This window comes from Nelumbo lutea, chromosome 1, assembly GCF_056320005.1.
Source record: "Nelumbo lutea isolate HS-2025 chromosome 1, American lotus-T2T, whole genome shotgun sequence".
NCBI lineage: Eukaryota > Viridiplantae > Streptophyta > Magnoliopsida > Proteales > Nelumbonaceae > Nelumbo > Nelumbo lutea.
Window position 1 is genome coordinate 26,875,880 of NC_142684.1, and position 72,089 is coordinate 26,947,968.

At 36.8% G+C, this 72,089-nt stretch overlaps 1 protein-coding gene and 1 long non-coding RNA gene across 2 annotated transcripts; both read right to left on the reverse strand.

The window, feature by feature from the left end:
* Nucleotides 1-16,184: 16,184 nt before the first annotated feature.
* LOC148874050 (uncharacterized) lies at nucleotides 16,185-17,723 on the reverse strand. The gene is made up of 3 exons (XR_016105550.1): nucleotides 17,004-17,723; nucleotides 16,769-16,830; nucleotides 16,185-16,514 (listed from the first exon to the last, which is right to left on the reverse strand). It is a non-coding gene; the product is annotated as an uncharacterized LOC148874050 (long non-coding RNA).
* An 8,997-nt stretch (nucleotides 17,724-26,720) lies between these two features.
* On the reverse strand, nucleotides 26,721-31,070 carry SIAR1 (nodulin MtN21 /EamA-like transporter family protein). Its single transcript, XM_088952653.1, has 6 exons — nucleotides 30,543-31,070; nucleotides 30,397-30,459; nucleotides 29,674-29,790; nucleotides 27,818-28,055; nucleotides 27,569-27,727; nucleotides 26,721-26,924 (listed from the first exon to the last, which is right to left on the reverse strand). The coding sequence occupies exons 1-6, from the start codon at nucleotides 30,752-30,754 to the stop codon at nucleotides 26,721-26,723; spliced, it is 993 nt and encodes a 330-aa protein (XP_088808779.1). The 5' UTR covers nucleotides 30,755-31,070.
* Between the last annotated feature and the right edge of the window lie 41,019 nt (nucleotides 31,071-72,089).

Here is a 72,089-nt window from a genome sequence, read left to right on the forward strand (position 1 = left end):
GGTCCATTGGTTCACCCTAGATGTCATTCCGTCTTCCGAGGGCGCGCGCTTGGGGATACGACACAGTTAAGATGTCGATGCGGAGGTCGTCGCGGCCATTGGGTCTGTCATGATCTAAGCCATTGCTTGGGTGTCATTTCGTCTTCCGAGGTTGGGCGCCGAGTGGCATGTCGCGGTTAGGTTATGGAAGTGGAGGTTTCTTGGCCATTGGATTCGGCGAGATTTGAGCTATTCATTCTTCTTTAAATAGGGGCCTTAGTGCTGATTTTTCTTTGTCATTTGTCTCTAGGCAACCTCGCATTCGAGTGAACCACTACTCCTAGACCTTTGATTTTCCAACACACCTCGTCTTCCTCCTTCCCTTCATCTTTAGGTAATTCTTTTCACCATGTCTCATTTTGATTTTGGCTCGGAGTGCTGTGAGCTTCCGATTGGCTTGTAAGGGAGTTCTCCTTCGACTTCATCCCCTTCTTCCCCAGGTTTCCCAGTAGCCGTCCCTCTTCAGCGAGAGGTGATGGTGCTAAAGGAGAGGATAGCCTCTGGGGGTATTGAGGGCAGCCACCGAGGCAGTGACCCTCCCTGTGAGAGCACCTCATCAGTGATGCCGAGGGAGCCAAAGGGGTCCCCCAAGCCGAGGAGAAGGAGACCCCAGATCTCGCCCCAGGGATGGTGGCCAAAAGTGTTGCCCAAGGGGTGGCAAGGGCTGGTCTTCCGTGTTTGGAGTTCGACAGTTCTTTGGACATGAAACAGATCAAGTCCCTGGATAGGCAGTACTTCATACCTTGGACATACACCATTGGGGTGCCTGATGTAGGTGACCAGTCGTGGATTCTCGAGGAGGGGGAGATATGCGTCTACCAACATTTCCTCCAGTTCGGCCTTAGATTCCCCTTTCACCCTCTGATCTCTGAGTTGTTGAGGTGGTATGGGATCACCCTCAGCCAATTAGTATGCAACGCTCTTAGGACCATGGTCACCAAGCTGGTGGTGGCTTGGCTTCAGGGGGTGGAGCTGATGCTGAAGCTTTTCCGAGCTATGTTTGTGCCGAGAAAGCATACTTCTGAGGCTGAAATGTACTATTTCTAGTCCTGTAGGACTAAGCCTATAAACAACTCTTTGTTCGTTCACAATTGGAAGAGTAAGTTCTTCCTACCTTGCCCCGAGGGTTGGTCTTTCAAGTCGGGATGGGGAGAGGCTTGTTTGACGGTGGAGAATAGTGCCCCCCTGCTTCGAGATGAGGAGGATGTTGATCTAGCTCACCTACTTGTGCTGGGGAGAGTTCGATCCTAGCCCTTGGTATAGGAGGAGCTCCCATTGGTGTTCATAGGGCTCAGCCCTGCTCCCCTCGGTAGGAGAGGTGTTGCTCTCAGGCTCAAAAGAAGGTCGGAGAGCAAACTCTGAAAGGCCTGGCCGAGGGGAAGCCTGTAAGGAACGACTGGGTTTCTACCCCTCCACCGAGGGGAAACGCACAACAAGCCCCTATCAACCAAGGGGACAAAGGCAAGAGGCCAGTGGCCGAAGACGACAGGAAGCCAGCAGCTGAGGGCGACAAGAGGTCGACAGATCAGGTGAAGGGGTCAAAGCTGGTTAGACGAGGCCGGTTGAGGTTGGGAAGAAGAGGCCAACCGAGGGGACACCAAAGGGGCAGCCGCCAATGAAGGTGACTCATCAAGAGCGCCCTGCTGGGGGTGCTACGCTAAAAAAGCCCCCTACAAAGGAGCACCCCGGGGGGACCACATTTGCCCCCATTTCCTTGCAAGGGGCTACCAAAGAGGCCGAGCAGCCCACAAAAGTTTTTTGCCTCCAGTGGCCGATCCATGAGGGTGATTCTATTACAAAGAAGGGGGTTGGTAAGGCCAAGTGGGGAGATTCTGTCAAGGGATCGCTTTGAGATGATGCAAAGCACCCCCTAATCCGTTTACAACGAGGGGCTTTACCACGTGGCCGAGGTACATTCCTTACCCTTTACTCTTCATGATCCCCCTCTTTTTTTTTTGTTGTGGCATTACTGATGGCACTTGATGCAGGTTTGGCACCACTTCGTCAGCCTAGGTGATAGAATGGGCCTCACCTTGGAGCGCTTGAAGAAGATTAATAAGAAGCTCCAGGTGAAAGTTGCCATCACCAAGAGTAGCTAGGACAAGTTCAAGGCTGCCCACAAGGACGAGCAGTAATTCTTGGTGACCCCGAAGGATGACCTGAAGGCTGTGAAGGCTCGCCTCGACAAGCTGCAGGAGGTGCTGAAGACATCCGAGGAGAGGGCTCGTCTCAATAGCCTCTCTATAGAGTCCAGCTGGAGGGTGAGGCAGGCCGAGGAATGAGCAGTCAAGGCGAACAAGTGGGCGGATGAGGTTGAGAGGCATGCGTCTGAGACCGAGAGGCGGGTGGTTAAAGTGGAGGCTTTCAAGAAGTTTGCCAAGTACCTGCATGCCCTCACCGAGTATGCTTCTACAAGCTACCTGGACGGGATCGAGGACACTAAGAGGGCCGTCCAGCAAGTGATGCCCGAGTTCGATGTTGACGAGCTAAAGGTGATCCCCGACTCTCCTTCGGCTTCGGTTGTGATTATTGATGAAACTGCCCAAAGGCATTGAGGTCTCTGCTCCCCCTCCTCTAGCCGGTGACGGCATTTAGTGGGGCTCTTATGGCCTTCTTTGCTTCTTTTCTCTCTTTTCTTTTTTGTGATTGTAAATGTGTTCAGCCTAAAAGGCTGTAAAACTTTTTTGTAAAGATCAATACTCAAAGTTAATGAAAAAATCATGCATGCTTTCTTTTTGAGCATTATACTCCTTCTATTCTGTGCATTGTGTTCTCCCTTTCTTCTTTTTTCTTTTTCTTTTACCGAGGGCTCGCAGCCCCTTCCAACGACGAGACCATAGTGCACACATGAAAAGTAGCTCGTATTAGCTCATTACACACATGCCTTAGGTTGGTAGGAAGGGGAGCCTGAGGTAGAGCTGCGTGACCAAAGTGCGGCTTACCTGGCCTAGTTCCATCTAAGTGTCCACTTAGGCAAGGTCGAGGTGGCTTATTAAAACATGGGGAAGAGACCAAGGCAGACCTGAGGCTCGCCTCGCTCTCTCCTCTCCAAGTGGTTTCTTCGACGAGGTCGAGGTGACTCTCTGAATAGGTTTGGGTCTCGGGCCGAGGCAAACCACTGAGTTGGTCGGAGTTGTCATCTTTAGCTAATGGTGCTAAGTGTAGAAGACCAAGAGGCCAACTGCCACCGAGGCGGGTGGTGAGGCGTGCGAGGCCTTGGCCGTCTTGGTATAGTCTGGCGAGGCATTTAGTTAGGGTGTTAACTATTACCGGTATGCTCTGGTGACGGTTTGGCAAGAGGGCGCAACCCTCGGGAGAGGCCATGTGTCTAGGCCAGTAGCGAAGAGGAACTTTGCTTCATTCATTCATTATTTATTAAAAAATTACATTCATCTATTTGTGACCTTGGCTAGGTTGTTCATCTGAGGGTAGCCCATCGAAGTGTACTGCTATCTGATGCCGAGGGAGGCGCACCATTCTCGAAACTTAGCATCATCGAATTGCTTCCTGTTGTCGGTGACAAGCATGTGGGGAAGGTCAAAGCGACAAATGGTGTTTTTCCAAAAGAAGCTATGGATTGCTCGGGCTGTAATGGTGTCTAATGGTTCGGCCTCTACCCACTTGGTGAAGTAGCCCCAATGACGACGAGGTATTTCCTGCCTCCTATTGCTTGAGGGAAAGGGTTGAGGAGGTCCATTCCCAACTTGGCGAAGGGCCAGGGACTACTGAGAGCTGAGAGGGTTGTGCTTGGTTGATGGCAGAGGTTAGCATGTCTCTGACATTGATCGCACCTTCGTACCAGCTCAGCTTCATCCTTGTGAAGAAAAGTATCATTGCCTTAGTGTTTTTTGGGCTAGGGCTCAGCCACCGAGGTGGTTACTATAAATGCCTTCATGAATTTTTCGGAGCACGTATTCATCCTCCTCCTGACGGAGGCATCAGAGGTAGGACAAGGTGAAGGATCTCCTATACAATTTTCCCTCCAACAAAGTGCAATGTGCTGCCTAATGTTGGAGTCGTCTAGCTTCGGTCCTGTAATCAGGCAGTCAACCTGTCAGTAGGAAGTCAATGATGGGATCCATCCAAGACGGTTCAGCCTCTAGCGGGAGTACTTGGGCTTCTTTTATAGAGGACCAAGGTAGCTTCTCTACACAAACAGTGTGGCCGAGGGCTATGTCCGAGGTACTTGCCAACTTAGAGAGGGCATCGGCTCTTGCGTTCTCGGCTCATAGTACTTGTTGCAGGGAAAAGTGTTAGAAGTGGCGGGCTAGCTCTTGAACTTTGGCAAGGTATTTGGCCATGCTTTGTTCTCTAGCCTCGTACTCACGCCGAGGTCCTGGCGAGCTGTAACCCCGCGAGGAGGGCCTCATACTTGGCTTCATTGTTGGATGTTGGGAAGTTGAATCTCAGTGAGTATTCTATGACGGCGTCATCGGGGGTGAGGAGGATGAAGCCTGCTCCATTTCCTTTGGCTAGGAAGAGTCTCCATGTTGGATGGGCTTCCTCAACCGGGCCCGCCTCTTCTAGTTCATTTTTGAGGGGTTGGCTGAAGGGTCTATTGAAGGTGCACTCTGTTACAAAATCAGCTAAGGCTTGCACTTTAATTGTGGGCCTCGACTGGTACTGGATGTCAAACTCAGACAGTTCGACTGCCCACTTGAGTCGGCATCCCAAGGTCTCAGGCTTTGTGATGATGGCCTTAAGGAGCTGGTTTGTTAGAACCACAATGGTGTGAGCTTGAAAGTACGGCTTGAGCTTTCTGGCCGAGATAACGAGGGCAAAGGCTAAATTTTCCACCTTGGGATACCTGGTCTCGGTGTCGCAGAGGACCTTGCTAACATAGTATATAGGTCTCTAGACTCCCTCATCTTTTACCAAGTCCAAGCTAATGACCTCATCCCCCACTGATAAGTATAAGTACAAAGTTTCTCCTAATGCCGACCGGGTGAGGAGGGGGTGAGGCGAGGTATATCTTTAGCTCGTCGAAGGCACGCTGACATTCCTCTGTCCACTAGAAATCTTTCATCTTCTTGATGGCACGGAAGAAGGGAAGGCAGCGGTCGGCCGACTTCGACATGAAGCGATTGAGAGTAGCTATTCTACCGGTGAGCCTCTGAGTCTCCTTCACCAACCGAGGGGGTGCCATGTCTTGTATGGCCTGTATCTTGTTCGAGTTGGCTTCAATGCCTCTTTGGGTGACGACAAAGCCCAAGAATTTTCTTGAGGTGACGCTGAATGCACACTTGCTTGGGTTAAGCTTTATGTTGAACCTACGCAAAGTGTCAAAGGTTTCGGCTAGGTCTAAGGTGTTGCTTCGGTTTTTAGGCTCTTCACTACCATGTCATCTACATATGCTTTGATGTTCCTCCCCATCTGGTTCTTGTACACCTTGTTGATAAGATGTTGGTAGGTGGCCCCTACATTCTTAAGTACAAGCGACATCACTTTATAGCAATATGTGCCATGCTCAGTGATGAACGAGGTATTCTCCTCGTCCTTGGGGTGCCTCTTTATTTGGTTGTATCCAGAGAAGTTATCATGAAGCTGAGTAGCTCGTATCCTGCAATGGTGTCGACAAGGTGATCTATCTTTGGTAAAGGAAAACTATCCTTCGGGCAAGCTCGGTTAAGGTGTGTGAAGTCAATACAAATCCACCATTTCCTGTTAGCTTTCTTTACCAAAACCACATTTGACAACCAGTTAAGGTAGTGTACCTCTCGGATGAAATCAGCGTCGAGTAGCTTGTCAACTTCCTCTACTATAGCCTTCATCGCTCCGGTGCAAAGTTCCTCTTCTTTTTCCGAATTGGACTAGAACTTTGGTCCACACTCAGCCTGTGAATAATAACCGAGGGGTCAATTTTGGGCATATTAGTGGCGTACCAAGCAAATACGTTTACATTAGTTATAAGGAAACTTACCATTTTAGATAGGCGTTCGAGGGGAAGGTTGGACCTGACGCAGACTATTTTCTTAGGGTCTGCCTCGTCTAGGGGAACCAAGACGAGGTCCTCGGCCGGCTGGCCTTGGCCCGCTGGCTCCTCCCTGAGGTTGAGGCCCAACAGTGATAGGGCCTCCTTGTTCTTGTCCTTCAGCACTGCCACATAGCACAAGCGGGTGATCTGTTGGTTTCCACGAACAACTCCGACGCCGTGCTCGGTGGGGAATTTAAGGGCCAGGTAGTAGGAAGACATGGCTACCCTTAGCTTGTAATGGGTAGGCCTCCCCATTATTGCATTATAGGGGGAGCCAACCTTCACTACCAGGAACTCATGCATCCAACTCACTTGGTCCGGTTCGGTCCCAACCATGATGAGTAGGGTGATCTTTCCCTCCGGTCTGATGACACTACTGGAGAAGCCAATGAGGGGAAAATCAGTTGGCTAGAGCTTCTCGAGCATGAGCTTCATCCTTTCGAAGGTGTCGTAGAAGAGGATGTTGGCCGAGGAGCTTCTATCCACTAGGATCTTGTTCACCATGTAGTTGGCGATGATTGCTGTGACCATGAGGACGTCGTCGTGGGGGACTATGACCCCCTTCAGGTCCTTGTTCGTAAAGATGAGGGCCTTCGGACAACTGGGTTCTTTTGGAGCGTCCGGGTACTTCTGCATCTTCGGGGCTGGCCCCTAGATGTTCAACTATCTGACGTAGGCCTTGCGGGCCGAGGCTGAGGCCGAGGCCCCACCCAATGACGCTTTCCACTTGCTAGTGTTGCTGCTGCTGGGAGGACGAGGTGCCAGCCTCTCCTCCCATGAACTGCTTAAGGTGCCCGCGGCGGATGAGGGACTCTATGTCATTCTTGAGATCATAGCAGTCCTCCATATCATGCCCGGTGTCGTGGTGATACTTGTAGTACTTTGTGGGATTTTCCCTCTTGTGAATCCTTTTCAACTTCTTAGGCCACTTTATGTACTTCTCCTTCCCGGTTTGCATCAATATTTAGGCACAATTATAGTTAAGTGGCATGTACTCCTTGTACGCTAGGGCTGAAGCCAATGGCTTCTTGTTGTCCTTGCCGTTGTTGTTGTTGTGATGGGGGTTGTTTGCTGCTGATGAAGCGAGCAAGGAATAGATTGGAAAACTGCTCCCATGAGTTGATTGAACGAGGCAAAAGGCTGGAGAACCAATGGCGAGATACCCCCTGAAAGGTGGCCTGGAAGGTCCGGTACGTCAAGGCATCAAAATACCCATAAAGTATCATGAGCACTATGAAACCTTCCAGGTGGTCATCAGGGTCGGAGCTCCCATCATATGTCTCCAGTGTGGGAGCTTTGAAATGCTAGGGAAGAGGTTTTGAAATGATGTCTAGGGTGAAGGCATCCATCCTCCCCGTTTGATTGCTTTGGTTGGCCAAGGCATCAGCTCGCCTTTTGCGAACTTGTCAGAGCTCGTCCCTGACGGCCCCAAGCTTGGCTTACAACTCCGCAATACGAGGGCCGACGGAAGCCTGTGCCCCCTCTTTGTCTTCGTGAGCATGGTGGGGGTCGGCTTGAACTCCAAAGTGCTTCGAGGCGGGACCGCACGTTTCTTGTCTGGCGCGGCAATCGTTTCGGACGTTGCAGAGTTGAAAATTGGAAGGGGAGAGGTGTGGTGTCTAATGTTAGCGGAAAGCATGTCATTAACCACTTCAAAACACCAATTTAATATTTATATAATTTTTCCAAAACAGAGAAATGAATATGAATTATATCTAAAAGAGTGCTGAAATAAAAATAACAGAAAAGAAAATGTAGAAAAGGAAAAGATGGTTGATCAGATCCAGTGGCGGTAGTTGTAGATTGGTTGAACAGCTTGTAGGAACCCATCCTGAAAAAAACAGGGCGTCCCCCCCTTCTACAACCCATGAACTTCTTAAGAAACCTTAGCCTTTGTGAACTGGGTGAATTGACCAATCCCTTCTCCAGGGCTCTTGGAGTACTTTTTATAGAGAATGGTGGATATAACTGGAATTAGAGAGAAAGAGGGGGCAACAGTAGGGTTATTTTGCAGAAATATGGGCACCCTAGGGTTTAGAATGGAGGGTTAGGATTGTTCTAAGGTGATCCTAAGGCTGAGAAGAAAAGGAAAGGGTGGCCAATATTATGTAGGGCTAAGATTTAATGGTTAAAAGATGAATGGTGAATATTAGAATTTGGGTGGCTTCCTAGGGTTAGAATGCTAAAAAGAGAGTGCCCTAGAATGGATAGTGGAGATTATAAGGGATGGAAGATAAGGATTTAGTAGTTAGGAGCGGCTAGGGTTTGTTAAGGATGAAAAGAATGAGCGGAGAGGTGCCCTAGGTTTTTCTAAGGAGAGGGGAGTATGCTAATACAGTAGGAGGAGCGTCATTCTGGGTTTAGCAGATAGGAGCCACCTTCCTGTGCTCAGCTTTTCACAGAAATACCCCATCTCTCAGTTGAACTTCACACCAGTTTCCCAAAATTGCATTTAAGCCATGAAACCTCCCCAGTTTTTCACAAAATTTGTAGAGAGACCCTCAGAGGTCACAATATTGAATTTAATAGGAAAAATGGTACATTTTGACTATTCTAAGGCCTAACATACCCTTGAAATGATGCCCTTAAGGCATTAAAATACAGAGTTATACACCCCCCAACTTAACCATTGCTAGTCCCTTAGCAGTGCAGCCTCAAAATTACACTAAGTATATAGATCATTCCCTTGCAAGATCATCCTTAACAAAATTAGCCAAGTATTCTGATTCTAGAATTCTCAAACATTGTATAGATCGGTATTGGGCTTAAGGGGTAAAACTGTCTTGTTTTGAATATTACAAAAACTTGGCTTAAAAATCTTATATACCCTTCTATTTGTAAATTGTCTCAATAAACTGAGATTGATTTTGAAAATCAAAAGAGTATTCTTCCTATCATTTCTCACAATGGATTTTTACCCCTAAACTTGATATGCACACTTATTTTTATTGCTACCTTCCACTGTTTGACGCGAATCTCGACACTTGCCTTAGGTGAAGATACCCGGTTACTAAGTGTTAAGTGATTGTCTCTAGCATTCCCTTTCCCGTTTGATGTGAATCTCAACACTTAACTTAGGTGAAGAGACTCGATTACTAAGTCTAGGGTGTCCATTGACCTTTTATTCTTCGTTTATTTATTTTTTCTTTTTTTTTCGAAACATTGTTCAGGGTAGTCCATTGTCTCTAACAATTTAAAGAATTTTTGTCTAATTTCTCAATCTTCCTCTTCTTTCTTGGTAGGAGCAAACTTGGGAGTATTTTCAAATTTCTAAACGGTTTCAACAATATTCAAATAAGACCAATTTTTACTCCTATCACTTGCTACCAATTTCTACAAATTTTTAGTTCTGCATTTCTAAAGGCTTAACTTCATTTTTTTTTTCAATTTTTCTCTCTCTCTTTCCTCACCCCCCAAATTAAGTGCCATTGTCTCCAATGGCATGACTAGACTGATGGAAAGGGACTTGGGCCAAAGGGAACAATTAAGAGGGTTTTCCCAAGGGGTTCAAGGGCTGCCAACTAGTCTTGAATCAAGAAAAGAAAGAAAAAAAAACACAAATCCTAAAAGTAACTGAAAATTACGTTGGGTTGCCTCCTAACCAGCGTTAAGTTTAACGTCTTTAGTCGAACACATTCATGCGCTTTCTTCATCTAAACTCTCTGACTCACTTTCATCTTTTGACAAACAGGGTTCAGATTGGGCTAACCAAGGGGTAGGCAGGGCATCTAAAAGATTGCCCACTATATCCACTTTGCACTCATCTTCCCCTAGGTTTGGATACTTAGAGGCACTAAAAACATTTAGGAAAGTTGCATTAACATCTGCCGAGAGCATCATTTTTTGTGGTGTCGGTTGTGGCTCAATCATTTGAGTACACAGCTCTTTCAAGAACTTGGCATAGGTCGGGATATGTTGGATCGTGTCGAGAGGGAAGTTAATATGGACTTCCTTCTTCTCCTCATTGCGAGTCTCTTTCTTCTTTCGTAACGACCCTACTGTGAGTGCAGTTGAAAAGGGGACCATAGGTTGGTTCACTAAAGGCTTGTCTTCTAAAGTTTCCTTTCCTTCTTCTTCTCCCCTCAACTTAGAGTCTTCTTGCTCTTTTTCACTAACTCTCTTTTTTTCACACGGGTCCTCTAAAATCCTCCCACTCCTTAAGGTTGTAATAGCCTTGGTATTTTCAGGCTGAGGGTTCTTAGGAGGTGGTTGAATTTGTTGTGAAGGAAAATTCGGTGGCTGATTTCTATGATTTACAACTAGTTGACTTGGTAGTTGCCCTATTTCTCTCCTCTTCTTGGCTTCGACTAGCTGTCCTATTTGGCTCTCTAATCTATCGATGGACTACTGTTGATTTAGGATCAGCTGTTAAAGCTACATGAATTGGTCATCAACTGTATGGGCTTGAGGAGGTTGTGGCTAATCCTAATAAACTTGAGCCGGTTGGTTCCTAGAGTACATATGCTAGAATTGGTTCTGTACTTGTGGCCTTTGAAATTGCTGGGCCATGGAGTTAGATGGATGATGATATTGTTGGGACTATGTGTAGGTTTGATATGGTTGAGCCGGTTGAGTCCCAGGGTAATCATTGTACTCCTAGTGAGTCTGGGCTTCAGACCATTGGGAGTGCACATTTGGTAGGGGGTTTCTTGGACTTGGGCCCTGTAAGTGAAGTTGGGTTGATTTTCCCACCTAGGGTTATATGAGTGAAAGAATGGATTAGCATTGGGTTGGAAAAATCTATTGGTTGCATGTACTTGGTCTAGAATGACTGGTGGACATGGGCCCACCGCATAGCACTGGCTAACATGATGGCCGGGCTTGCACAGATGGAACATGATGGATAGGATGACAAGGTTGGGTATGGACCACTTTGTTGATGATATGCAAGGACTTGGTCAAGTATTTGTGCCATCCCATTAATCTTGTCCTGTTGTTGAGACACATGGTTCCAATCTATCTGTGGCTCAGGTTGGAAGTAGCTTCTCATTCCACAAACTCTGGCCATTGAATTCATTTTGTTTTAACCCCCCTTTTCTCCCTTTTTTTCTGAAATTTGAAATTCGAATTTTGAATTTTAATTTCAAATTTAGATTTTGAAATTTAAATTCTACAATTTAAACTCAAATTTGAATTTTTTATTTGAAATTTGAAATTTAAATTTTTGAAATGTAAATTCAATTTTGAATTTTTAAATCTTTTTAAAGTCTTATTTTTATTTTCTTAATTTGAAGTTTAAATTTTTGAAATTTAAATTTAAATTTAGATTTTGAAATTTAAATTCCTGAAATTTCAATTAAAATTTAAAATTTTTTAATTTAAAAAAATGCAAGCAATTCAAATGCACGACCTACGAGCTTACTAAGATTTTCTAAACTAGTGGTTCAACCAATGTGAATCCTCTGAAGTTCACTTGGAATTACATCACTTCCTTTGGTTAGCCAAGTAAGTGGTGGGGATGTGGAAGGCTCCCCTTGCTCTCGCAAGGACCTAATTAAGTAACCACAAAGCCCGGTTACGCGTAGCCGTTTAACCTTTTTCCTTAGACACCAACCGCTGGTTATGGAAAGTAATTACAAGCATCCCTAAAATTCAGCACACCTTTGAACCAAGTGTGAGGCTCCTTAAAGGATCTTGCTATCCAAATTTTAAATTAGGGTTAGGGTGAACTGCACATGAAGGGTGGTGATTTTTGGGCCAAGGAAGGGTGATGAAATCCCCACCTTATCTTATTTAAGTCGGATGCCCTTAAAATGGATTAACGGAAAGACAAAATAAACACAACAAATGCAACTAATTACATTGCATGAACAATTATTTCTAAAGTGCAATTCAACAATATAACAAAAAATAATAAAGCAAACTAATTAAGCAAAAGGAACAATTAAAATAATAAGAAAACCTAACACATTCATAACTAGCAATGATAATTTAGCAATTAAATAAACCTATATGATGCATGCTCTAGAATATGAAACCCTAATTGTTGGGATGCAAATGCAAAACTTTTACAATATTAATTAAAACTTTTTAATTTTATTTATTTTTTTTAATTCAAAATTTTAAATTTAAATTTAGAAATTTCAAATTCAGATTTGAATTAAAATTAAAATTTAAATTCAAATTCTAAATTTAAACTCAAATTAAAAAATTTAAACAATTTCCTATTTAACGATTAATTATTCAATTAAATAACTAAAAAAATAGAATTAAATAAGGTAACAAATAATTATAACAAACAGAAAATAAAAGAAATAATTGTAATAAAAAGATTAACAACTACCAAAATAAATTCTAAGAAATTTCCTATTCTAAAAATTAAACTGAAAATAAAGTAAATAAAATAAAATTATGCGGCAACAAATAAAATAAAATAAAATAAACAATTTTTTTTCTATTTTTTCATCTGAAATAAAAGAAAAACACACACCTAATAAGATAGAAATTCGAACAAGAAATTAAAATAAAGAAATAAAAATATATCTAGAAACAAAATGGAAGAAAAATAATACTAAAAAAATAAATCGGAACTAAAAAAAAATAATTAAAAATTCGAAAATCACTATTCTACCAAAAAAAAAAGAGTTCAAAAATAAAAACAAAAAATCAAAAATAAAATGGGATGACTACACCTGAAACGCAATCCAATTTCTCTTTCTTCTCTTCTCTCCTATAGTCCCGCAATGCTCTGGTACCCCACCTTTCGCTATTACATCCTACAAAATCGAAGAGAAATAAGAATTAAAATGAGATAACGAATCAAGTAATAAAACGAAAATAAAAGAAATAATGAAACAGATCCGAACAAAGCAAATAAAATTTTTTCTTCGTGCTTCCCCAGCAACGGCGCCAAAAACTTGATGTTAGCGGAAAGCGTGTCGTTAACCACTTCGAAACACCAATTTAATATTTATAAAATTTTTCCGTTTCTCAAACAAATACAAATGCAATAAATGGGTGAGAACGGGTTGTATCCACAGAGAAGCAAGGGAAAAACTGTTACGTACTAAAATTAACAAGAGAAATAACTAAAAGTGATCCGAAATTCGGATCTAGTAGCAGTAGCTGCAAATTGGCCGGACAGCTTGCAGGAACCCCTCCTGACAAGAACTGGGTGTCCTTCCCCTCTTCATCCCTTGAACCCCTCGAGACACCTTAGCCTTGAACTAGATGAATATAGATCTGCAAAACAGAGAAACAAACAGGAATTAAATCTAAAAGAGTGCTGAAATAAAAATAACGGAAAAGAAAATGAAGAAAAGAAAAAGACAGTTGATCAGATCTAGTGGCAATAGTTGCAGATTGGTTGAACAGCTTGCAGGAACCCCTCCTGACAAGAACTGGGTGTTCCTCCCCTTCTACAACCCTTGAACTCCTCAAGAAACCTTAGCCTTGTGAGTTGGGTGAATTGACCAACCCCTTCTCTAGGGCCCTTGGGGTCATTTTTATAGAGAAGGGTGGGTATAACTAGAATTAGAGAGAAAGAGGGGGTGGCAGTAGTTTTTTTTTTGTAGAAATATGGGTGCCCTTGGGTTTAGAATGGAGGGTTAGGATTGTTCTAAGGTGATCCTAAGGCTGAGAAGAAAAGGAAAGGGTGGCCAATATTATGTAGGGCTGAGATTTAATGGCTAACAGTTGAATGATGAGGATTAGAAGTTAGGTGGCTCCCTAGGGTTAGAATGCTAAAAAGAGAGTGCCCTAGAATGAGTGGTAGAGATTAGAAGGGATGGAAGGTGAGGATTTAGCAGTTAGGGGCGACTAGGGTTTGTTAAAGATGAAAAGAATGAGTGGAGAGGTGCCCTAGGGTTTTCTAAGGAGAGGGGAGTATGCTAATATAGTAGGAGGGGCACCATTCTGGGTTTAGCAGATAGAAGGCACCCTTCTGTGCTCAATTTTTCACAAAAACACCCCGTCTCTCAGTTGGACTTCACACCAGTTTCCCAAAAATTGCATTTCAGCCATGAAGCCTCCACAGTTTTCCACAAGATTTGCATAGAGACCCTCAGAGGTCACAATATTGAATTTAACTAGGAAAATAGTACATTTTGACTATTCTAAGGCCTAAAATACCCCTGAAAATGCTGCCCTTAAGGCATCAAAATACAGAGTTATCAATGTCGGCCCTGGAATGGGCGTTGTAACGACCGAAGTGCCCGCCTTTGTCCCGGGTGTTGTCCCTTCTGCAATGGTGGTGCTGCTCGGAGGGCTGGCGACTATCTTCGGATGCCATTAGTTCTTCCTCCCCTTGGCTAGGAGGCCTTTCGTTCCTTGGAGGTGGGCTGAGGGGTCGGGTGTTGCCCAACTTAGAAGGCTCGTCCCACCAAGTATTGGCTCGGCCAAGGGCTGGTAGTTCGATTTGGTTATGCTGACCCTGGTGTTTAGACACCCCGACAAGGCAACCACCTTAGGAGGGACCTCCTGCCTAGGGGCATAGTTGCTCCACACGCTGTGCTAAGTATTCCAGACGCTCGAGGACCGCGTGGAACTGCTCATTTGTAACTAGGTTCTAAGTGTTCCTAGCTCTTTGTACCATGGTGCTTGAAGCTGGGGAGGTTTTTAGTTCTTAATGCGTTAGGGGATTGTCTTAGCAATGCTTCTCGTAGACGGCGCCAATTGTTGCTACCTAGATTGGCCAAGGGCAACAAGGTAAAAACACTCCCAAGCTCTGAAGGTTGGCCGAAGTCTTTGAGGGGTTCAGAGGAGGTGTGCCGAGGCCGAGAGCCGTAGGTCGATGCAGATCATCTTTGAATACTGTAGAAGCTGAGGGCTTATAGCCAAGGGCTGGTGGTTAAGTGGTGAAGTCCCTGGTAGTCTGAGGTCCTGCAAGATAGTTGATGTCAAAGGCCCAGGGTGCGAACCCGAGGCAAAGGCTCCTACGGTTTAGTACGGGGTTGAAGAAGAGAGGGATCTAGTTTAGACGAGGGCTCTGAAGAGGGTGCTCCTACGCACTAGACTCCCAGGAGGAAAGGTCCTTCACTTAAGCTTTCAGTTAGAGCTGGCGTTAGGGAATCCTCTACCTAGAGGGGGGTACCCCATATTTATACTTGAACTACCTAGAGGTTGGTGGAGATGGACACCCTTGATGAGCTCCATACGAGGGTGGTCAGTGGGAGAAGCAGGGACGCTAGGGTGTTCTGCTATTGGCTCCGTACGAGGGGAGTAGGATAGGCCCTGCCGTGCTTGACCAAGATCATAGCTAGCGTCCGTGGGCTGGGCCCTCTAGCCCGTAATGGGCTGGGCTAGGTTACCCTACATTAGTAGTTATATTTTTTTCTTCTTTCTCTCTTTCTTCGGAATTCTAATCTTTTTTATAAATAAATCAAGTTGATTTATTTTACTATTTTTTATTTTCTTTATCATTTTCATTTATAATATTTTGTATTTATTTTACAATGTTTAATTATTTTATTAAAATAGTTGTAATATTTAATCATCCTTAATAGTATATTTAATATTTTTATTTATTGGTTAAGAGTTGTTTTGGTATAAATTTTATTTTACATTCTATTTGATAATATTAATTTTTATTAGTATAATTATATTATTAATATTATTATATTTTGTACTTACTCTGATATTATTTTTGATAATACTGTATGATCTTTATTATTTTTTTAATTTTTTATTATTTTTATTGTTGGTCTTTTTATTATTTGTTTACTATTTTATTGTATTAGTCATTTTCATTTATTTTTGTTTAAAAGACAACTTGAGGGGTAAATCTGTAAAATACACCATTTTTAGATGTTACAACATTCAGATTTCTAAACAACTCCATTATATTCAGATGTCTGCAAAAGCAAAAAGACATTTTCCATTGAATGCCTTCAAAGCCTTTTTGGATGTTGTTTTGCTTTTCAAACTTGGATTTCAGACTTACCAAACGCCCCTTGAGTCAATGATTTTTTATAATATGTGGGTTAGAGATGAATTCTGATTTGCTCCTCCTAGAGCGTGACTCATATCAACCTCAGAACACATTGCAGCCATGCGTTGGGAACATTATCTCCCCATGAATGATAATTTACAAATAGGGAGAAGTTCTTTTTTTCAATGTACAGTTTGAAGTGATTGTAGGATTGATGTGAGGCATGCTCTATAAGGAGCAAATCCGAATTCGTCAGAGGTTGATTCAAAGAGAGATTGTGAAATGTCTGACTGGCCAAGTAAATGACAGGTTAAAAACATTGATCTTAACTTGAAACTAGAGTTTCTCAAGCTAGTAGGGGCCATTCAGGCCCCTTGTTCACTTTTACAAAGGGTAAATTGAAGATAAAAAATCACCTCGCTAGTCGGCAATTTAAGTTTATGTACTTATGTTTTCGATTACATCACCATGGCAAATTATCAGTATTGGTCTGGATTAGGATTGTTAGATGAATATGGAGATGAAGTCCCATCACATAATGCAGCTGATGAGGCACCACGTTGGAATGACATGATTGAAGGATGACCTTAAGCTGGAAATATCCATCCATCGAGTAGGAGAGCAGCACAGCGCCTGCGAATTGCAAACAAATAAAGAAGCTCGTAGAGGAATACTGGACAGCAATAAGCGCCATAGTGGTAAAGGGATTTGAATAAATGTCATGTACTGTAAGAACACCACCAGATACACCTGGAGAGCAATAGTGGAGAATGGAGATGGAACTGGGAAGTTCTCATTGGAGATGTAGGGAAAAGAAGATGACCCATTAAAGGGAAGATGCTAAAATGAAAGAGAGACTTTGTTAGTGAAGTGGTGAAGTCATTTACCTTATATTAACAAGGACACTGTCCTTTATGCACTCGGGTAGAATCATCCGGAGCACAAGCTCCTACATTCAGACAAATCATCAAACAGTAAGTGATCAGTCACTGTTTTAGGAGGAATGTGATGCACCATGCATGTATCATAGTGGAGTGTGACCCCCTTAAAAATTTCGTTAGATAATTGAAAATAGAAGCATACATGAACCACCTAGGAGGGGGAGATTAAGCGCATTCTCACCCTGCAACTGCAAGCTCTCATTAAGTCCCCCATCTACGTGTCATGCAACAAAGGGCTTGAGCCAGTGCTTAGATGCCTAGAATGAATAAAGCTGATGGGGCTAGGATGACCGTAACACTACTGGGCATTGTCAGCTCCATGGCCATAGGCTCCGTATGAGGCATTCCGCATTCATCCCATCAACCTTCGACTTTTGTCGAATGGTTTTGGTGCTAATAATGGTTGCTTGGTGGGTGCTTACGATGGAACCCTTTAATTTTCAACCTGGTTGCTTGTCAAACTAATATATCCAAACGCTGAACAATTGGTGACAAGAGAAAATGGTCCAAAAAGAGCTACAAGGGCCATCTTCATTCAGCTTTTTTATGAGATGTGTAGTCTAGTGGAGGCACAGGTTGCCGGCTGAGATGAGTCAAATGACCATAAAGATTTACTAAGGCACACGCCACTATATTACTGTAACTTATGTGATATACATGGACGAAATGACAAGCAAATCATTTGAAAATGAGGCTAAGCTTTGGCTGATGCCTCAATGGAGCCTAAACAAGCCTAATAGTGTGGGTGGATACTGTGCTCAAGCCAAACCAACAAAGACAGAATTAACAACTGATCGATCCATCCCAAGTTTGTGCTTCAATTGAGGAATTAGCTAGAGCACCGGATTTAGCTTAGGTCTGAAGGACCTTGGATTCACTCATACACTTTGCTTCTAAGCTTGCAATGATTCTAAGGCTCGGTTTGTATTTGTACCCTTCCCAAAATGAGTTAGGGTTTGTGTTGTTTGTACTTCATAGGGGTGGCAAATGGGTGGGCTGAGTTGGTTTGGGTAAGAGTTGAATACCAACCAACCCATATTGACCCACCAACCCACCATGACCCATCATCAGTTCTTATTAAAAGTGTCATAACCCATCCTAACCCTGAATCAACTTAATCCACCCATATTGACCCTTACCTACCTTCACTCATACTAACCCACCTATCCTCACCAATAAATACAAAAACGGGTTGAGTCAAACCATATACTCAAAAAATAACTTTTGAGAGAACAGACTCTCTCGAGTCTACCACATGCTATAAACGGGTCAGGTCAACCTATATACCCGAAAATAACATTTTTAAGAGAATCATCTCTCAAGGCTGCCACATGACAGAAACAAGTCAACCAACCCGTATACCCAAAAATAACATTTTTGAGAGAATAATCTCTACTAAGGCTACCACATGGAAAAAATAGGTCGAGTCGACCTGCATACTCGAAAATGCAAAAATTATGCAAAAAATACCAAAAAAAATTATAGAAAATGCAAAAACTTTGCAAAAAGTACTAGAAAATTGCAGAAAATGCAAAAAACGGCAGAAATATTGCAGAAAATTTAGACAAGAATATGGAAAATACCAGAAAATTTGCAAAAATTTAGAAAAACATACAAAAATTGCAAAAAAAAATGTATAAAAAATGCAGAAAATACCAAAAAATTACAGAAATGCATGAAAACACTAGAAAAATGCAAAAATTATGTAGAAAAGTTGCAGGAAATTCAAAAAATATAGAAAAATAATAGAAAATTGTAAAGGATGCAGAAAATACCAGAAATTGCAGAAAGTGCAAAAAATGCATAACTTTTGTAGAAATTTGCAAAAAATACCAGAAAATTACAAAAAATGCAGAAAAATACTAGAAAATTGTAGAAAATACAGAAACTTGCAGGAAATACGAAAAACACCATAAAATTGAAAAAATAATGCAGACAGTACCAGAAAATTACAAAGAACAATGCAGTAAATATAATAAAGTTTCAAAAAAAATACCAAAAAATGCAGAAAATAACATAAAATAGCAAAAAATTGCAAAATTATGCAGAAAAAAATCAAAAAATGCAGAAATGCAAAAAAAAACATCTTTTATAAAAAAAAATCAAAACAATGCAAAAAAAACCCAAATTTGTAGAAAATGTATGAAAACACAAAAAAAAATGAAAACCTACCATTAAAGCATGGCAAAAAATGGTAGGAGGAAGGCTCAACCTTTACTCAGAAACCTTCGACCTGAATAGAGACTTTCAGATTACTAAAGCTAAGGATTAAAGTATCAGTATCAAGTATCGGGTATTATATTGGATAATATGGATATGGATACACTTTGGAAATGCATGGATATGGATAAAAAATATGGAAATGTATGGATATGCTAGGGAAATACATACAAATTTTATAAATACATTAATAACACTAAATTTAAGATCAAAATAATCACAAAATAGTATATAAATACATGGAAAATGTAAAATGATATATAAGAAGAAATATATTACAATTAGTATATTGGGATGCGTAACTATCATATAATTTTATTTATAATGGATCAATCAAGAGTCCAACACACTACATATATGCACCTATTATATTTTAATTATTATATCAATTATTATGAATTAAAAATCAACTCAAATTAAAATATGAATTAAAAATTTATAAAAATATAATTTTAACTTTGAGTGTATCAATTTTGTTAAAATTTCTATGGCACATATCATATACAAATTCCTAGTTTTTAATTACTAAAATAATTACTCCATTATTAATATTTTTATTTCTATAACTTTTATGAAATAAAAATCATTTCTTGAAATAAATGTAGACTAGTGCATTTGATAGATTCAATTTAATATTATATTCTTCAATACTTTTGTTTATAATATTTTTATTTTTTGTAAATAATAAATATTTTGTTATTACTTATTAATGTAAATTAAAATATTAGTTTATATAAAAATTTTAAGATTTATATCATGTGTGAATCTATAAATTTTAAGTATTAAAATAATTATTTTATTATTAATATTCTATTTGTATAATTTTTTTTTATATTAAAAATCACCTTTTTATATAAATCTAGATTTGATAGAATATTTATTCTATTAGTTTCAGAAATAATATTTTTTAATTTTTAGTTATAGTTGTTACATATAAATATTTGTTTTTTTTGTTTAAATTGCATGTGAACACAAAAGCTAATAAAATCATTTGTATACTACTTTTAATCACAAAATTGCATTTGGCTTGGTGGCTTGAAATGGAAGGAGAATGTTAATGTGCTAGGTGGACTCGAGTTTGTGTCTCATCAAATGCATTTTTTATTTTGAGGCTTGGTGAAATTATCGATCCAACCTTTGACCCCCTCGACCCAACCCATCCTGACCCTAATGGGTAACTCGACCCAACCCACCCTAACCCTTTCTCACTGACCCTAATGAGTTGCTCGACCCATATTGACCCACCAATAGAATGGGTGAGTATGGGTGGGTTGGGTGGGCCAAATGAGTTGGGGTCAAGATTGCCAGCCCTAGTTTGTAGTGGAAAATTCTTATGCATTGATGTACATTCATGGGGTCAAAATTGTCATATTTACTTATAAGAAGTAAAATGATGTAGTCCCAACCTTATATGAAAGAGAATGGTGGTAAAGGGATGATTATTTGTAGAGTGAGGTATGAAGCAAGGTGATATATAGTCTCAAAAAATTGAGATAGGAGGAAACTGGTGCAAATTTTACAAACAATCTGGTCGAGGTTTTATATGCATATGTATCTTAAGTGGGTAGATTTGAGTTCACACCTCCACCCCACAATGTCCCACAACACATCCCCGTTGTGTATTGGGAACACCTCCCGATGATGACATCATTGATTCTGGTATATCATCGAGAGATGTTCCCAATACACGGTGGGGATGTGCTATGGGACGTTGTGGGGCGGAGATGTGAACTCGAAAGATTTGAGTTACATGCTTGCAAGTTGCACTTGCAAAACTAACAATTCTTTGCGGCTTAGACCCTTCTCAGTAGAGCATGAAGATAAAGGTTAGTTTGCCATGAAGAACCTGAAATCTGGTTAATTTAACAACCTACAGCACACCTCAAACAATGGGCAAGCTTGATATTTGATATGCATTTTTTTCTGTACAATGTGGGACTCAATCCCAACATAAATCATTTCTATGAAGCCAAGGCATGTGCTTAATTAGGAAAACCCACTAAAGAGGGTTATGTCTAGACTCTCTGAATTGCTTTCATATTTTAATTATGAGGTGGAGGAATGCCCTAGCTCCAGTGGGCTGGATTTGATGACCCATTAGCAACAAAGACCCACCTGTGCTTTCAGATTCCAGCACTTTTCCCCTCTTAGACAATAAGCTCGACAATAAAAGTAAAATTTCTGATGGACTGAGAGAAGAATTATAATGCATATAATCTTAGCATTTTTTTTTTGTATTTTCCACTTAGATAACAATCCTAGCATTTTTGTTGTATTTTCTCAATTTCCTTTCTACTTTTACTTTTTTTGGTTTTTGCAAATTTTAATCTTCTTCTATCTTTTTCTCTTTTTTTCTTGATTTTTGGTAATTTTCTACATTTCTTTTATTTTCTTTATTTTGATGTATTTTATTATAATTTTTTGTGATATGATCTCACCGAAGTTAACTGAAGGCTAATAGCGGGGGGAGGGGGGGGGGGGGCTTGCTGGTCTTTTGTCACAAATGTAAGTTCGAGTGGCCAAGTACAAGGATGCAGGCTCGGGTTGAGAATTTTTTAACATTTGAATGGGCCCGGCCTAAAAAGTAAGAAAAATATATTTAATTTCCATACCAATCTGCTAAACTGTCTAACACATTTGGCTTGCATCAGAAAGGTAAAAAATAATGGCCAGAACCAGTAAAGTAAGATAGGACTGAAAAGCAGAAAGAATGAGTTGATGAATATAGGGAATGAATTCCTACCAATATAGTTAAGATGTCACTAGCTGATGGATTGAAAAGATGACTCAAAAGCATGGTGGAACTAGAATCATTTGGAGAGCAATATTGAAAGGATGCAAGCAGGGACAGCAGTAAGCGCTGACATGGGCAAGCAGGAGAACCGAAAGGACATGGACGGAATGTACTGTAAAGACAATTGAAGACACTAGAGCAAAGAAGCAATAGAAACAGAACCTTTCTAGAAAAGGATAGAAGGCCCAATAAAGGAAGAATGGCAAGAGATAATGTCAACAAGTCATCTCTTTCTTTTATGATTCCAGGAAAATCTGGTAAAAAGGCAAAGGTGGCTTTGGCATTTATGCACCCAATAAGTAGAATTTTTTTAGGGCACGAGCTGGTGCATCCAGATCAATCAAGTACAATATATTATCTTTGAGCCACTAAACTAGGAGGAATGTAAGGAATCCCAGTACCGCAGTGTTCGAGTCCCATTAGCATAAAGGCTGCATCACGCGTCGACGAGTAGCCGAGTAGAAGTGTTTGGTCATGGCCACCTCGAAATTTCATCAAACAGTTGAAAGGTAAAAAATAAGGTTGGCAACTTTAGCCTGTCTGATCCTTGAATATAGACATGAAACAGAGCCACTCTCTGGTCATGCAAGAGTGGAGTGGACACAAACCTTTGTCTACCGGTACCCTATCAAAACCAACTCAACCCTTGGAAGTAAATTCAATTCAAGCTTCTGTCTCTTTGACTTTTTATAACATTAACGATAAGGTTTTGTAAATTAACAATTTCCATCACAATTTTAAAAGTAAAGGTGAAATTAGCGGGCTGGCAAAACCACGTTTTGTTGGACAAATCCTTCTTATATAAAACTTGAATAAATCTGATTTTCATCAAAATTAAAGAGAGTTGTGATTGGTCAAAGCTAAGTATCATTTATATCATAGATTTTCTTTTTTTTCTTTTTATTCATCTTTGATGAGTTGAAATATATTAAGGCTAAGTTTGGAAGGAATACAAATGCAAATACATATAAAATAATACAAAATACAAGGTTTTACACTCTATATGTTTGTATTTGTACTCCTTCCAAACTGAGCCTAAGTGGTGATTTGGGTCACAGAATATTTGATTTTTCAATAGGCTACACATAAAGGGTGGCCCATCCCCCGTATTATACTCGACCAGAAATATCTGCTACATATGCCGTTGGTGTGGCCATACTCATGTCTTGTTGTCTTCCACCTTGAATCATGGAGGCCAAGTTTGGGAGTACTTAAAAATTAGATATTTATTTTGTGCAGGCACCACACCAATAAAGCACTTATTTGCATTTGAGAAATAAGCTTGAATAAGTGCTTATTCTCAAGAAACTTAAATTTTGGGCTTATTTTTAAGTGATTATTTCTTTTCTAACTTCTTCTGGCCTATCACATCATTTTAAAAATACCTATACTACCCCTATTTGAAATAAGTACAAATAAATACATTGAAACCCATGATTTTCAGAGTTCTAGCCCAAGGCTATGCCATTGGGGTTAGGGGATTTCACCTCCAATACTCAGTACTCAATAATTAGGGGTGAGCATGGATTGGTTCAATTTGGTTCTAAGGCAAAACCCGGTAGGTTCCAAGTTTCTAGAACTAGAGCCAGACCTATCAAGACTAGTTCCAGGGTTGATTTTAACCTTGGTAATTCCAAGGTCTACCCATGTGAATCTGTTCTTTCTTTACCCCCATCTTAAATAAAATAAAATGAAACTTGTTCTTTATAAACTTGATTTTCAACAATAATAATAATAATAATAATAATAATATAGTTCAAAACTTATCATTATGTTTTGTAAATATTACCTTTTACATTACTTGTTATATACACATATTAAATACACATATTAAGTGGCTCAATGGTCAAGTGAGACCATGGCCTTTTTATTTGTTAAAATTTCCAAGGGTTGAATGCACCTTGCCCCTGCTAATTTTGCCAGAAAAGGGGGTTTTGGCCACAAATCCCAATTTTTAGCATTTTTATGAATAAAAAATTAAAAACAGAAATATAAATTAAACATAAAACCAAACTGATTAACCAACTGATTTGGTTTGACTTTGGTTTTACACTTTGCAAAAACTGAAGGTGCCAATTCAGTTTAAAAAAATGTGTCCAGCCAGAGTTTATTGTTAAAATTTTTAAAATTTATAAAATTTTGTGCAAGCTTTTATTTTGAAATTTAATTACCTACTATTAACCATTTAACCTACTTTATATTTTTTGTATTTAAAATATTCTGAAATTATTTTAGGCAAAACAAGTGGCTGAAATCAAGAAACCTCGTACATAACTCTCAAGTTTTCATTCAAATAAATAAACCAGATATATTTGTGGCTTTGTCCAAAACAATTTGGGGAAGTTTCACTAACATTAAAATTAAGGGTATGTTCTTTTGCTCTTAATACTTTTTATCTCTTATCTTTTAATTACTTTAAGAAGTATTAAGAGTATTCAGTTCTCATTTTGTTGTCAGACTTAATGTGTAGATCATGTATAGTAGCAATAATGCTCAATTTTGTTTTTCAAAAAACCCCCAAAAGGTTCCTCTTTTTATGCATGCTATGAATACATTATAGAATAATAATAATAATAATACACAAAATAATAAAATAAAAATAAAATATTGATAATGAAGTAGTTTTTAAAAATGATCATTTAAATATTTAATACTAATTACTTAATTATCTAATTATATAATTATTAATGAAATAATACTTAGAAATTATTATTATTATTATTATTATTTTATTCATTATCTATGTATTACTTAATTAACTATTTCATTATTTGATTTCTCTATTAATTAATTATTTTCATTATTTAATTATTTTATTAAATAGTAATTAATTACAAGGATAATTAATGAAAATTATAAATTATTAACTCCTAATTAATTATTTTAATTAATAATAATGTAACAATTTATTGCTTATTAATTAATTAATAAATAGTCAATTCTTTAAAGGTATTTAATAATTTATAATTTCCCTCGATTCCAATTTTACTAATTATTTTATATTCATTTAATTAATTGTTACTTAATTTGTTAAATAGTTAAGCAAACTTTTCATGTCCAAGGTTAAAATGATTATTTGTTATTTTTCAGAATTCAACATTCTGATTTAAGAACAACATTGTTTGCATTCAGACTTCAGAACCAAGAAAAATTCACCAACTCAAATATACCTCTTAAATTAATTATTACTGTTTCAGAAACATTCATACTTCAGAAATCAATGCAAACAAATAGACCCTAACTCAACAAAAGATTTTACAATCTTATATACAGTCTAACGGTCTTGAACCAATTTGGCAATCAATTAGACAACAGACATTTTAGCGTTGGATGAGGTGTATAAAAATGATTGTATACGTTAAAATTAAATTTGAATGCACCAATAAAGGGCCATTTCTGTCTGCAATTCATAATTTGCCACATCGCTTTGAAGTTTGAACTACATTTTGACTTTGGACATCAGGAAACATAAGTTTTCGTAAAAGCAAAATAAAAATTTTAGATATGAAGATCTTGAATATGGGACCTGCCTCCCACAATTGTTCGCACTCTCCCACGTTTCTCTCATGTCCCATCTTCATCACCTACATTTGACTTTTTTGTTTCAATTTAATCTCTCTCTCTGTATAGGGCAATCAACAAAATAAATTGGAGGGTGGGTTTATAAACAGATTTGTGAGCAGTAGATCCCAAGTCGAATTTCTTCCATATGGTGGATAACAAAATCACTGGACTCTTCTACAACTCATAAACAATTTCTTGCCTATTGATCTCAGCCAATCAGTGTCCACAAGAAGTAGCTGGCCGGCCAGGGTTTGTGAAGCAACGGCAAGAGAAGAACGAAGTGAAACCTTCTTTGTTGGATTGAGGGTTTGAATACCACCAGCCAAAATGAAAGATTGTAAATAATAGTGAGGGTTTCAAGAGAGAGAAAGAGGTCTCGAATAAGGCAAAAGAAGGATATTACAATTTAGTTTCTTTAATTTTTAATAAATTATATAAAAAAAAAAAAGAAAAAGACAAAAGCCAGGTAGAACCCGTAAACAAGTTTCATCCCATTTATCATTGTGACCACAGTCAAAATTTTCTCTTGTGACCCTTCAATAAGACTCATTGTTGTTGACATTTAATTTAAAAAACCACATCAATTGAATTTTTCCTTTTTTTTATTTAAAAAGCTGATGTGTTTGTATTTCATTGCGGTCTCTTGTGATCATGGTCATAGCACGGTGCTCTCGGCTGGGAATGGCAACCGAGCATTTGGGGCGGGGATCATATTCCCCTTCTCTGATCTCGATTCTGAAATTAATCCAATCCTCGTCCCTGATTTTCATTGGGGATAAAATTTGTCCTCCATTCATGATTTTCAACAGGGATGGGTTTTTCATGGGGACCTGAATTTTCAAAATATTTTTAAATAATAATATTTTTTTGAAAAATAAATAAAAATTTTAAATTATGAATAATGTTTTAAATATGCTTTGATATATATAATGTTTAATATAAATAACATTTAGTGTATATAAATATATAACCGGGGTCGGGGCGAGGAGGGGACCTCAATCTCCATCCCTGACCTCAACCCCAATCAGGAATTCCCATTAATCTCTATCCCTGTCTCCACCCTACCAAAACAATCCCCATCCCCAACCCCATTAGGTTGAGGAAGTTGGGTCCCCTTCTGGGATGGAAAAAATTATCATCCCTACTGTCAAGTGTCAGCTGAATGTGGGGTGCTATTATTGATTAATTAACGGCCATCAAGGAGCTCAGATATCTTACCCACACCAATCCACATGACACTAAAGCTGTACATTGGGAAGATCCTCCCGTTTACATGCTACCAATGTAGAGCTATAGTAATAGTGTCCTGTGGGTAGGAGACTATCCGCCCGTCTCCCTTTGATAAAGATTGAATGAATTACAGGTTGTATACCTTCCAAGGTGGAGCTGCTCGCCTAATATCAAGGACCCCAAAGCAGCAACTATGATCATGCATAGAGGGTTGAAGGCAGTCACAAAGACGGGACCTCGTTCCTTTATCACCACTCCTTGCACGTAGTATGCCACACCTGAGCATATGACTCCCTGCACCCAAATTTAAGAGCTAAGATGGAGAACTGAGAAAGAGAGAGAGGCCAACCACATACCCAACTTTTATGATTTCTATAAGAGAATTCAATTAAGAACAGAGATGTTCAAGAAGAGAAAATAATAATGAATGAGAATATCCCCTTTAAAGGTTGCAACCAAACACTCCATAAAAATTTTTCCATGCTAATTTTTTCAAGAAAGTTCTCTTTTATATATGTTTTTTGAAGTCTGGTTATTGTCAAGAAAAAGAAAACTCAACTTTGGTGATTTCCTCAACCACCACAACTTTTTTCATTTTCTCAATATGGATGGTTTCCTCTTTTAATATAAAAAGTATATGTCTGGTAACTATTTGAAGAATAATAATAAGAGTGGGAGGAAGTGGGAGCTACAGGTACGCACACAGCGGTCCGCCCTCATAAAAGAAGAAATTGTGTGAAAACTTTTCTTGGCAACCAAACAAATCTTGAGAGAAAAATGAAACAAAGTGCATCTCCTTCTTTTCCCTGTCGTTTCTTTCTTTATTTTTTGGGGTGGGATTTCCTTGGAAAGCAAAGGGACAAGGGAGCATATTTATCCACTTAATTAATGAATCTACTGTTCGGTCACTTTATAGGGATAATTGAAACTCCACTTACCGTATAGACAGCAGCAAGGAGCCTAGAGTCCCAACCCACAGCCCAAGCAGCAGGGTTACGTTCCATGACAAGTGCCACAGCTGCACCTTGCATCGTTCCCATGAAGCATATCAAAGAGGTGAGAGAGAGCTCTGCTGGGTATTGCTTTAGAGTGAACGACTGTTCCACCAGAACACAATGAAATCAGTTAGCTACGTACTCATATCTGAAAACATGATGATTAGCTCCATTGAGATGACCAGAACTCACTTGCAATATGAAGAAACTGGCCCAACCAGTGCAACTGCCCAAGAGCATCAATGTCCCAACGACCCAATGTTGGCCACTGGAGCTGCTGCTGTCTTCATGATGGCTTCCACCCCGTGACAGTCCCAGGTTTAGGATGGGGCCTTTGTACAACGTCATGGCCATGGCTCCCGCAAGGGTCACTACAGTTCCAATAATCTTAGCTTGACTGTGTAGGTTCTTTATCTTTACTTTCTCTAACCTGGTAGGCAACCATATTAGTCACTTAACAATTCTTACAAACCCTCAGAGTGGATTTTTTACAAACACGTGGAGGACAAACATGGTTTAATTCCCTATAGAACTAACCTACTTTATCAAGTGGCTAGTTAGTCATTCTTTTGAAGTAAATATTTGTGAAAAGACAGAGGAATGTGCTCCCCCCAAAAAATTAGGTTGAAAAGATGCTTTTGGTTTTGAGCATTGGGCTGTGAAAAAGCCTAAATTGGGCTAAATAGTATCTTGTGTGTTACTTAAGAATTGCTTTTGAAATCATTATTATCTGAACTCAGCATTTTTAAGTCCTAAAGCACAAACCACCCTCAAATTGGGGCTTTGTGCTTTTCGACTTGAAAAGCATAATTCTTGAAGCTTATCTAAATATAACCTAAATTATTCATCTAAGTGTCGTGTTTGAACTAGGGCTTTTAATAGTGGTTGACATATATGACAAAATAAGGTGGGATGTAGGTGTAATAGATTCCAATCTAAAGAATAGAAGTATTCGAATATGGGGCCCTTCAATACATCACCACCCTTCTTTTTACAACATGCTGCAATAGTAGTATCAAAGTACGGTAATACAGCTAAAAATCCTCTAAGGAAGAGAGGCGTATCAAAAACAAAGTTGTTTGATCAGAAAAAGTAAATTGATTATAAGAACATTCTCTACATTATCTTTATTGATAAATTATTTTTCAAGCCAATTAAAACCACTTTTAGATTTTAATATTATTTTCTTTTCAAAGCTGATCCTTCTGTTTTTCATATTTAGATTTCAATCTAGGTAGAGAGCGTTACCATTCCTCTGATCAGCACAACCAGCATTCACTAAATTAAAATAATCTTAACAATGGGCCCATGTGTTCACATTGTCCTTTATTCATGCGGAGAATTTTAGCCTTAGACCTCTGCCAAACACTTTTTTTAAGTCCTTTAGTAAGAGTCTTTTAAAAGAAATATATGTGGCTTGAAAATGGCTTGAATTTGATGTACTAAATACATCTTGGTCGAGGATCTGCTCTCCACATCTTCTTCCACGCAGCAGAAACAAATGGGGTCATCTAGAGAAGAAACCTGATGCTGTGTTTGTTTTGATAAAAAATTAAAAACAGAGAGTTGAGGAAAAGTTATTATGAAATTTTGTGAAATTACTTAAGAATTTTCTCTCAATTTTCTATTTCTTACTTATCATCCTTTATGTAGTAATATGTCGTCCATGGAGTGAAGACAAAATTAGCCTACAAGGATACAAGAATATACATGGGCCCAAACCCTTGTTTTTCTTTTAGCATACCACCCTATTATTAGGAGCACTATCTGAAAATTATTGGGAGGACACCCCAATCTTAGGAAATTTCATTTGTGCTTCATTCATGAGAAGCAATGCATATAATATAAGAATAGAAGTAGTTATATTCCATTAGAGACGTGTCAGGCAATAATGGGCCCTACCACCATCCATCTATATATATATCAAAAGAATACCTCTGATTCTTCTGGGGAGTCTGGTGGTGAGCTCTCATTAATAAATTTTACTTAGTTTTTAATTTCTAGTAGTAGTGCATAACCAAGATTATAATGGAGATGATCTGTCTTACCTAAAGATGATTGCCATTATAAAGGTAATGGCAGGGAGAACATTGAACATGGCGGATGAAAACGTTGCTGATGTATACCTCATCCCCACGTAGTACAGATTTTGATCAAGCACTGGCCTGGAGAAAAAGAATCAGAATTGTTAGACCTTCAGGAAGGTTTTACTTTATTATTATGCGTGATGGACCCAACGAATTTATACAGTGTTCTGTTAATCAATGGATCTTGTCCTTCTGATTCGGTGGTTATTATCCTGTTCGTGTATATTGGAATGAGATCATTCCAGGTTTTTATGAAACTGGACTCATCTGGGTTTTTCTTGGGGCTACCTGAAATGAGTTAATCCATTTCAGGTGATGAGTCTATGGATTCAAAAGCTAAATGAGGATGGAATTCCTTGTGTATGGTCTCGCCATCTAGGGTGAGTCTGGGTTCAGGTTAATATTACAAAAGAAAAGGCTGAAAATTCATTCTTGACATGGAAGAAGTGTTTCTAGCAGTGAAAGTGGGAGTGCAGTATGTTGGTCCAATGGCTAAGAATAACGCCAACTTTTGTATATATATCTCCAAATAGCTCTCACATGGAGCTCAGTTGTGGAGTTCTATGTTATGGGTTGAGACACATGCATGGTAAGTAACAGTAAGGAGGTCCATGATCTCAGGTCCAATAATAAACAATTGATTTCAGTTTATTTGTGTACAAGGATTAGAGATTCGAGCAATACTCGAGGAAGCCTAGCACCATTATCTTCAGGAAGACAGAGAGTGTCATCTTTGGTCTGATTTTCCTGGAAACACAGAAGCAAGTTATAGTTAATTAAAGAAAACAACAGAGAGAGAGAGAGAGAGAGAGAGAGAGAGAGAGAGAGACCTTTCAAAATACAAGGCAAAGGGAGCGATGGCAAGAGTAGCAGTTCCATTGCGGTAGACAACAAGTACGTAATGGTTCAAGCCACGCTTCAAGCAAAGCATGGTTATGATATACATCCCAGCAAAACCAAATTGCAGGGAGACCATAGCCACGAAAGGTTTCGCCTTATAGAAGATATTACACAACAACGCAATTGTACCTTGGCCTCCCATCTCTCTGTCTCTCTGATTACTAGCTCTCTCCCCACCTAGCTCTTGCTCTCACTTACACACAAATCTGCGCTCCTGAATGAGCAGATGTCCTTCTTATATATACAAGCAAAGAACACAGAGAGAACTATTTCGTCACAACACTTGTACAAATCCATGTCATCCACTCTCCTTAGATTCTCTTATCCAATAGCAAAAAAAACCCATTCCCCAAACAGTAAGCATCGTTGCTCTGGTGACAGGTTCGAAGAAGAAGAAAAGCTGAAGTGATTTTCTTAGAATAAAAATTCTGCATTTCTTTTTCTTTTCCTTGCTGAGTGGGAGATATTGGAAACTTGCCGCGATATATTGACCCCTAATGAGGTTAGGATTTAGTGCTGTCTGATGATGTATGCAGTATTTGTGGTGGTTTGTGAAGGTTGGTGGTTTGAGAGGGGGATGGGGACAAGGCTCAACCAAAGCAAGTGGGTGCGCTCATCTTTGGAATCCAACGCCGTTGCCTGGGTCTTGACTATCCAACCGTCACCAGAAGCTACACAATCACAAAAGGCAAAATGGGTGCGCTTGAACAAACCATTTTTTTATACCTGAGGGAAAGTTATTCAATTGTATATTCATGCATAGCTTGTGGCTGAGAACTAATTAATACAACGTGTACCTTCCATACCTTATGTGTATATTATCCCAAGTTATTTCTCCCTCTCAGAATGACTACCTAAGCTTCCATGGTATATAAATATATGTGTGAATGACAGAGAGAGAGTAATTGGTTATATTTTTCTATAAGCATCTCTTACATTCGCCATGCAGTCCAATAGAAAACAGAAAGAAAGGAAGAGACCCCAACAGATTTGCAGTGTTCAAATGATCTAATATATAAGAATTTGATTGATCAAAAGGGGGGTGGAAGAAAGGTCAATTTTGAAAATGCCCAATTATATAGTTAGAATGCTAAATTAAAGTTTAGGGGAAATGACCATAACAGAAGAAAAAGGGCACCGTTTGATGTCTTGGACTGGAAAAAAAGACGAGAGGAGTTTTGAAAAAGGAGAGTATGTTTACCAGACGACTCATTGAGGGAGCCCACATACTTAGATGGGCCTGGAATCTTACATGTGGCAACATGATTAGAGAGGCCCAAATGTATAGCATGTGATCGATCGGTGTTCCCCCTCCATGGCCTTAATTCGTAGGGCATGTTTCAGGAAGAAAGCCCACCAAGGTGATCCGTTTAATTTTAGTCTTCTTTGGAAACTCTCACATGGTTAACATCACTTGTGAAAAGATACAATGAATCGTTATGGCTGAGGGAAAAGAATCGATGGCCTATCTGGGGGACCCATCACCCATGGGTGATCCAAATTGGCTGTTTCACCTCTCCAGAGTCCAGAACAAAGTGTTGAAATTACTCAATTAGGCCTTGCTTGTGAAAAAAAGAAGCTTCGATGATGCTCAACTGATTTCCCAGAAACACCAAGAAAAAACTGAAATCTACCAAAGTATAAAAATGTGATATTTTCCTAACTCTGAGACCCAGTAAAACCAAAAATTCAATTAGTTAATTGTCCATTGAAGATGCATTAATTTTTTTTTTTTTTGTGCACAACTTTACGTTGAAAGAGATGGAAGCTTTACTTTGCATATATTAAAACTTAGAGTTCATAGATATTAAATTAAATATTAAGAGCAAGATTTATAGTATATGGATCAAACAAAGTTTACGGAGCAACATTGCTATTTTAAGCGGATTCCAAACCCATTGGCTCAAAGAAATTGGACAGAAAAATAGAAGAGAAACAGAAAGTTGAGTGGAAGTTCTTGAGAATTTTCCCAAAGTTGTGTTTTTCTAACAAACCAAACATTAATTAGCCTATGAGAAGGGGTGCTCCCAATTAATGGAACAGGGATTCGGATTAGGGGTGTAAACGAAGCGAATTCGAATTGAATCAGGCTTGATTCGAATTCGAAACCGGTTAAATATATGCATATTCGAATTCGATTCGATATCCAGTGGTTTCTTAAAGCAATACATTGAATTCAAATTCGTCTAAATAATTGAATATTCGAATTTGATTCGAACTCGAAATGCATTTTTAACACCAACCTCTTCACCAGGGGAAGAAGAAACCTGGTTTGACGCTTTTTCATTCCCTATCGATCTAATACTCAAGTTGCAATGGATCTAAAGAGAAGAAGCTGCGAAGAATAAATGTTGCAGAATAAGAACCGATGAGGTGAGGAAGAAGAAAGATGAATAGTAAATTGAAAGTGATTGAAATGAAAAGTACAGAATAATTAATGAGATGCAGGCATTTTGATAAAAAATACTAAAATATTACTTTGTGTATTCCAAAAATCATCATAACATCTGCACCGGTTCAATTGTTTTATTATTAAAATATAACAAGTATTAAAATATTATTTTATTTGACCGAAAATCATCATAGCGTTTTTGTCTTCATTCAATTCTTTATTATAAAAATAAGGGAAAAGTACGAGCAGACCCATTGCAGAAATCTAAACACCAGGCCAGCCCATATAGAATTTACAATGACTATTGAATTCAACTTTTGAAATTATAAGACCAATTCCTATGCTTTTCCTGTGAGTTGGCAATCCAAATCGGATTACATGTCACAATAACATTTATTTAAAATTTTATTTTGAAATTTATCCTTAAATTGCAAAGACTAAAATGACCCTGTTAGGGCCCACGGCCATTGCTCTCTCCCGCCCTCCCTATTTTCTCTTTCGTTCTCTCACACTCTCAACTCTCTTCTCTTCGACTGCAACTTTTCCCTCGACAACTGAACTTCAGCTGCTCTCCCTCCTCTCTCACTATCTTTCGTTGTTCTCACAGTCTCAACTCTCTTCTCTTCAGTTGCTTCCTTGCAATGGTAAGTTCTCCTCCCTAGTGGCGCCCTTCGTTCTCACTCTTATTTTCTCCTCCCTCACTCCCCCTGTCTCCAGTTCTCAGTCTCTCTTGCTCTCACTTTCTTCCATTCTCACTATCCCTTTTTCACATTCTCATTTTCTCCTCCCTCGCCCCCTTCAGTCTTGCTCTCCCTTTGTTGCACCCTCACCCTCTCCCTCTATCGGTCTCTCTCGCTCTTGCTTTCTACCGTTCTCTCTCTCCCTCTCTCCCGCTCTCCCTCCCTCTCGCTATCACTTTCTCCCGTTCTCCCTCCTTGCTCTCACTCTATAACTCTCCCCCATTTCCCTCTGTCTCGCCCCATTCTCTCTCTCTCCCGGTCCCCTTCCCCATTTATCGCTCTCCTGCTCTCCCTCTGTCTCATTGTCCCTCACCCTCTATCGCCCCCACTTTCTCTTGTTCTCACTATCCCTTTTTCACACTCTCATTTTCTCCTCCCTCGCCCCCCTTAGTCTTGCTCTCCCTTTGATGCGCCCTCACCCTCTCCCTCTATCAGTCTCTCTCGCTATCACTTTCTCCTGTTCTCCCTTTGTCTCACTCTCCCTCTCTCATGTTCTACCTCCTCGCTCTCACTCTATAACTCTCTCCCATTCTACCTCTATCTCGCCCCCATTCTCTCTCTCTCTCTCCTGGTCTCCCTCCCCATCTATCGCTCTCTTGCTCTCCCTTTGTCTCGTTGTCCCTCTACCTACAAATTTTCAGGTAGCATTGTTGCTTTTTTCACTTCTATTCCTGTCTCAATATATACCAAGCGAAGGCCCATCTTAACTGTTTTTGTTTCTTGGACAGCATTTGTCACTGCTCCATCATTTTGTTTGCCTTATCCATCAGACTAAAGTTTTGGCCAATACATTGAGGCCTTCCCTAACCGGAAGAAGTTATCATTTTGAACACTTGTGCCACTAACAGGTATTTGACAATTTCTTTGTATGATAGTATAATTTGTTGTAGTCAATCAAAAAGTCCTTTCAAATAAATTTGTTTTTTTGTTCTCTTTGCATTACTATCACAGTAAATAGGTTGTTGTTTTTATATAAAAGATTTTGTTAAGTTGTGTTTGATGCTGATTTATTCCTGTTGAATGTGAATAGGAGAATGAGTGTACATTAGTTTACACATGGAAAAGAAGATCAAGCAAGTGTGTGTTTGTAAAATTTCTTCTATGGAAGGTCAATTTACTTTAGTAATGAAAATGTCTCTCCAAAATTAAGATGATAGTTTAGTGATAATCACTCATAACAAACATTAATAATCACATATTGTTTTGTTATAGACTCTAGGAGGGTGTTTGCCTTCTCAGCATGCTATTCAAATTCCTCTTATAAAGGGCTAAATTGAGTTAATGAGAAACACTAATTTGTAATTTGAATGTCCTCAAATCAAAGAAACCTGAATTTTTTTATCTAAAGTGAGAATTCTGGCTAAAATTAAAATAGTAATTAAAAGTGATGTTGATAAAACTTAAGTGGGAATAAAAACCTTATAACCTTAGTATGGAAGGATGCTAAAGTAATTACAATGAAGGACAACAATAAGCATGGAATAAAGCAAACAAACATGTTTTGAATAGAGGAAAAGAAATTTATGTTAAAAATAAATTTATAACAAATAGGCAGTGGAACAAAGCAAATAAGTGGAAAAAAATTAAACAAACAAAAGTTCGAGAACAAAATATAAGTTAATTCCATCACACCATTCATAACCTATTGTCATTCCAAAACCACAATCAAAGAGTGTGAGGCAAAATGAAGATAAGTTATAGATTGAGATTGAAGACACATTAGCATGAAAATCCAGAAAATTGAGATATGTGACTGATGAAAAACCAAGGTTAAGAATCTCCTCAACCCAAACCTTACCATCCATCCCCATGGGATACAGAGAACTAAATAAGGGAGAGTACTGCAGTGTATATTACACTGAATTGAATTTTGGTTTTTGTATTCCAGACATAAGTTCATATCCAACCATCCAATAAAGGGACTTTACCTTACAATGATCCCAAGGATTGGCATTCCAGAATTAAGTCCTAATCTTTGGTAGTTTTGGACAAGACTGAAACCAGCATTCTCATGTTTGGCATTCCAGGACATTACCATTGCACCGCCAATGGCCCTCTCATACAAATATATTCAATGGCTTGGACTAAGCAACAACTCTTAAGTTCAATCATTTCTTGGAGCTAGATTTTCCACAAAGTAAATGAAATAATATCCTAGATGATGGTTATTGGGTTGGCACATTTGGCCAATATCTGCCAATGGGCCATTAAGATATTTTTTTTGAAAAATAAGATAAAATTCATTTGAAAAATGAATACATTAGGAAGGTGATAAAGAATCACCCAAAGTGAATAAACACAAGAGCCAAACTTTAATCTCATAGATCCCATACTAATACCAGTAGAACCGAATGACAAAATGTTATAACCTTTTCTCCAAATAACCTGTATCACAGTCTAATAAAACAAATTGAGATATTCCTTTATTGCCAACTGATATTGCTTGTTTGTAAGGGCTTTTTTAGCTCTTTATGTTAAAAATTGTCATTTTAATTACATCTTGGTAATTTTTTACCAAGTTAGTTGATACTTATCAAATTGACACATTTTGCCCTACATTTGCCCTACATTTGCCAAGAACCATTAAGATTTTCTTGAAGAATAAGATAAAATTCATTACGAAAAAGAACACATTAGCAAGGTGATAAGGCATCAACCAACTTTGATCTCATTGGTCCTATACTAATACCCTTAAACCGAATGACAAAATCTAATAATCTTTTCACCAAACAACCACTATCATAGTCCAATAATACAAACCAAGGTATTACTTTACTATCAAATGATATTGGTTATTTGCAATGACTTTCAGATATCTTTTATATTAAAAATTGCCATTTTAAATCCATCTTGGTAAATTTTTACCAAGTTAGTAGATGGTTAACAGGTTGGCACATTTGGCACCATATTTTCCAAGGGACCATTAAGATTTTTTTTGTTTTTTGTTGAAGAACAAGATAAAATTCATTAGGAAAAAAATAAATTATGACGGTGATAAGCCATCGCCCAAAGAGAAAATAATTCTAAAAGCCCAACTTTGATGTCACAGATCCCATACTAATACTCGTATAACTGAATGGCAAAATCTTATCATCTTTTCTCTAAGCAACCTCTATCATAGTCCAAAAAACAACCTTTATGGCTTTTTCATGCCTTCATATTTTAAATTGTCATTTTAATTCTATCTTGGTAATGTTTTACCAAGTTAGATATTGCTTACTAGGTTGGCACATTTGGCCCCGTCTCTGCCATTAGGCCATTAAGATATCATTTTTTTTAAAAAATAAGATAAAATTCATTTGAAAAAAAAAATACCTTAGGAAAGTGATAAAGCATCACCCAATGAGGAAATAAACCCAAGAGACTCCACAATCAGCCCACTGGTTCAATATTAATACTTCTAGGACTGAATGACAAAATCTGATAATCTTTTCTCCAAACAACCTCCATCACAGTCCGACAATACAAACCAATGTATTATTTTATTGTCAAAAGACATTGTTTGTTTCCAAAGGCTTCCAGATGTCTTTATATTAAAAATTATCATTTTAACTCCATCTTAGTAAACTTTTACCAAGTTAGGTGATGGTTACCAGGTTGGCACATTTGGCACCTTATTTACCAAGGGGCCATTAATATTTTTTTTTTTTGTTGAAGAATAAGATAAAATTCATTAGGAAAAAAATAAATTAGGACGGTGATAAGCCATCGCCCAAAGAGAAAATAATTCTAAAAGCCCAACTTTGATGTCACATATCCCATACTAATACCCGTATAACTGAATGACAAAATCTTATCATCTTTTCTCTAAGCAACCTCTATCATAGTCCAAAAAACAACCTCTATGGCTTTTGCATGCCTTTATATTTTATATTGTCATTTTAATTCTATCTTGGTAATGTTTTACCAAGTTAGATAATGCTTACTAGGTTGGCACATTTGGCCCCGTCTCTGCCAATGGGCCATTAAGATATCATTTTTTTGAAAAATAAGATAAAATTCATTTGAAAAAAGAAATACCTTAGGAAAGTGATAAAGCATCACCCAATGAGGAAATAAACCCAAGAGCCCCACAATCATCCCACTGGTCCCATACTAATACCCTTAGGACCGAATGGCAAAATCTATTAATCTTTTCTCCAAACAACCTCCATCACAGTTCGATAATACAAACCAAGGTATTATTTTATTGTCAAAAGACATTGTTTGTTTCCAAAGGCTTCCGAATGTCTTTATATTAAAAATTGTCATGTTAACTCCATCTTGGTAAACTTTTACCTAGGTGATGGTTACCAGGTTGGCACATTTGGCACCTTATTTACCAAGAGGCCATTAAGAATTTTTTTTTGTTGAAGAATAAAATAAAATTCATTAGGAAAAAAATAAATTAGGATGGTGATAATCCATAAAGAATTCCAAAAGCCCAACATTGATCTCACAGATCCAATACTAATACCCGTAGAACCGAAAGGCAGAATCTTATCATCTCTTCTCTAAATAACATCTACCACCGTCCAAAAAACAAACTAAAATATTCTTTTATTGTCACACGATATTGCTTCTTTTCTATGGCTTTTGCATGACTTTATATTTCAAATTATCATTTTAATTTTATCATGATAATGTTTTACCAAGTTAAATGATGCTTACCAGGTTGGCACATTTGGCTCCATCTCTGCCAATGGACCATTAAGATATCATTTTTTTGAAAAAGAATATAAAATTCATTAGGGAAAAGAATAAATTAGGATGGTGATAAAGCATCACCCAAGGAGGAAATAAACCCAAGAGCTCCACAATCATCCCACTGGTCCCATACTAATACCTTTAGGACCGAATGGCGAAATCTGATAATCTTTTCTCCAAACAACCTCCATCAAAGTCCAATAGTACAAACCAACATATTATTTCATTGTCAAAAGATATTGTTTGTTTCCAAAGGCTTTAGGATGTCTTTATATTAAAGATTGTCATTTTAACTCTATCTTGATAAACTTTTACCAAGTTAGGTGATGGTTACCAGGTTGGTACATTTGGCACCTTATTTGCCAAGGGGCCATTAAGATTTTTTTTTTTTTTTGTTGAAGAATAAGATAAAACTCATTAGGAAAAAGAATAAATTAGGATGGTGATAATCCATAAAGTATTCCAAAAGTCCAGCATTGATCTCACAGATCCAATCTAATACCCATAGAACCGAAAGGCAGAATCTTATAATCTCTTCTCTGAACAACCTCTATCACCGTCCAAAAAACAAACCAAAATATTCTTTTATTGTCACATGATATTGCTTTTTTTCTACGGCTTTTGCATGCCTTTATATTTCAAATTGTCTTTTTAATTCTATACTGTTAATGTTTTATCAAATTAAATGATGCTTACCAGGTTGGCACAATTGGCCTCGTCTCTACCAATGGGCCATTAAGATATAATTTTTTTTGAAAAATAAGATAAAATTCATTTGAAAAAAGAATACCTTAGGAAAATGATAAAGCATCACCCAAGGAGGAAATAAACCCAAGAGCCCCACAATCATCCCACTGGTCCCATAAAAAGATATTGTTTGTTTCCAAAGGCTTTCGGATGTCTTTATATTAAAAATTGTCATTTTAACTCCATTTTGGTAAACTTTTACCAAGTTAAGTGATGGTCACTAGGTTGGTACATTTGGCACCTTATTTGCCAAGGGGCCATTATGATTTTTTTTTTGTTGAAGAATAAGATAAAATTCATTAAGAAAAAAAATAAATTAGGATGGTGATAATCCATAAAGAATTCCAAAAGCCCAACATTGATCTCACAGATCCAATACTAATACTCGTAGAACCGAAAGGTAGAATCTTATCATCTCTTCTCTAAACAACCTCTATCACCGTCCAAAAAACAAACCAAAACATTATTTTATTGTCACGTGATATTGCTTCTTTTCTATGGCTTTTGCATGCTTTTATATTTTATATTGTCATTTTAATTCTATTCTAGTAATGTTTTACCAAGTTAATTGATGCTTATCAGGTTGGCACATTTGGCCCCGTCTCTGTCAATGGGCCATTAAGATATCATTTTTTTGAAAAATAAGATGAAAGTCATTTGAAAAACAAATACCTTAAGAAAGTGCTAAAGCATCACCCAAAGAAGAAATAAACCCAAGAGCCTCACAATCATCCCACTGGTCCCATACTAATACCTCTAGAATCGAATGGCAAAATCTGATAATATTTTCTCCAAACAACCTCTATCACAGTCTGATAATACAAACCAAAGTATTATTTTATTGTCAAAAGATATCGTTTGTTTCCAAAGGCTTTCGAATATCTTTGTATTAAAAATTGTCATTTTTAACTCCATTTTGGTAAACTTTTACCAAGTTAGGTGATGGTTACCAGGTTGGCACATTTGGCACCTTATTTGCCAATGGGCCATTAAGATTTGTTTTCTTTTTGTTGAAAATAAGATAAAATTCATTAGGAAAAAAATACATTAGGATGGTGATAATCCATAAAAAATTCCAAAAAGCCCAACATTGATCTCATAGATCCAATACTAATACCCATAGAACCAAAAGGCAAAATCTTATCATCTTTTCTCTAAACAACAAGCTCACCAGAGTTGATGGTCCCATCTTCTCCCCCCCCCCCCCTACCTTACCCTATCTGAGTTCAAAGTAATTTAATTCATTGAAATATTTTGATTCCTTTTGCAGTTTGATCTAATCTTTATATGGTTTTTCCTGTTGACAAATCATTTATTGAGATGTACATCTCCTCCCCCCTACCTTTTGTAGTTTGATTTAATATTGTTAGGTAATGAATTGAATGTGGTCTACTACACATATTAGTGTCAATTACACTTCCATCATGTTATCACAATTTCCTTAAATGCCAAACTGATAAACTTTTACAATTTCCTTAAGTTTATTGATGTGGATATGATCATCCGTAATTGGAATTAATGTCCTAGCATCAATATTTGAGTTATGTCACTTAATTCAATTCCTTCCTTTGGGCGACCAACATCTATTTTAATCCCTTCCTATTTCCTATCTTACCAATAATGTAATAGTGTTTTACTTATCATGTTTCATCATATCTAAGCATGCTTTTAATGAATTAAATTTATTTCCTCCATCACCGTTGTGCTTAAGAAGGTGTGTATCACCGAAATTGACATGAGGTTGTTTGGTTGCATAGTATTTGTTATTCATTTTTTCCTCTTATTGAATGGTGTGCCAATTTGTTTGAGTTTTAATCAGACAAAAGGGGAAACTTTATACAATTGATTTTATCTCAAGCTGATATACTTGGCACTATGAATTCTTTATTATTTCCTTATGTATATATACTTGTTCCAACTGAAATTGATTATTTTCTACAGATATTTACAACGCAAGATGCAAGTATATACTAGAATTAGTATCACCCATTTGTCATAGGACAAATACCATTTGCATATTTTCTTGACTTCTCAGATGTAATGTCTGAGAAGTCACTTCTATGTGCACTTGTGAATTGTTGGGACATGCAGTCAGCTTCGTTTAGGTTAGGGAGAAAGCTTGTCACATTCATAACATCTGATGTAGCTTTGATTTTGGGTTTGCCTACAAGAGAAAAATTTGTAGATTTGTACATGACCCCACATATATTACATCTACAAACAAAAATCTTCAGAAAAAATGTGATACAATGGGGTGATTTAGAAGAAAAAATTAGAAAGTTGTTAGGAAATAAAAAGGCAAAAAGGAAACACGTCCCAAAGTTGCTTATTGTCTATATATTGGGTCAATTCCTTTTTACAAAGACCTGCTATAACATTGACTATAAATGGTTTGAATACACTGATAAGCTTGAAGAATTAAGAGATTATGATTGGGTTATTGCTGTTCATAGGGAACTACTAAATAGTTTGAATGAACTCTCTATGTCAATGATGAAGGAGGCACCACACAAATCTGGGTGACTATGTGGTTATGCTACTATACTCATCATAAGTTTACATCTTGTATAAAAATTAATTCCATTTAATAAACTTTGTATGCTAACATTGAGTGAGTTTTTCTTATCTTGTCACCTGCAGATTTGGTTGTTTGAACATTCCACTATATGGATTCCTTCTATGAAAAATGCATTTCCAAGAATTGCAAAATGGTCTAGCACCACTTATCCTCGAAGGAGAACATATAGTGATGCTATGGTCTAGCACCACTTATCCTCGAAGGAGAACATATAGTGATGCTATTGCCATGCTTGCAGATGATGAGGTAATATAATGAGATTTTATCTATATTGTCAATCTTCTAACATAGATTATTGTTGTAAAACATTTTGTGCTTCATTTTTTTAAGGTTCTTCAAATTTTAGCTTTACTTTGACTTGGTGCACCATTTCTTGTTTTCCCTTTTAGCGAATTTCAAATTCATCACCCCCACATTGTGTGTACCTTAAATTTATGGACTCTGATATGTTAAACTTAAGAAAATCCTCTATATTAGGGCCCACTAGCTGTTTATATCCCTTAGCTTCACATTGCCTCCTAAATGTCAACTCTATCATTTTCAAGCGAATTATGTTGACGAATGACATGATAGGTTGTTCTCGTGCCTCTAGCACCCATGCATTAAATGACTCTGCAAGATTGGATGTAAACTTATCATACCTTCTACCCTTGAATAGAGAATTTTCCCAATGTAGCGGATCACTATCCATTATCCAACCATAGATATCCAAATTCTGATTATGTATTTTACTGAGATAGAGATCAAACTTCACAATATCCCTTGTATATTAATTGATTCACACAATCCTCGATTACCTCTTTTTCAGTCGTTAATAAGCATAGACGGCACACGCATCCCTTAAGGTTCTCTATCAAATGTCTTGAATAAAAAGCATGATATTCAGAGTCAAAATAGTTTCTACTATATGGCAAATGCTAGTATTACGGTCAGAAACAATTACTACCTTCCAACCATCATTCAATGCAATTTTCAAATTCTCTAAAAACCAAGTCCAATCTGAAATTGACTCAAATGAAACAACTGTAAACGTAACTAGAAACATTTGATTATTTGCATCATATGCATCGGTAGCTAATAATTGACCTTGATAGTTACCCTTTAAATGGGTCGCATCAATGAATAGCATTGGACGACAACCAACTCGAAAGCCATGTAAGGATGAGTGGAAAGCAATAAATAATTGATTAAACCTACCTAAATCATCAATGGTAAAAGTAGAAACTATTCCTGGATTAGTCTCAACCAACTTTTTGCACAACCAAAGAATAAGCTTATACGAATCATTTGCAGACCCATTAAGCAATTCTTTAGCTCTCTCTTTCCCCCGCCATGCTTATTTATAAGTTAGTGAAATTGCAGGATTACGACTAAAATCCTTTATTATATCTTATGGAAGATACTTAGGAGAATCATGAAGCTTTTCCAACAAAACAACACTTATGAATTTATTTGATATATGAAGCTGACAACTTGATTCATCACCAGTTGAATGTGTATGTACGGGACTATACTTATACACCATGTATGTTCGTCCGCCACTAACTGCACTTGCTCGAATTTCCCATCCACAAGTGTTGACAGCACATCTACATTGTATGTATTCTTTATCATTCTTTAGAAACTTATATACAAATCTTCTAGCAATGGAAAATTTATTTAATGCATTTCAAAAATCATCTCCACTATCAAATGTTTGTCCCACTCCAATTATATCATGCTCCCAAACTGCTAACAAATTGGCATGATTGCTGATATTAAGCTTAGTTGTTGATTGTCTAGAAGATGTTGCCAAATCAAATACAATATGTGCATGAGGACTTGACTGAATTTCAACATTAATTTGTTCTATGCCCTTCCAAAACACATGCACCTTTGCACTCTCATTATTAAATTTCAACAGATTTGAAAGCTCACATAGTCTATTTAGTGGCAAGAAGCATACTTTGTTGAAATGTATTGTATAATGTAAGCTCACGCTATTAGCATGAACTTTCAAACCACCACACACTTAATCAATAAATTCATTAAAATCTGTTTGGTTGTCAACCTGAACCCCAAATATAATATCCTCAAAAGTGCAATAATATAATAAGACCTTGCATGGAGTTGTTGCCATTTCTACACAATAAACAATATGAAACCCTTGTCATAAATCATAATAAAGACATGAACATATAAATTTAAATAAATAGGCTATGCGATCTTGTAAATATTACGAATCATGTATCTAATTTTATCACTATGAATTGTTCGACCCATATTAATCTTTTATCCCATCCTTTTCCTCTATACATTTTTCATAGTACACTATAAAATGTGTTAATTATGATGCTCAAACATTTATTGGACAACGTGATGATGGTTGTAGGGATGTGAATCATTAATCATCACAATATATATGCTTAAACTATAATTCAATAAAAATAATGTCACATACTCTACATTTCAACATTTGCATTCTCTTCAAATATGATTTCTAAGGTAGATAATTTATAAGTTGGAAAAGGAAAAGCATTATCATCCTTCCATTCATTTCTTTAATTTATAATTTATACATACTCTGTATTTCAGCATTTGCACTCTCTTTATTTGCTGCATTTTGCTGATTTAATGTGGGATTATTGGAATTTAAGCAAGTCTGAAACAGGAAAAAAATGTTGCAATCAAAATCAGTTTTGTCCAATCCAAAACTTAAGTGTTGAGTGTGAATTCCATATCTAGAACCTTGTATAAGAGTCTTGTACTTATATGGTTCAGAGTTCTTGAGAATGCCAACCTTGGAATCAACTCGAATATATTCCAGAAAGTTGCATTGTTATAAAAATATGTCCTTAGGTACATCATTATTTGTAAAATGACCATAATGAATTGTGTCCTTGTTAGTGCCAAATTTGATTCTGAATAGTGAGAATGATAACAAAATTTCTATGGTTACAAGATGTAAGTTTTAGTGAAATTTCATTTGCAAAGAGGCCCTTTATAGTTTCCTAAACTAGCTATTTCTTATTAACGAAGACAGAACTTAGCTTTGGTATTTACTGTCACCTTAATCTGAAATTTGATACAAATTATTTTTATTCTAAAGAATACTTCCATTAGAAAGTTTGGGTCTTCCAAGGACATTGTAGCTCTGTTCATGGAGATCCCATGTAAGTTTCATTTCAACCTTTTATTGGCATTTCAGAGAAATATCATCAGTGTTTTAATTGGGCAGTTAATAGAAATAGTTATTTTAGGAATTAACAAATCTTTCAGATTTAGGTTTATCATTGGATAGATTATGCTAGTATATATGAATGAATGGTACAAGTTTGATACAATTTACCAGCTCTTAAACTCTTTGAATTGATATATTGAATAGGTTTATCTAATGGTGGATATTATTAGCTCTTTAACTATTTGAATCAACGCATTAGATAGGTTATAGAAATCTGTTCAACTTTAACTTCACCCACTTCTAATGTAAAAATAGTTCAGAAAATGGTGTTTCCCTGACCACTTGAAAGGAGATTTTTCTTTTGTTTTCCGGCCTTTGAGTCAGCCTATTCAACTGAAGTGGCAAGGGTAATCTATCAAAAAAAGTAGTGGCACGTATTCTATCAAATAATCTAAAGAACTTCTATATAGCATCTAGCCTAGGTCCTCAGCCTAGGCCTTTGAGTAGAGCTTCCGGTTAGTCAAAGGGAATAGTCTCAAAAAGAGAAGTTTGCATATGTTTATATGATTAACCTTAAGACTTAATTTGAAGCATTTAACAATAAGAACTTTCCATTAAGGAGGTTAGTTAGATTTAGGTACTGAGAACAAATGACCATACAGTGAGGAAAAAAATAGCATTAGAATTAAATTATAATGCCCGGCTCCTAATTATATGCACAAGCTTAATAATATGCATAGTGTCAAATACTTCAAAATTATTTGGTTCTTTCCAAAAATAAGATCATCTTAATACTTGTGGAATTGAAGTTAGCCCTTTTCATTTACATACTAAACTCCATGGCTTATGCCATCAAGATCAGCCCTAACCAACCCACCATGCTTGAATTCTAAATCAGGCCTGAGAAGGTGGAGTCTTCTGGTCAACAGTACTAGACAAGATCCTAACAAAGTAGAATCTAGTCAAAAGAGGTCTGGTGGCAGATTTGGATTGCCTCTTATGCAATGGTAATGTGGAGTCTTCTGGTCACTTACTGATTCAATGAGAACTGAATTTACTTATTGGAACTAGTTAAGGATATTAGGTGTTTTTGATTCCAAATGGTGCTTCCTAGTTGCAGTGAAGGGTCTCATTGAGGCATGGCATCTAGAAGGTTTAAGTAGAGCTGGAAAGGTAGAATGGAGCATATTTCCTTCAGTAGTGTTATGGACTGTGTGCAACGAAAGAAATAGGAGATTGTTTGAAGGGATTCAGGCTTCAAAGGAAGAAATCCTATGTAAAATTCTGGGGATGGCTTATTCTTGGTTGGCAGTTCACCCTTTGTTTAGAAATGGACATCCTAGTTCTTTCTTTGATTCACCCTTTGTTTAGAAATATACATCCACATTGTAATGTATTATACAGAGTTTACTTATAAGTTTTTCAAAAACAAAATCAACCACGCTGTCAAACACCCCGTTGATTTATTAATGACTTTCTCGGAATGTGTCATGGTGACTTTTTATAACCTCAAGAACTAAATCATTGGTGGTCTAATTTTTTACACCACTTTTAGGATATGACCCATTAGCCAACAAATTGATGTGTCCATTGACTACTTTTTCTCCTATGATTTCAGATCTGGAGTTAAAGAAGTAATTTGTTCTACTTATTAGGAAGATGGTAGTTGTTGCCACACTTCATAATCCATTGTTGAGTATCAATCATGAAAACAATGGTTTTTTTTCACAAGTAAAAGAGCTCGGATAGTCATAAAGGACATGGGCAAAAGTAGTAAGAAATGATTTAAACACCAATAATTCAATAGTGAATATGGATTTAAATAGAACGGATTGACGAAATGGAATGCATATAGCCGGTCTCATATAGTTGGGATAAAGCATGGATGATCATGATGATGACATTGAAGTAGAGCTCCCTGCCATTGAAAATCTGAACTCGAAATAAAGATTGATTGTTTTGGTTTGAAAACAGTTAAACTTGTAATGCCCCTGAAGCTACCATACCTCCAAGGATAGGGGTTGATGGGTAGGCTGGCCCGAGGAGTAGTATTTTTCATTTTTGGCCCTTTTATTACCTCAGTACCTAATTCCATTCTCAATTTACAATTAAAAAGTATACTTTCTTGGTTGTTCTTGGGTGCATGCTCAACATTTTGTCCTTTTGTTTAATGTGATTTTTTCCTATTATTCTTTTCTTAGGTTAGGTTCCATAGACTTGGATCAATATTATAGGTTACCTATTCTTTTGCACTATATTTAAATTATCAATGCCTTTGACTTGAGATTTTATTCTTAATTTGTGGTGCCTTTTATTTGATTTTTGAAGCCTTGTGGTATTCCTGTAATCTTAAATCAATAAGATAGTTCAAGGGAATAAATCAGTTTTCAAATCAACTAAAAATGGTTCTATAGTCATATATCTACAATTTCCCTTCATCCATGTTTTTGCTTTCATGAGTCATGACCATTTTGATCAAATGAACCCAACCATTGAAGATTTCAGGTTGGGAATTTTGTCTGATGAAATCTAGAAGTATGAAATTGTGAAGTAAGAATCATCTTTATGCCATCTGTCACTTTTCTGGGAAAATGATGGTAAGGCGTTATTTAATTCTGGTTTGCAGTTTGCACCGCTTTAAATTCAGTTGATTTTTTTCTTTTCAGCATTCTGGTTCAAAAGATTCAGTACTGGATCACACCAAGAAATATTTAATGTTTAAGGGCATCAAAGGCTGGGATAGACCTGGTGGGTTCAGAATCAGAGTGCTATGTGCAAGGTTTCATAGTAAATCTTCAGAGTTCTTTTAACTTTTTCTTGTTGTGTGTTCATGTGCTTGTGGGACTTGGATCAAAGTTTAATGCTTTGTATTTGTACTACTTGAACACGAGACAGATAGTGTAGACTTGTAGACTGATACTTATGTCATCTAAATTGGACTGAAGACACCATGAATTAAGTTTTAGAGACAACCTAGTCCTCAATGTTCTACTAATAATAGTAAAACAAGTTAGTGTATTTGGCTTCACAATTAATAAATGAATAATGATTTGTCTAGTCTAGCCTGAGAAAGATTTGAGGTTTCACAACAATGAATGAATAATTTTTAAATTGAAGAAGGCAATATGTAATTGTTAAGTACATGGAATATTGTTTGCAATGTATGCTTCATGCAACACTCTAGTCATTAAAACCCATTTATTCATTGAGGTAGGGTATATTATAATTTTTACTTTAAAGACCAATGTTAGAAAATGAATTAGAAATAAGCAAATATCTTCTATTTCCCTAAACTGGTAAATGGGTACCAATATAGGTTAGCTCATGTCATTGTCATGCATCCTCACTCATACCTAACTTAACGAAACTGTTAGATTTGGGAATTTGGCCCATTTCAGATTTGGGAATTCCACGCCAACTAACCAATGTTAGAAAGTGAATTAGAAACAACTGTCCATTTAGTACAACAGGCATGTAGGGAGAATCAACAAACAAATGTAATGAATGGACTTCTTGATAAACTAAAACAAAATGAACTATGTACATAGAAATTATTAAATACCTGTTAGTATGCTTCTTCAGTAAGGATTGTCTTTAATGCATTGGGAAAAACCATTGAAGAAGAAGGAGAGCAGCCGAAGTTCAGTCAAGGGTCAGTCAAAGGCCAAGGGAAAAGTTACAGGGAAAAACAGTAAGAGAAGAAGAGCGCCGCTGGGGAGACTGAGGGGGAGCGAGGGAGGAGAAAATGAGGGTGAGAAAGAGGAGAACTTGCGGTTGCACTTGCAAAAGCAGTTGAAGAGAAGAGAGTTGAAAGTGTGAAAGAACGAAAGTTGCAATTGGAGTTGCAGTCAAAGAGAAGAGAGTTGAGAGTGTGAGAGAATGAAAGAGAGAATAGGGAGGGCGGTAGAGAACAATGGCCATGGGCCCTAACAGGGTCATTTCTTTGCAATTTAAGGGTAAATTTCAAAATAAAATGTTAAATAAATGTTATTGTGACATGTAATCCGAGTTGGATTTCCACCTCATAGGAAAACCATAGGTAGAAGTGTGACGCTTACATGGCATGGGAATCGGTCTTATAATTTCAAAAGTTGAATTCGAGAGTCATTGTAAATTCTGTATGGGTTGGCCTGGTGTTCAGATTTCTGCAATGGGCCTGCTCGTACTTTTCCCTAAAAATAATATTATAAAAGGAATTTTCCAAAAGCTATCATTCATTGTACGTACTTGGTACTCCAACAAAATAATATATTAATATATCTCGATATATATATATATATATGTATGTATAATGGATATTGTCAAATCGAATAATTATCAAATCGGATCGACTCCTATTCGAATTCGATCCGATTAATTAATTGGCGAAAATGCTTCATTCAAATTCGACCGCCAATGGTATTCGAATAATCCGAATTCGATTCGATTATGTCAAATCTCGAATTCGAACTCGAATTTTCAAATACCGTTTACACCCCTAATTCGGATCCAGTGCCTAGGGCTGTTAATGGGTCGGCCAGTCCAGCTCAGGATAGGCTCCTTCATGAACCGAAAAGAAATACTATCTAGCTCAGACACCTAGACTCTATGGGGTCTGTAAGTAAGACCAAGAACTGGCCCTACTATATATCAATGGGGTTGCTAGTTCTCAGACTTTCTTCTCAAAATATTATATTTCAGATATGAAATTATTGACATTGTTAAGCATCTTATGTGAGATCTTTAAACTAGAAGAAACATCTATATTACGCCTGGAAGTAGGGGTGTAAGCAAGCCAAGACCACCCCCAAGTCACTTGGGCTTGGTTCGCTAAATACTCGAATTCGGCTCGAGGATTATCGATTCAAACAGAGTAGCTAGTCAAGCCAAGTTCGAGCTTAGCTCATTTGTCTAATTGGGCTTTTAATAAAATAGATTATTTATATTTATAGTTGTTTCGTGCCATGTCAAGTTCAAGTAGATAGTGAGTATCGATTCAAATCAAGTTCGAGTATGAAACTCAAAAGTCAATCAAGCTCGAATTGAATTTCCAGCTCCGAGTTTTTAAGTTAAACTCAAGCTCAAGCCTCCTAAAACTCGACCCTGTTCAGTTCAATTACACCCTTACCCAAAAGCATATTAGATAGATGAGTGGTTTGGGTCTTTAGAGGTTAAGAGCAGCTGCATTTATTTGAACTTAATAGAGTAGATTTAGTTCATCGAATTAGAGATTGGAACCCTAGAGCCAGCGCCTCCAGATCCTCCTAGGGATCCCCAAAAACCTTTTTAATGAGGGTGTTTATAAGGAGACCCAAACAGATCAAACTGGCCCAACCCAATCCGATTTGGTTGGTTTTTCAAATGTTATGGTCAATTTTGGTTCTTGAACTAAAATAAACTGATAGGTCAGTTTGGTTGCGGTTTTTACACTTAAAAACCGAAACTGACCCAAACATGTACTTCTATAAGACTATACCTATAATATCTATTCTTTTATTAGTAATTATCTTTTTCTTTTCTTGGGGTTGGAAAATTTACACCAAAAAGGAAAGGTAATTCAAAATTTTTGATTTATTGCCCTTTTGGGATCAACAAGACACTTCAAAGGCAAGGACTGTCAACAAGTCACATAGCCTGTCAATACTCACAAGACACAACCTGTCCCCTAAGAGGCTAAGCCTAAAAACCACCTAAGAGAGTGCAAGAACTGTTAACAAGCCATAGCATGTCAACACTCACAATCAATAGTCATATTTGAAAAATTTTTAAGTTTAAATCTTTTATCTGACCAATCAAGCCCAAACTGATACAATCCAATCTGTTCAGTTTTTATTAAAGATTGGTTGGCTCCGAGTGATCAATTTCCTAATACAACCAAATTGGTTTGATTGGCCAAACAGACTATAACTGAACCGAACCGACCTGTAACCACCCCTACTTCTTAACATGGAACTTTTGAAGTTGTGCCATTCTATGAAACAAAAATTTCTCAGCATTGCATTGCATAGCTGTTAAAAGATTGATGTAAATACTCTCATTCATCAATTGGTGGTCTCATCTTTACATTGAGAGTATAATATAGATAGATAGATTGATTGGTGCTTGGTAGAGTAGATCTATTGATTAATTTGTATTAGCGGGGACCCGTTTGATGCACGGGATTTGTTAAGCGAAAGCTAAATAATAGAAATGGTCATTTACTAAAACACCACTTATTGTTTTATGGATTTACTAAAATTTACCCTATAGTTTGTATTCTACTAAAACACCACTTATAATTTCTTCCATTAGATGACAGTGGAAAATGACAATGGTGACCCTAATGTTCATTTAAATAAATTTTATCAAAAGAAAATAAGAATAAAAATATCATTTTTCCCCTAATAAGACATGGACAACCACTCTATTGGCTATATTTGTCTAATTTTATATTCTATCAAAAAAGTGATAAGGGTATTTTTAGAAAAAAAATCATGGCCCTAATGGCAAAACAAACACTCCTTAATGAAAGGTTGATTAAGTAAATAAATTGTAAAACATATGAGATATTTTATTCAAATGAAAACTCTAAGGTGTGTTCTACTAAATGACCCTAATAGAAACACATAAGAGTTATACAACTATTTTATATTTTCAAAATTTTAAATAATTAATAATTATTCATATTTTATATACTACTTTTAATAATTTTTTTATAATACAAAAATAATTAATTAATTTATTCATTAAATTGATGAAACTGACCAACCCAATCAACTTGACCTAACCATATTGGATCAGTTTCGCTTTGGTCATTTGTAAATCAACCAAAATCAAATGACTTACCATTGATATATATATATATATATATATATATATATATATATATATATATATATATATATATATATATATAATTTATATTTTAAATATAATTTTTAATATGGAAAGTGGGAAATTATCCATATTTCTTAGTCTAAAATGTTTTATATCATAAATTTCATTTTTAAAATTATTTTTTAACAATTGCATTGTAATTTTTAAAGTTTAAATTTAATTTTCAATTTTAAATCTTTTGAACCAACTAAACAAACCAAAAAATCGACCCAAACTTATACAACTTGAGTGGGTCGGTTTTCACAAATGGTCAGTTGCTTTCAACTGACCACGTCAATTTGGTTGGCAAAACAACCTACAACCGAATAATAGTATAATCTATAATAAATATTAATAAAAAAGTTATATAAAAAATACAATAAATACATTAAGTACAATAAACAAAATTTAAAAATTTCAATAATAGTAGTTTAATCTCCAATAATTATTGAAAGCTTTTTGATAAATAAGAAAACAAAAATAAATTTATACATAAATATTGAAAATAAATTTATCACAAAAAAAAATTACTGAAATACAATAAATATTAATATTAGAATATATAATTATATAATAAATATATATATTAAGAGTTTGAAATTATTATTAATTTTTATGAAATTAGTTATTTACAATATTATGTAAAATATTAAATTATTATTAAATTTATTTGATTATTAATTTTGTAAAATATTAAATTATTATTAATTTCAATACTCTGTTATAATTATTTTCTATTTTTCATATTTTTTTTAATTTATTACATAACTTCTTTATTTTAACTAATTTAAAATCTAGTTATGTTAAATATTTAGTTACTTAACTACTTAAATAATATGTAAAATATTTAAACTTTAAAATACTAATTAATTAATTAATTTAATAATCCATAAAATTATAATTTATAATACAATTACATAATTTTATTATTAATTTTGTAAGATATTGAATTATTATTAATTTCAATATTATGCTATAATTATTTTTTTACTTTTAAGAATTTTTTTAAATTTATTTCATCATTTCGTTATTTTAACTATTTAAAATCTAGTTATGTTAAATATTCAGTTATTTAAATATTTAAATAATATGTAAAATATTTATTTTTTTGTATTTACTGAATTTAGTAATCCATTAAATTATAATTTATACTGTTAATACATAATTTCATGGTTAATTTTGTAAGATATTAAATTATTATTAATTAAAATATTATGTTATAATTATTTTTCTACTTTATAAAAATTTTTAAATTTACTACATATTTTCATTATTTTAACTATTTAAAATATAGTTATGTTAAATATTTATTTAAATATTTAAATTTTTTTGTTACTTGAATTTTATTTATTTAAAGCTATTACATATTACTAAATATTTTGTTATATAGTTATTTATATATTTATGAATTGATAATTCGGAAAAACAGAATTTAAATTGTTAGTATATATTTTCATGATATATTTTGAAAAAAATATAAAATCACTTTTAATGTGTTTTTAATAAATATCTTAAAGTTGTTATATAATTTTGTTAGAATATTTAAATAATTCTTTTTTTTTTAATCTAAACTTTATTTAGATAGATACAGATAAAATGTTGGGGAGAGGATAAATAGGAATTAGAGATAATTTAGGAGAGAAAATCTCTACTAAATTAGAGATGATTTTTGAGATAAATAGGAATTAGTGATAATTTAAAAGATAAATAGGAATTAAGATAATTTAAAAGATAAATAGGAAGTAGAGATAATTTTGGAGAAAGTGGGGGATAGTGGGGGAGGTAGTTTAGGAGAAATTTTAGAAGAGATTATTTAGGTTATTGGGAAAGTGCATCTCATTGGTTGTTCAAAAATGACATGGAATAAAAAAAAATAAAAAATTCAAAAAAAGGAGAAAACTTCTTGACTGCTTTGTTTTAATATATATATATATATATATATATATATATATGTTGCAATTAACTGAGCCAAAATGTTTTTTGATCATTTGGTGAATTTAAAAGCTTTTCTATCTGATGACCAGAACTCAAGTTAAACGCAAATGATGTATTACCATTCATTGCCACACTTTTGGCATAAAACAAATGACTAATAGGATACATGCTTAGGTGCATGGCCCCTTATTATCACCTGGCAATTGACAATGAATTAAATCATTAAGATAGTAAGGAATAAATTAAAGGAATAGAAATTTAAGAGTGATAAAACTTTGGTCAATAATTTTCTATGGAATGATAAAACTTCAGAATTACAATTTCTAATTAGGGGTGGCCATGAGCCAAGCCTTTTACGAGTTATTCAAGTTCTGCTCATGAAAAATTCTATTTGACTCAGTTTAAACCAAGATTCAAGCCGAATTCAAGCCTGGTATATAGGCATGCCAAGTATTTGGCTCAGCTTGACTTGAATCCACCCCTATTCCTAATAACTCTATTCAATGAGGTTCCAACCATGAGAAAGACTTGAAAATTAATAGTGTTGGACTTAATTGACCCAAATGATAATCCATGTACGATGGGTGAAATTAAGGCTGTATTTGGTTGTCCTTTATAAGCGCTTATTGAGATAAGAACAAAGAAGATTCCAAAAGCACCCAAATAAGCAGAAATGGGTGTTTAAAAAAAAAAAAAAAGAAGCCCAGTAAGTGTTTTTTCACCAAAAAAATCCGTTTGAAACAGGTAATTCTTGCAATTCTGGCCAGTTTTGACCCGCCACCTAATTATCAAAATACCTATAATACCCCTCATTTAAAGAGCACTTTTTCACCAAATACTCGTGAACGGCTTATTTGATAAGCACTTATTTGAAAAGCCCATTTAGAAATAATAAACACTAGAAACACGGTCTAAAGAGTATTTAACAAAGCAACCGCGGACTCTTTCATTTGAATTCAGCTGCTTTGGAAAGGTACTCAAATAATGGACAAGATAATTTGGTACCAAATTAACGCCCCTAGTCACTGCCCAAGTTGTAAAGTTTTAGCTCATACGTGCACTAAGAAGCAATGCCTGAGCTCAATTGGAAAGCTTTCCGGAAATGGCTGGATGTACCTCCATGGCAATCCTTCTTATGGTGTTGTCTAATGTCCTCACATCACTAAGAGGAGAGATGGCCAAAACAAGGCCTTAATTTCCATTCAACGTTCCCTCTTTGTGGGTTTCTAAAGATGCACACAATCTAAGATGCTGTTTGTAGGTAAAAATCCACAATTAGTTTGGTGCATGTTTTGGCCTGTTTGGTTTGCGAGAATAGGGGTCTGAAATTGGAATCAGAATGAGTCATTCCAATTTTAACTGTTTCGTTGGATAGAATTGAAATCCAGCTAATTCCAATTTTCATTCTGATCCTTGTCTGAACCAAACAGATTATGAGAATAGACCATTCCGATTCTAACCATAAACCAAACAGAAACTTAGCATGTACTAAATTTTACCCTATATTTGTTCGTAAGGATGCCATAATTTTGTGGCACATTTGAAATAATTGAAACAAAGTTATATCCAAACAAAAACTAGAATGCTTGAAAAGAGAGACAACTACCCGTAAACAACCTGGACTAAACAATATTCTGGTGGAAGGGCAATCATCTTAAATTTTATCAACAATCAATAAACAGAAGACAAAAGATTACAAGGAGAGTATTTAGCCCGCTTTGCCTCCAACTAAAGGACTATAACACACTCCCTCACACCCACAGCCCAGCCCATACAAGATAAAAAATATACAATCATTTGACTTTAACAACAGGCCAACTTATCTTATCAAACCAACCTTTTAACAGCCTCTAATAAGGCTGCATTTGGCATTCCTTATCTCCTTTCTAGTGTTGGTATGAGCATTTTAACTATAAAAAAAGGAGATATCCTTAAAAAAGGGAATGCCAAATGAAGCCTAAGACATTGCTGAAAGCCAATATCGATGGAACCTCAAGTTTAAGAGCTGATACTTCATTGTCCGCCAAGGTCTGCAACTAGCTATTGATTTGGGCATAATTTTAGAAATTAAGAGATGCGTATTGAAGTATCGACACTATTTCTGTGGATAATAATTACTGGGATATATTAGAGTTTCTATGGCAGAGAGTTGAAGTAGATTCATATATTGTAAATATTTAATCTTCACATTCCTCATGTTGTAATAGTGTGTGACTCACTGTTTAGCCAAATATAGAACCACCATGTGCACATTATAGGACGCATAGTCGAAGCTCCAAATTTTATTTAAGGTCAGTGTTTCTTCAGAGCTTGTAATTTTGAGAGATTAATGCAGAACTAACATAATAAGGATTTTAAAAATTGAGAATAATAAACATGCATTTTGTGGAAATAATAAACATGCATTTTGAAAATTGATGATAATCAATAATGTCTTTTTGTGGAAAATTTTGTTTGAGAATATTCCTTTTTATGCCTTCATTTTCTCCAAATCCATTTTTGGGTACCCAGGTGTCTCGATCTGATGAATAGGGATTGATAGTGATTAGAGACTAGGATGGGGAGTGAACGAATTCCCTATCTCGCCCTAACCTCAATTATATATATATTAAATTTTATTTAAAAAAATGTTAATAATTTTCCTTATTGTAAGTAATTTTATTTTTAAAAAATTCCAGGATTTAGGTCTCCAAACGGGGAACCCATCCCCTGAAGGGTCATTTTTATTTGCAATGGGGATTGGGGTCAGTAATAGGGATTTGTTTCAAAATCAGGACCACAAACAGGGAATATGGTCCCCACCCGTTGCCATTCCTACACATTACCAATAACACCCCCTCCCCCCGAAAAAAAATAAGTTAAAAAACCTGGTGATTTGATCCCAAGTCTCCAACAATGAGCCAAAGACCCTAGCAACCATTGAGCCATCTGATCATTTCCTGCAAGTCAAACGCAACCTAAAGGGAAGTTATAGGAAAGTAGTCCTTAAGATAATTTATAAAATCCATTAACGACTCTCTCTCACAGCTTTTGCTTTCTCGCTTGTTTTCCGGAAAAAACTAATCACAGCAAGAGGAATAAACGTTTTCTCTTGCAAAGACAGCATCATAATATTTCTTTTTCCTTTTCTACCCATTATTCTCATTTTTTCTGGTTTTTCTATCAAATCATGATTGTCCTATGCAGAGCCACGTGGCCAGAAAAGAATTCTTACCGTAACTGAGAATTTTGGCAAAACATGGCTGAATGTGGGTTTATTAAGTAATATTCTTTCATATCTACTAATTAAATGATATAAAACTGTCATGTCATTTTCTGTATTTTATTCGGAATTAGAATGGTTCATGCTTCATCAGTACACTAGCTACGCTATAGCTAATGATGTATGCACGGCATGCCTCATTGTTTATTTATATTCAAGAAGTTTATTAAAGTGGAGACATATCGCCAGAGAATTCCTGCACAAGGGGCAGTTCGGATTGGATTATCTCATTGTCTATAGATCCAAATATTTTAGAAAAGAACTTCTGATTTGCTTAAAAAAAAAAAAAATTCTTCCGCATGGGAGAATATATTACAAGCCAAAATTGAAAGTTCCACCACTTGAGCTAATTTAATTAGAAGCTAAATTAATTGGGTTAATTAAGCTTTTGATGACTGCTCTCTTTTATATTGATTCTATCTATAAAAATAAATAAAGATAGTTTCGTGTAGGGATGTTAATGGGTCAGTTTCGGTGCAGGTTTGGTTTAACCAAAAACACATGCAGCCTGAAATAATTCCATTCAAATCCGATTCAATCCAATTAAATGAAGAGGGTCGGGTCAGTATAGGTTTACTGCTTAACCTCACCCACTAACATTCCTAGGTTGGTCCACTACTTATACATCTTTTAGCATAAATAGAAAAGATAATCACTTATTAATAGCATAAATAGAAAAGATAATCACTTAATAAGGTAATTAGGTAACCCTTTTTTTGAACTAAGAGATCTCATTATCTTCTAGTGAATTGGCCTATCCATATTTCTAAAGTTGGAGAAATTGTTCCGGTAAAAGTAATATTCAAATAGAGGTGTAAGCAGATCAAATTCAAATCGAATCGGGTAATATCTGAATTCCGATCTGATTAGAAAATTTGATATCCAACGGATATTGAAAATTAATATTCTATTTGATTCAAATTCGAACAATTTATTATTTTATGTAATTAATAAATATTTTATTTATATAAAATATATAAATATATAAATTATTTATATACTTTAATTGTTATATATATTATATAAAACATTTAAATATTTTATACATTATATATAAGAATTAAATAATTGGACGAATTCAGATATTTATTGAATCAAATCATATCATATCCGAATTCGAATCTGATTAGCTATCAGTATGAATAGGATATCCAAATTCAACCGTTTAGATATTTGAATTATCCGAATTCAATTCAATTATGTTAAATCTCGAATTTGAAATCAGATTTTCAAATACCGTTGACACCCATATCTTCAAATAGAAAATAAAAAGTTTTTTGGGATGGATAAGTTATGAAATGAAATATATACATATGTTACAACAATTAGTTAGACCAAAATTTTCAAATAATAGAATTTAAAGAATTATAAATGGAGCTAGCCTTTTAAATCACGAAGGACAAAATTTGAAGGGTCATTACTAATGCATCCCTTGTAGTTTGATGGATTTGCTAAAACCTATTGTCAGGGCAATGCCTTACCTGGCCAAAGCTGCCACGTGGGCACCTCCATAGCCGACTTCCTTGAACCATGTCAGCACATTGCTCACCTACAAGTATGGATAACTACGTCACCAAAAACCTCAAATAGAAGCAGAGTCCTGCATGAACAAGAATAAGCACTGCCTTCCAAGGATAAGTGCCCTCGCCAAGGAAGGTGGAGCTCCCTGAAAACCTTAGGGTGTCTAGGTACAACATAGACACTCAATTATTTAAAGGCCTCCCTCCTCAAGGTAAAAGGGCTTCAACTCTTGAAACTCTCTAAGTGCTCTATCTTTCTTTCTCACTTACTATTCACCTTGGCTTAGCCTAGCTCAACCCAACTGACCACATCCCCCCATTACTAACTTGAGTGTTGGAGTGCCATCCCGAGGATCTCCCCATTACTAACTTGAGTGTAAGAGTACCATCCCGAGGACCTCATCCCCAGGCCTCTAACTCTTTCCTGCTTGCAAATCTCCTCAGTGCACAACCTCGGCTTCGTCCAGTTGCCAAGATTATCTGCTACATGTTCAGTTTGGCACATATTGGATCGCACAGCATCAGATTGGTGGGAACCGACACAAAATGCCTTTTTCCAATCTTCTCTCTCCTCGTGCACCGGAAGAGATCATGCATCCCAAAAACACCTTCAACCGCTCCAGTGCTCACTCCCAATCTCAAGGATTCCATTCTCGACACAGCTCTCCCCCTGTTAAGCTCAGCTATAGAACCATGTGAATCCTAAAGAATTCAATGCCTTACAAAATGTTGACCGCCTCATCCTAATGATAGAAGTGTTGGGGCAACAATGACATGCCCCTACACTAGTGCAACCAGCCCTACAAGTGCCTACGGTGGCTAATCCTCATGCCGAGGACCCCAAAAGGCGCCCCATAGATCCTCCAAGACTTCTTAGTGAAATGTGTTTGTCATAATACACACACTAAGTGCCCTCCATGGTGACCCCCTAACGGCCAAGAACGAACACGGGATTCCTAGCTCGAACTAGGTGAAGAGGGAACGACATCCCCACCACTCATGGCTTAAGGGAACGACCAAGCATGCCCCTCAACCTAGTGTTGAGGGAAGAGCCAGTCAAGCACTACAGCTAACCCATTAAGGAGTAGCCAACTAGCTCCGAGATGACCAGGCTCCACCAAGCTCCCCAAGAAACTTGAGAGCTTGGAAGTGCCTCGGCCAACTTATGCGTATTTGCTACACTAGCAAATGCACTAGCCGCTCAAGTAATAAAGTGATGAATTGAGAACTTATGTAGCAACTACTAGTAGTATATCAGCCTACTCTTATCTGATTAACCAAATTGTATGTCTACTTCAAAACTGAAATCCTACCTAACAACCTATCTCTAAGAAATTGGATCAAACACCTTGCAAGCAAATTGAGAAGACAAACTAACTATGCACAGAATTGATTCAACAATTAGATCTCTAGGTCATTCGATTAGATTAGGATTCAGCCTTGGTTTGGTGAAACCCCAAGGCAATGAACAGCCTCTCTCAAGTGCATGTTCATTCTATGCATGAGTGATGATTCTTCTATCTCTAGCAAGAATCTAATCCCCATGCATGCATTAAGATCTAGAAATTCTAGTGCATCATTTCAGATTGAATGATCACCAACCAAATTGTGCAAGTTATTTCTAACCTTGCACTCAATTCAGTTCTTGATTAGAAAATCCGAATTTCTAGACTCTTTCTTAAGCAATCTAAAAACTCCAAGAAAGAATAACAGTTCGGCCAAACAGAATTGAGATTGCCTAAATTCTTTCTCAAGCAATTCAGACATTACAAAGATTAAGATCAATTCGGCTAGCAGTTCTAACAATTAAATTTCTAATCAATAAACATCAAAATTGACATTCGAATAACCCTAGAGAACTAATTACAGATCTGAAATTATATAAAACATCATTCAATTACAGCAAGAAAGATTGAATTAATGGGGAAAAGAAACATGAAAGCCCTAGCTGAATTCGATTACCACTTGTGCAGAAATCAAGGAAGAAGACAACCTAGATTGATCTCTTCCAATGGCTTCTTGTCCAAATTCGAAATCAACTTCTTCTTCTCGTGAATATTCTTGAATCTTCTCCTTTCTTCTCCTCTCTTGCGCCTGTCTTTCTCTTCTCCTTTTATAGCCTTCTCTTGAGCCCCTTTCTCTCATCCAGAAGGTTTGGCGCCTTTAACTTCTCTTGATCCTTCTAGAAGTGCCGCCCCTAGCTTCTTTTGAGCTGCAATTTGGGTTGCTCTTGATCTACAAATGGGCCTCATCCTTGCCAGGCCGAATATGCTCCCTTGGAGGCTGTGGCTAGGCTCTCTCTTTGGGCTCTCCCAAAGAGTGTTGCATGGGCTTTAAGGGCCGAATAGCCCTCCTTTGACCTTTTGGCTGGGCCTTACTCCCAACTAGGCTGTATCACCTTGAATTTGGCCTCCTTTAGCATGGTTTTATGCTCTTTTTCCCTAGACTTGTCCCCTTTGATAATTTCTTGAAATCAAGCTCAATTGGGGTAAGGATTCACACAAATCAGCATCAAAACCATGCATAAATACCAGAATTTACATGTAAATTGTGCACACATCACCAACTAGGCTTAGGGGTCACCTAAGCCACTAAATTTGAGACCTCAACTAACCTAAGACTGAGGCGACCTAGTCATTAAGTCCGAGACCTCAGCCAGCCTAAGACTTTGCCCACCTAGCCATCAAGCCCGAGACCTCAACCGATCTAAGACAAAAGCCACCTAGCCATTAAGCCTGAGATCAAATTCAAATCAAATCAGGGAATATCTAAATTCGAATCCGATTAGAAAATTTGATATCCAATGGACATTGAAAATTAATATTTGATTCAATTCGAATTCGAACAAGTTATTATTTTATGTAAATAATAAATATATAAAATAAATACTTTATATATATATATATAAGTTATTTATATAATTTAATTATTATATATAAATTATATAAAACATTTAAATATTTTATATAATATATATAAAAATTAAACAATCAATCAAATTCAGATATTTATTGAATCAAATCAGGTCATATCCAAATTCAAATGCAATTAGCTATTTAATATGAATAGGATATCCAAATTCAAACGATTAGATATTTGAATTATCCAAATTCAATTCCATTATGTTGAATCTCGAATTCGAAATCACATTTTCAAATACCTTTCACACCCATATCTTCAAATAGAAAATAAAAAAGTTTGTGATGGAGAAGATATGAAATGAAATATATACAAATGATACAACAATTAGTTAGACCAAAACTTCCAAATAATAGAATTTAAAGAATTGTAAAAGGAGTTATCCTTTTAAATCACAAAGGACAAAATTTGAAGGGTCATTGCTAATGTATCCCCTGTAGTTTGATGGATTTGCGAAAACCTATTGTCTGGGCGGTGCCTTAGCTGGCCAAAGCTACCATGTAGGCACCTCTGTAGACCATGTCAGTGCACTACTCACCTACAAGTATGGATAACTACATCATCAAACACCTTGAATAGAAGCGAAGTCCTGCATGGACAAGAATAAGCACTGCCTTCCAAGGATAAGCACCACCGCTAAGGAAGGCGGAGCTCCCTGAAAACGTCAGTAGGTGGCCTTGTCCAAATGACCCCGCAAGGAGCGTGTCCAGGTACAACTCAAACACTCAATTATTTAAAGGCATCCCTCCTCAAGGTAAAAGGGTTTCAATCTGGGAACTCTTTGAGCACTCTAGATTTCTTGCTCACATACTATTCTCCTTAGCTCAGCCTAGCTCAACCCAACTGACTACATCCCCCCATTACTGACTTGAGTGTCGGAATGACATCGTGGAGACCTAATCCCCAGGCCTCTGACTCTTTCCTGTTTGCAAATCTCCTAGGTGCACAACCTCAGCTTAGTCTAGTTGGCAGGATTATCTATTACATGTTCGGTTTGGCACACATCGGATCGGACAACATCAAATTGGCGTCGCTTGTGGGAATCAACACAAAAAGCCTATTTCCAATCTTCTTTCTCCTCATGCACCAAAAGCAATCATGCATCCCAAAAACACCTCTGACTGCTCTGGTTCTCACTCCCCATCTCTATACCATTCATGAAACAACTCTTCCCTCATTAAGGTCGACTATAGAACCAAGTGAATCTTAAAGAGTTCAACGCCTTACAGAATGTCGACCACCTCATCTTAATGATAGAAGGCGCCCCATAGATCCTCTAAGACTTCTTAATGATATGTGTTTGTCATACTACACACACTAAGTCCCTCCATGGTGACCTAGCTGAACCCTAACGGCCAAGCATGAACACGAGATTCCTACCTCAAACTAGATGAAGAGGGAATGGAATCCCTACCACTCATGAATTGAGGGAACAACCGAGCATGCCCCTCAACCTGTTCTTGAGGGAAGAGTCATCCGAGCATTACAGCTATCCCATTAAGGAGTAGCCAACCAGTTCCAAGATGACAAAGCTCCACTAAGCTCCCCAAGAAACCTGAGAGCTTGGAAGTGCCACGGCCAACTAGGCTTGGGGGTTCCTTGAGCTACTAAGTTTGAGACCTCAGCTAACTGAAGACCAAAGTGACCTAGTCATCAAGTCTGAGACCTCGAGCAACCTAAGACTTTAGCCACCTAGCCATCAAGCCCGAGATCTCAACCAACCTAAGACAAAAGCCACCTAGCCATCAAGTCTAAGACCTTGACCAACCAAAAACTTTGGCCAACTTAGGAGAATCAAAGCCAACCAATGGCCGAAGTTGGTTCCTTGGGGACCTTGGCCTTCTCGGCCTCATCACCTTTGGTCTCCTTGACCTCAGCCTCTTCGCTTCGCCTTCAGTCTCCTTAGCCTGGGTTGACTCAGCCCCACCTTGGGTCTCCTCGACCTCGGCCAACTTGAACCCACCTTTAGTCTCCTTAACCTCAACCAAATCTGCCTCACCTTCGGTCTCCTCGGCATTGGCCAGCTCGGCTTCACCTTTGGTCTCCTCAACCTCAGCTAGCTCAACCTCACGTTTTCTCTCCCCAACCTTGACCTCCTCGGCTTGGCCGACTTGATCTCACCTTCAAGCTCCTCATGACCAACTCGACCTCACCTTTGGTCTCCTCAACCTCAAGCCAGGCCATGTTGGAATCAGTATTCAACACAATGAGCCCAGCAACCTTTAGTTGAGGCCTCATCTCAAACTCACTACTTGAAGCGAAACTACTAGAATGGGGAGGAAGAAGGGGACGAGGAAGAAGACATCTTACCAAAGCCAAGAGTATGGAACACTTGAAGCATCAGACTTGGTTCAACCAACCAAAGAAATCTATTAAGTTCCTTAGCCAAACACTTCAGGAGCTCTTCCACTCCACCACGGCCGAGCAACTCACCCATCAACTTTAGAACTAGGGGACTGGTGTTCGGGCAATGCCTTAGCTCGCCAAACCTGCCACATGGGCACCTCCGTGGCCGACGTCCTTGGACCATGTCAACGCACTACTCACCTACAAGTGTGGATAACTACAACGCCAAAGCCCTAGGGTAGAAGTCGAGTCCCGCATGGACAAAAATAAACACTGCCTCCCAAGGATAAGTGCCATCTCCAAGGAAGGTGAACACCCCAAAAGGAGTGAGGTACAACTCAAACACTCAATTATTTAAAGGCATCCCTCCTCAAGGTAAAGGGGCTTCAACTCTTGGAACTCTCTAAGTGCTCTATTTCTCTTGCTCACTTACTATTCTCCTCACTTGGCCCGACTGACTACATCCCCCCATTACTGACTTGAATGTCGAAGTGCCATCTTGGGAACCTCATCCCCGAGCCTCTAACTCTTTCTTGTTTGTAGATGTCCTTGATGCACAACATTGTCCTTCCACCTCAGTTTCATGTAGTTGGCAGGATTATCTATTACGTGTTCGGTTCGACACAGCTCGTCTCAATACACTTCAAATCGGATAGCATTACCTACTTATAATTTCTGTTTTACTAAAGCATTCCCTATCATTTGCAACCGACTTACTTAATCAATATGTTAAGAATCGTTTGTATTAATGATAAAGCTGAAGGAATGGAAAGATCCATCGTATGGACACCCGAATAAAGCGGAATAGAATGGGCGAATTTCAAAAAAAAAATTCTTTTCTTCCTACAATTGGGAATCGCATTCCCCATTTTAGAAAACTAATTTTCAATAATCAATATTGAATCAAGAACCGAACCAGATCTAAACAAATAGTAGGAGAAGGAAATACCTGATATGGAGAATTAGTATCCCCCAACGAAGGTGTTCACGCCCAGAAAAGTCACTGAAGACCGCTCCCACTGAAGATGGCGCAGTGTAAGACAGAGCAGAATCAGCAACGTTGTTCACAAGAACTGAATCCTTCACAAGAACCCAATGGACGGCAAGTAAGAACAACTTCTTTTCAATTCTTTCACAAATAACTGAAATCAAGAACCCTTCTTGATGACTCCCACGTGAGTGGAGATGAACTGCCGAAGGCGGCAACGGCAAGAAGGAGGCGGCAGGGAGAAATTGGCATAGTCTCATTGTATACTGATTTCTCTCTTCTGTGTTGTATATGTATCTCAAGTGAGTGTGTTTTGAGGCTGCCACCCCCTCCTCCTTTTATAATCCTAAAGGGATCAGCTCCTAATCCCATTAGGAGATATTGATCCCTTTAAGTGATAAGGTAGAGTCCTTATCTAATCTGCAGATCATGATCAGCCCTCTTAATTTGATTAGAAATTTTCAGATTTGAATCATATTCAAATCTGGACTCTTACTGAGTGGATAGTGACTTTCCCTTCTCCGTTAAGGCTGGTCCATATCTCAGATTTGCCCCATTCAAGCTAATCTAATTAGTCTAGCTCGTATTGGGCTTTTGGCCTATTAAGTGTATGTGCTCACTTAAGCCTTCCAAATTGCTACCTAGTTGGGCTTTCTTGGTATGGCGTGGAACCCAAACATTGATCTACACATCAGCCATAAGGGTTCGGCCCAACCTCTGTCACAAGGCTTAGCCGAATTCACTGGAAAGCCCAGTAAATCCCTTGAGCCCATAATATGGAATCTATGGGCCCAACACTTACACTAAGTGGTCTTTGGGCCAAACCACCTTGTAACACCCAAGGACTGTGGGCAGATGTAAGATTAGCCCATCAGGTTTAACCCTCAAAGGCCTTACACTTAACCTCTCAGCCCATAATGATCAAACACTGCCCAACAAGGGAGGACCTCTCCCCTGACTACAAGGTACAGTGCTGCACTCTCTTCTTACATGGACCCCAGGGATTAAAACATTTTGCAAATAATTTTGTGAACCTATAATATATATTATACCGCATAAATATATTTTGCAAAACAAAATTTCAATGATTGAAATCAACTGCCGGCAGTTTTGGTTTTCATCAGAGAGAGTGCATTTCCCCGATCATTACCTTTGTCCGACAAAGGGGTTGATCCTGTCACTATGATTACCCACTCAGATGGGTTCATGAACCATCTCAACATACCCAAGTTTTGACCCCCTCTAAGGGTCTCACTGATTGGCATATCAAAGATGGCCCAATCCGCCACCTAGTGCAATACCATAATTGAGTCTAGGGGTCAGGTGTAACATTCTAGTTTTGCCCACTAATCGTCAAGGTCCAGGGCAATACTGGAATTCTAGTCCGGTTCAAAGTCTCAAACTGATCTCACACTGCATGTACCTCGGGTCTCACCCTGGTGGCAAAGACAGGCCACCCCAACTGACTTGGCAGCACATCAATATCAGCCTTATCAGGGTAGATCTCCCCAGACCGACCCACTAGCTGTGAACGTTCTAAACCAACACAAGTCTCATAAGTGTCCGGTTTTAAGCGTATTACACAGAAACACACCACATAACATGAATCAAATATGCACTTTATCCATTTACAATAAATGTCATAAGTACATCAAACTGATTGGAGCTAAGGGCATACAAAATTGTCTATCACAAGCATTCATCTAAATTGAGTGTAAATGTTTAAAGGCATGAGTCTACAGTTGTTTATTTCGAAAGCACCAATAGAACTTCTTCCAACAAATTATAAATTTGACCAAATTGAGAGGTTGCCCACATACCAAATTTCTAGTTTTATTTTCTTTTGTTTAAATCTATTTAAACAAATAAAATCATAATATGGTCAAAATCATCATTTTCCACTTTCATCTAATGAAAGATTAATTAAGGCTGCATTTGGAAGCAATGTAAATCAAGAACCCATGTAACGTTTACATCAGTTCAGTTTTGTAGGCGTTTGGAAGGAGCATGTAATTATGGTCGATATAAAGATGCACTCTGGTTTAGTTGTGTGTGCATTTGGATGGAGTAGAGTTTTACGACAGTAATCGATGTAAAACCTCATCAAGCATAAAGTTTTACATCAATAATCGATGTAAAAATTACATCAATTTTATCAATGTAAAACTTTACACTCTTCCACCCTCGTGTTTTTCTAAAAGCAACAGTCACTTTCACGGTTCAGTGTAAAATGTTACCGGTATACTTTTACATCGATGACATTTTACATTGATTCCAAAAATAGCCTAAGTAAATATTTCAAACTATAAGAGATGTTTTGGTAAAATGCAAACTATTAGAAAGATTTTAGTAACTTTATGGGGTGTTTGAGTAAACAACCCAAATTTAAAGAGGGATTTTTTTATGCCAATACAAGGAACCACAAGGGATTTTTACTTTATAGTCACCCCCTTTCAGAATCCAATGGTATGTAGCTTTTCATGAGTTCTTTTACTTGTAGTTTACATGTTGTGGCTGAAGTTGTGGTCACATTCCTCAGATGGTGCCTTCAAGATTAATTTTGGTGTGTTCTTGTTGGGGAATCTTGAAGGCTTGGACCATTAGGCATAAGGGTTAAGAGGTGGTTTCAGAGGCCATGGTACGGGGAGATCATCTTGGTTTTTTCTAGTCCATTTGGTGACTATGATTCCATTAAAGGAGAGATTTTGGCTTTGCTCCAAGATGTTTGGATGGAATTCTACTTTGGGTTTTGAGGGGGTGGGGGTGGATGGAATTCAAGTGCCATTGAAAATCAGAGGCTGGAAGAGACACAGTCTATCCTGTCAATGCAATTGCATTCCATCCTGTGTAAGTCTTTCCCTTTCTCAATGGGGGAACTATAGGACTGAGTGTAACATAAGCAACTTGTCAAGTTGGATTGTTGGAGAGATACAAGATCAAGAAGGATGACATATAAATGGAAACCTAGAAGTTGCTTCAAAAACATGGAGAATATTTGATTGAGATGGTTCTGTTATGTTAATTGGAAACCTAGAACTGCAAAACATTTTTTTTTCTATTTTTGGAAGTCTAGCTTTTTGGTATTTTTTCTCAGAATATATTTTAGCTATTGCTATTATTGGTGTTGGAGGAAGATGATTGACTTCATACACCAAGAAATTGAAGCTTTGGATGCAAATTGGGAGTTTTCTTGATTTGGTTCTTTTCATATTTGTATTTCTTATGATTTATATGTATATGTGTAGTGTGTAAAAGTCAGGTTGGTGATTTTTCTATATTCACCTTCTTGCAATGAGAAATTCTCCAGGAAAATGGATCAAGACACTACTTTTTGGGAAGAAAACTTCAAAATTAATCTAATTTATCAAAAGGAAGAGAGATTTCGGTAAGTGAGGCTTGACCTGCTATTTCCTATTCAAATCTCCAAAACTTTGTTCTTTTGATATGAACTATTAATGCTACCACTAGTACTAGTGTCAGTACTACCACTACTTCTATTGTTACTTCTCTTCCTGTTGTTTTAAATCATGTTCTTTTTGTAAGAATTGTTAGTTCTATATTTTAAGAGGTCTTTTCTAAATTAGTTAGCAATTTCTCAGTATTAGTGACCACTTGGTATTAGATCTAGCAGGAAACATTTCTCTACTACTTGAGAAATGCATTTATTGTTTTGATTGAGAAACCTCTAGAAGTTACATTTTTGGTTTGGCGTTAAATGTTTGTTCATAATTAATTAGAGATGAAAGTAATATTACTAGAAAACAGGCCTTAGGCCCATATACATGGGTTTACATGATTAATAAGTTAGAACCGTGTATTATATATATATATATATATATATGTGTGTGTGTGTGTGTGTGTGTGAAAGCCTCTTTACGTAAAAAAATAAATCAAAATGTATATTTTCAAAGTGAAGGGCAGGCATAGAGGGTGTATATAGGAACCACTTAAGCTCAATGGTGACTATGTATTTTGGATCAATTGGAGCTGGTGACTCAGTTAGAGCTGAACTGTGATGGCACTGCTGCAAGGACTAAGATTAACAAAATAGCTTGATCTCCAAGAGTTGGAAGTGAAAGTGGATTCAAAACTGGTCATATCTTGGACAATAAAAAACAATTTAGCTCCTTGGATTTACAGGCACACATTAGGGAGTACCGTACCTTTCAAGGGAACTCAATATCACTTTTAATTGGATTAGAAGAAATGCAAATGGAATGGCTGATGTACTGGCAAAGTAGGGGGGTCAATAGACATCTGTTTTATTTTTATATAAGTATAGATCTTTGTATTTGGGTATTATTGGAGTGCTCAAACATGTTGTTACAGACTTAAATTAATTTTAATGCTTAATTAATTTCTTTGCTGATAAAAAAAGTATATTATCACACTGTCTAGTGAAGTAGTTGAACATGAACTCATGAAAACTCTTCAATATTTGAAACTCAACAAAAATATTTGTAACTCAACAAGCCAGCTGTCTTTCACCACATTTACAGGACAACTTTTCTATAAGAAAATGCAAAATAATGCAATGTTCCTCTCTTTCCACATGCTTCAGCCAACTGATAAGGGAAATGTGTTCCTCAAGATACATTCCCTAGGGCTGTGATCCCTCACTAGATCAGATGACACTAGGGCTGAAGCCCTTGGGGGTAATCCACATTTGTTGTAATTGGATGCTTCATATTTGGTATAGGAATTGGAATGGTAATTTGTTTTAAGCTGTTTTTTCTTCAACAGAATATCATTTATATTTAATCTCTCTCCATTTCCTTATACATAAACAGTTCTTCCTTTCTCCACCAACCCTTCCTTGTGCAATATAAACACAAACCTTAATTGAAAGTTTGATATCTAGGCATTTAAAAGGAATTATGTAGGAACCAAATTAAGCAATGAATAAAGACATAACAAAAAAAAATGGCAATACCATCTCATCTATTTAGGAACCTAAATTAAAGAACATATAATAAAAAACTAAAAGAGTAGAAAAATCATCTCCAATTCTATATGAAAGGATTACAAAATATGAAGTTTAGAAGTATCATGTAAAATCAATAAAGAAAAATATTTAATTAATTTGAGTATCCAAGAAATAAGAACCTGTAATACCTTTACTAAATCTACCAACATTATTAGTAGCACAATCAACATCATCATCATCTTCCACATGAAGTTATAAGTCTTCATCTTCATTATCCTCAATATTTTTAATCCATGTTGAGTTCTTCCTCTTGCTTTTGTTCTTTTACAATACTTTTGCCTTTGTCTTAACCCCTACCATCACTTTTCCCATGACCACCTCTACCTCTACTTTGACTTACACATGTATAAATTGCATATCCGCTTCTCCTTGGCTTATTTGACCCTTTAATGACTTCAATTGCTCCTAATGCTTCATTCGCTTGATTCCATGTGAGATTACTACATTCTTAAATTGGCTCATTTGATGGGTCTTTCTAATAAACCATTCACATTCACAACTCTCATCAATATCATAAAGCGAATGGGATCTAATTGCCTTGGGTTTAAACATCTTGCTAGGAATTTCTCATGAAGATAAAGACAATATCATTAAGCCTCTTTTGATTAAGTAGATTCCTCTTTTTCATAAAAATATACATTCATAACAAACAAAATAGGAAAATTATAAAAATAAAGTATTTTAACTTTTATAGTTAATTTTATTATTGACGCTACTACATATTACCAATCCACTAATTAATAGTAGAATTACTTATATTCTCAAAGATGCTCTAGTTACGCTTATAGGCAAAAGATGTACACTTGAGACTTAATATATGTCTTGCAATATGCCTAAGGTCCAGTGTGCAATGTCTATAAGTATGCCACTAATCAACTACAAAGTACAAATTACAAAATAGAGAAAAAAATAAAATTAGAGAATACAAATTAAAAATAACAATATATAAATATTAATGTATTAACCATAAGATTCTAGAGAAAGATATTAGTTAATTATTTTATTTCCCATTGTCAAATTCTCATTTCCTTAGAAAATGCACCACGGGCATGGATTTATTTTTTAAATTGATGAAAAATCTGATCTTGAATTTCAATGTCACTCACCATCCTCTTAATACAATGTATAAAGTTTATCTTAACTTCCCAACTAATTCTTCACCATCAGCTTTATAAAAGAGGGTTGGATTGATGAAGAACCCCACAATGTGCAAAGGATGTTGCATCATATTATTCCAATGTTTGTAAAAAATTTCTACAATGGGCTTATATTTTGTTTCTTTCCTACCAATAATTTCTTTTACCTTTTCTCTAACCAATTCCATTGCATAGTAGAAGTACTCCGTTGTTGATTTTTCATCACCATTAACCAACCATAAGACCTCCATAATTGGTTAAGAAGCTAAAAGAGCAATCCTTACATTTTTCAAAATGTAATGAAAAGAATAATACTTGAGACACTTAAACCTTTTGGTTTGTTTACCTATATATATATATATATATATATATATATATAGAGAGAGAGAGAGAGAGAGAGAGAGATTAAAATGGGAAGGGGTTTTGTTTGGGCAACTTGACTTTCTATACATGATGAAGTAAATGGTATGCACATGTGAAATACTTTTCTTTGTGATAGATCACGAATGATGGTCTGATTTCTTATTCAAATGCTTGGTTTTTTGTCTTTTTCATTTACTGTTTTAATCACTATATCTCTGCAAATGTTCGTTAACGAACTTGTGATATTCTAATGTTTGAAATAGAGTAAGAGCAAGGATGAGAGGTGCCACTTTCTACGAATTTGGTTAGATCCCTTTGATTTATAGATGCTCTTCCCTTGTTGTCCCATGGTACCATCACCTTGTCTAGGCATCCATCCTGTGGTTTCTATTTGAATTCTTTCTTGTGCTGATCAATAAGTTCCTATCAAATCTCTATGCGTTGATATGGATATCAACAAATTTGTAGAGGTAAGATCTACTAAGAGAGAGAAAGAGAGGTGAATATGATGAAAGAAGGTGTGTGTCTCTCTTGCATTTTAAAGCAACTTTCTTTTTGGTTAGTTATCTCCTAAGCTATATATGGGTAGTCATCACAATCCTCAGCAATGCTAGTTCTTGTGAAAGCCTCATAAGCATACTTACCACCCCTTTTGGGATCCTAAGGGGGACTCTTAACATAGATGAAAGCCTCATAAGTTAACAGATGTACCACACGTTTGTTATTACCGACCTAATCAATTTTCTTCTGCATATTTATATTGAAAAAAAAATTACAGGTGTCTTTTTACAAATTATGGCTTATGTGTTCTTCTATTACATTTAGGGTAGGGTTGATTTTATAAATGTCCTACTAATCTCATCGTGCTTTTACAGATTTGCCAC

Coding starts and splice junctions, on each gene's coding strand:
- SIAR1 (XM_088952653.1), bottom strand. CDS start 30,754: ATGGGAGGCCAAGGTACAATTGCGTTGTTGTGTAATATCTTCTATAAG. Junction 30,460..30,542: donor TTTGCCTTGTATTTTGAAAG/GTCTCTCTCTCT, acceptor CTGTGTTTCCAG/GAAAATCAGACCAAAGATGA. Junction 28,056..29,673: donor ATAATGGCAATCATCTTTAG/GTAAGACAGATC, acceptor GTTGCCTACCAG/GTTAGAGAAAGTAAAGATAA.